This window comes from Rana temporaria, chromosome 1 (assembly GCF_905171775.1).
Source record: "Rana temporaria chromosome 1, aRanTem1.1, whole genome shotgun sequence".
Taxonomy (NCBI): domain Eukaryota; kingdom Metazoa; phylum Chordata; class Amphibia; order Anura; family Ranidae; genus Rana; species Rana temporaria.
The window spans coordinates 175222605-175294693 of NC_053489.1; the positions used below are offsets into that span (position 1 = coordinate 175222605).

At 44.5% G+C, this 72089-nt stretch overlaps 2 protein-coding genes across 2 annotated transcripts; one reads left to right on the plus strand and one right to left on the minus strand.

The window, feature by feature from the left end:
* Positions 1 to 31023: 31023 nt before the first annotated feature.
* LOC120933289 (protein ALP1-like) lies at positions 31024 to 33505 on the minus strand. Its single transcript, XM_040346420.1, has 2 exons — positions 33470 to 33505; positions 31024 to 31967 (listed from the first exon to the last, which is right to left on the minus strand). The coding sequence occupies exon 2, from the start codon at positions 31724 to 31726 to the stop codon at positions 31088 to 31090; it is 639 nt and encodes a 212-aa protein (XP_040202354.1). The 5' UTR covers positions 31727 to 31967; positions 33470 to 33505; the 3' UTR covers positions 31024 to 31087.
* Positions 32002 to 33292, plus strand: LOC120933280 (extensin-like). The gene is made up of 2 exons (XM_040346409.1): positions 32002 to 32174; positions 32251 to 33292. Exons 1-2 carry the CDS (start codon positions 32017 to 32019, stop codon positions 33275 to 33277), a joined length of 1185 nt encoding a protein of 394 aa, XP_040202343.1. The 5' UTR covers positions 32002 to 32016; the 3' UTR covers positions 33278 to 33292.
* Positions 33506 to 72089: the final 38584 nt, after the last annotated feature.

Here is a 72089-nt window from a genome sequence, read left to right on the forward strand (position 1 = left end):
CCTGAATCGTGCTCGTTTTGCAAGACAACACTCGAAAACCGAGTTGGATTTTTAAAAATACAGTGCGTATTGCGAACCGCTTAAGGACCCGATCGCCGCTGGAGTCCCGCGATCGGTCCCCGGAGCTGAAGAACGGGGAGAGTTGTGTGTAAACACAGCTTCCCCGTTCTTCACTGTGGCGCCGTCATCGATTGTGTGTTCCCTTTTATAGGGAAACACAATCAATGTCGTCACACCTACAGCCACACCCCCCTACAGTTAGAAACACAAATGAGGTCACACTTAACCCCTTCAGCGCCCCCTTGTGGTTAACTCCCAAACTGAAATTGTCATTTTCACAGTAAACAATGCATTTTTAATGCAGTTTTTGCTGTGAAAATGACAATGGTCCCAAAAATGTGTCAAAATTGTCCGAAGTGTCCGCCATAATGTCGCAGTCACGAAAAAAATCGCTGATTGCGGCCATTTGTAGTAAAAAAAAAAAATGTATAAAAATGCAATAAAACTATCCCCTATTTTGTAAACGCTATACATTTTGTGCAAACCAATCGATAAACGCTTATTGCGATTTTTTTTTTTTTTTTTTACCAAAAATAGGTAGAAGAATACGTATCGGCCTAAACTGGGGAGAACTATTTTTTTTATATATATATTTTTGGGGGATATTTATTATAGCAAAAGGTAAAAAATATAGATTTTTTTTCAAAATTGTCGCTCTATTTTTGTTTATAGCGCACAAAATAAAAACCGCAGAGGTGATCAAATACCACCAAAAGAAATCTCTATTTGTGGGAAAAAAAGGACGCCAATTTTGTTTTGGGAGCCACATCGCACGACCGTGCAATTGTCAGTTAAAGCGACGCAGTGCCAAATTGCAAAAACTGACCAGGTCCTTTAGCTGCCTAAAGGTCCGGGTCTTAAGTAAACCGCGTTGCTTGCAATCCAAGGTTCCACTGTACATACCTTTTTTTTTAAGCCACTCCGATCCGGTGAAATTTTTTTGAAAAACAAACGATTTTCTAATCAATGATGGTAGAATCGTGCGAGAAATGTAATCGAAAAAGAAATGCGCATTTGCAAGAAAAGAAAATTCCCAGAAAAAAAAGAAGATTCCCAGACACAAAAATAATTTCCTGTAGGAACATGAGGTGAAATTGAAGGTTTGGTTGTTTGAATTTCGAAATCAATGGTAGCACCATCGGATCACAAAACAGAAATTCGACCATGTATGGCCTGCCTAAGGCTGGACTTCTTTAAAATCTATGCTGCTGAAGTGGCTCACAGCTCATGCGGAAAGGAGTGGAGCCATTGTCCCGGCACTACATATAATCAATATTACCTGGGGATCCTGCCAGATATTACTATGCAAATGGTAATTTCTGTCTGTTGATAACCCCTACCCATATGCTTGCAGTGCAGCCTAATGCTGACACGCTTCTGTGAGCACTCCAGCAGGGTTAGTCGTATGTGCTAGTACACATAGCGTGAGCACCTATTGATGTTGTCAGAATTTGAAACCCTGCCCAGTATTGTTTTCACCCAGCCACTGTAACTTGATTGACAGCAGCTGTGCTGGGAGTTGTCATTAGCAGAGCATTGTACACACACCTTCTACAAATTGGATGACAGTAGTTGTGTTGAGAGATGACGTCAACAGAAAAGACGAACCACAGAATAATTTCAACAACACAACCAGTTCTTCAACCACCGCAGCGCAACAGTGGTCCTAAGAATGCCCCATTTTTCTAATTGGACAGATGAGCTGTTTTTTCACCTCTTGGTCTCTGTGTTATTACAGTGTGCTGTAGTAATATAGTGGCCACTGATGTGTTTGCAGCCAGATTGGTCATTAGTGCTGCCCTTCCGCACCTGGTCAGAAGATATACAAGAGGATTATGACTGCTCAGACCAGGTGCCCATCACATCATGTCTGTAGAGTTGCACTTTTCTGCTCACCACCACACACGTATGGTGGGAACATGGCACATGGAAAACAATTGTGGTGGTGGTGGTGGTGTAGTGCAATAGTGTGCAGAACAATGCAGATCAATGGATTTGATGTGATCAAGCCAAATTGCTTCTTTACAGACCGACATCTAATGTCTGTGGCTTTTACTGACTATAGGGAAGTCTGCCTTTGTGTGTCTCAGCTAGTTACATCCAAATCTGAGTAGTAATTGTTACCCAAATGGAACAAGTACTGCCTAAAACAACAACATTCTAGCCATTGGCATACATATTTATTAGGATATGTTTTTGTAAATAGCTTTCATTCTCTATAACATATTCCTGTACACAATGAGTATTTGCAATAATGAGTGCATATGCTAATTCCCAGAGTTTTCCTTGTTCCTCATAATCGTCGTGTAGAAGGATACCATATGTTCTTCTGTGCACAGTATATGCTGCAAAGTACAGATAACAGTCTCAGTGCACAAATGTAAACAAATCCCATGTCAAAGGGGAGTCTGTGGCAATTTTGTCACTACACTTTGAGTAAATATAAGCTTAGCAATTCATATTAAAGCCCAACTTGGGAAAAAGTAAAAGTCCTCCCTTGCTGTGGGGGTGCTCCTGCACTGTAAAGTCGGTCATAGATGGTTGGAATCTCAACCGGTTCAGCAGGGTCCAGCTGAGATTAGATCCATGTATGGGCAGGCTAATTGTACCCAAGTCGATGCAACTAGCATGCGATTATTGCCAGTGGCTATAGCACTTATCACTGTATTCTCCCGGGCAGGGACAACTCCCCCACGTCCCCTGCCAGGAGAGCACAATGGCTCAGCAGGAGGGATTCCCTCATCAACACTGACTGTGTTGATGGAGGAATCGAGTGATTTTCTTTCTTGTAACCGAGGTTGCAGGAAAGAAAATCGCATCATCTATTGCCTGTCTAAGGCCTAGTACACACGAGAGGATTTCCACGGATTTTGATCCGATGGAGTGTACTCGCCATCGGATCGAAATCCGCGCCGAAATCCCATCGCGATGACGCGGCGACGTGCGCGACGCTGTCATATATGGATATCCACGCATGCGTCGAATCATTACGACGCATGCGAGGGATGGGTTCGGACGGATCGATCCGGTGAGTCTGTACAGACCACCGGATCGATCCGCTGGTTCCGATTCCAGCGGATAGATTTGTAGACATGTCTACAAATTTTTATCTGCTGGAATTCGGAAATATCCGCGGATAAATATCCGCTGGAATGTACACACCATAGAATTTATCCGCTGAAACCGATCCGCTGAGATTTTTCAGCGGATGGATTCTATCGTGTGTACGGGGCCTAAGGATTAACTGCTTGTTTTATCTCTAAGGGACCAAGTAAAGCAATTTTACCACTCCGGTAGGTTCCTCCACACCGCTAGACCAATCCCCACAGCCTCTTCTCCCCTGCACTCCAGTGGTTTAGGATCCTCTGACATCAAAACTGATGCAGGGCCCAAAGCCCTACATTGGACACGAAGTTGCTAAGGGACAGTCCACTGCTGGAGAATAGGGGAGAGTATTCTTCCAGGGGAGCAGATAAGTGAAAGTGCTTTGACCAACCCATAGACGTAATCAAGCAGTTAACTCTTACAGTGTGGTCACAGCCCTACTGCAAGGGAGGACTTTTACTTTTCCCAGACATGGGCTGAATTTTTTTTTTTAAATGCTCGAAATGCTCAAAAGTTAAAGGGGTTGTAAAGACAAAATATTTTCCTCTTAAATTAAAGTCTGACAGTAGCTGATAAAGTAAAAAGAAATTTTTTGCATTATAACTAGTTTGATACCTGTTGAAATCAAGCTGTTTTATTCACCTCCAGCACCCCTGAATCATTTATTCTCACTGACTTCCTGGTTTGCGGTGCACATTCATTCTTGCTACATCACGGCCAAATGGGAACTACAGTTCCCATTAGGCTTGGCCTCCATGCCTGTGAGGGATAAGAGAGCATCTTCACGCAGGGCTGTAGTCATAGGGAGGGGGTGAGCACATTCTGCTTTCCACCATGCAAAATGGCTCAGATGCTGGTGGAAAGCAAGAAGAGGAGAGACAGGAAATGGCATTTTCAAACCTGGATTACTGTTATTTGGAGGTCAAAAGGAAAAACGAGGTAAGTGATATTAAAATGCTCTAGCTTACAGCAATCAATTGATCTAATAAAAAACGGACCTTTAGTGTTCCTTTAAGAAATTAACAGGTGGCAAATATCTCAGGAATGGCATAAATAGCACACACAAAGGGACCTAGGACATTCTCAAGACCTTTGTGAGACAGGATCTTACTTATTCATTATGTTTGGGAGACAATATAATATCTCTGTTAGGACTAATGCCGCGTACACACGGTCCTTTTTTGTGATGAAGAAAAACGAAATTTTTAAAAACGTCATTTAAAATGACCGTGTGTGGGGAAAACGTTGTTTTATGTCTTCTGAAAAACGACAAAAAAAAAATCGAACATGCTTCAATTTTTTATATTGTTTTTTGTGTCATAAAAAATGATCGTGTGTGTAGGCTAAAACGACGTTTAAAACAACGTTTTTAAACCCGCGCATGCTCAGAAGCAAGTTATGACGCGAGCTTGAATGGAACAGAGTGCCGCCGTACGTGCTGAACGTAACCACGCTTTGCTAGAGCATTTTGAAAAAACGATGGTGTGTAGGCAACGTCGTTTTTTAAAATGAAGTTTAAAAAACGTCGTTTTTTTTCATGAGAAAAAACGACCGTGTGTACGCGGCATAAGTCCTGTGTCAAAGTTTTGCATTCCCATACAAGTTTATTGGAATGCAAAACTGGCTTAAACAGAAAGTCCACCTTTTGCAAAAATGTAGTAAATGTAGAAACTTTGATCTTCTGATCAATGTGAATTAATTACTTTTTTTGCATTGAAGCTTTACAGAGCATTGCACTCATGTCACAAATGCAATACACCAGCTCTCTCAATATTTACCTCCAGCCTCAGGTTCGTACCAAGGTATGGACCTAGGCGAGAAGAAGTGTGGCTGTACCATAGATGAAGCCAGGCACAGCCGTACTAAGTTGGGAAAATAACAAGCTACAAAAAGACAATCCATGCAAAATCTCTGGAGGCATTTAAGCTGGGGCCTTTAATTTTGACATATTTAAAAAAAAAATCTATTTGTATTTTGGAGGTGGGTCTGTCAGTAAAGCAGACCTTTTCCATGGAAGATCCATATTAAAGCTTAACTGCAGCCCAATAAAATGTTTTCTTTTCTAAAACTTCGGTTTCAAATGCTGTCAATGTTCACATTTGGTGATTATTATTTTTTTTCACTTTCTGATCTGTCTGCCATCCACTACCTGGACAGAAAGTGAGGGGCATTAAAAACCTGACAGTGGTTCTAACATTCTATGCACATCTAAAGAACTTTGATTTTATTTTTTTGGTCCCCTTTGAGGAGATTTTCCCCTCACTTCTGGCCTCTATCATATAGACAGGAAATGAGGAGAAATCTCCTGAACAAACCCAGACCACAATAAAAAGGGGTTTAAACTCTTCCACATTCAAAACTTAAAAAAAGGTTGTTGTTGCATTTAAAGCTGGTCAAAAACACTAAAGAGCCATAAATAAAATATCAGGTCTCTTCAGGAATCTTTTCCAGGGAGGGAACAGACACATCAAGAGTCCAATGTACTGTATGTGTAAACATGCGAAGAAAAGGCAAGGGAGCTACTGTATTGACACCTCAAATGTTGTTTTTTCTGGGGGAAAACTATACTGACTGGCAAGGTCTTCCAACCTTTCTGATTACAATTTCCCTAGATGAACCTTGCCTGCAAGTGTTTCAATTACATTAGACTGCCATGGTGGGCTAATGTCTAAACATATAGCATCAAAAAGGTTGCAAGAAAGCCTGGACAGATTAGCATTGAAAATAATATATATTTTTTTTTTTAAATCCAAAGTTAAATCTTAATATAGTTTATTGTTATATGAAAATTAACAAGAGGTGATGTCTGTTTCTTACAGCAACAGAGCTATTATACAATAATCCAAGCCTATTACAATAAGTCTCTTGTTAGACCCCTGATCTTTTGGGGCACATGTACCTATTAATATTTTCATTACTAAGCACCCATTTAAGTTATTAATCCCTTTCATTATTTTTTTAACCCCAGCTCCGTTTCAGGCTAGTTTAGCAAAAATAAAAACAAAAAGACTAGTGCTCAGAAAAAAAAATGTTGGACGATATTTTATTGTTGTTTTAGAGTTGGCAGCATGACATCAATAATCATTGTAGCTGTCTATTTTGATCACCTTTGTAAGGGTTGCATTCTTCCTCATAACTACCAATGTAAGGGACATTTGACCCCAGATAAATCTAATTTAGTAAGGATTCTCGGGGACCAATTATCTTAGGGATTCCTCTGGGATAGATAGGTGGAGAAAGGCTGGTCTAGATGCTAAAAGTTAAAAGATGGTTACTTTTCATTAGTTAGTTATATTTACAAATGCTTTCTGTCACCAAAGACAGTTCATTGGCATTGAAAATGATATATGCCTTTGAGTGTTATGTAGAAAGTTATTTGCATTACTTATTTTTGGCTTACGGAGTCAAATGTAATAGAGGAGCATTGGTCCTGAAATGTTCTCTAGATACATATTGTGACAGTAGGAGCTACTGTCACGGTAAAATGGACAGTTGGCTGGACACAGGGTATGCACATTTGCTGGGTGCAACTCTACAGAGCGTAGAAGTGGACTGGAGAAGACTGCTTTTGCAGCTTTCTCCAGGTTTTGTTTTTTTGACATGGGGCTCTGTAGTTTGGAGATTCCACAGTGTCTGTGGTGGGATGGAATCTCCAACCCTGTATCCAGATTTTGTCGATGATCAGCAGGGTGTGTGCTCAGGTGAGCACAGCCTTTATAATGAGCGTGTGGGAAGTCCTCATGGCTCCCAGTTGGAGACAGCTCCACAGTAAGAGACATGAGGTCTCCAGAAATCAGAGAGGCTGTAGGAGATAGCCAGAACGTTGGCTACTGCAAGAGACAGAGCTGTAGACGCCGAAGGGAAGCCGTCTACGTTGAGGAGTCCGCTGGTTTGGGTGACTAGGACAAAGCGCAGAAGTACTGCTACAGAGAGCCAAGTGGGCTAGTATTTTCGGTTTTGTGTTTGATGGAAAAGAACCCCTGCGTGGGAAAACTTTTGTTTGGACTATTATTTTTGCCTTTTTAATAAAAATGGGCTACCATGCCCTTAAAAATATATTTCCGGACTGGCGTGAATCACTTAAAAACGCATATACCACGAAAGTTAACAACCCTCAACCTTACAATATAGAGTTTTTCATAAAACATAGAAATCTATATTTTTACCTGTACTTATGTGTACTAGCATGAATGAACTAATTAATAATTTTCAGGTCTCAGGGAACCCCTACTAAAAATCAATCAATTGGGGGTCAGTGGGAAGAATGTCCGCTTAGAGTGGTGTTCAGAATGCCACCTTAGGGATAGTTAAAAAGATCACAGATGGCCTGTAATTGATTTTGCCTAGTGACATTGCCCCTAGAACTATTCAGGCTCCCTCAAATAGGAGGTCAATTAGCCACATCTCAAGAAACCCCTAGCAACTTCTGGAGGAAGCCTAGGTTTCCACAGAAGCCTGTTTGAGATTGGCTGAACTATCACATACTTACGCTATTGGAATATAAGTATGTACTGAATCTATGCTCAAATGTTGGCAGAAATCCTAGCAGTCTTTTAATTAACTAGAAAATAATAATCCAGTATTAACATAAAATGACTGGAACTATAAGGTAGGTGCAAAGAATAGACACCTCAGGAGAAGCTTTTCTGGGCCAGAAAGTAAGATTTGAAAAAGCCTGATTGGTATTGTGTTCACTGACTCTGGGACTGTCAACAGGTAGAAATCCCTTATTTCTGGTAAATCCTAAGCAGTTTGTGAATGTAGAAAATTGTCCCAAAAGACATTGTGAGATTGATGGCTTGTGCATGTGTTTTCTATTATTTACTTTATTTAGCTATAATTTCTTTCACAAAAGTGTTTATTGGATTTTCAAGTTATTACATAAAACATATAAATGTTCAGGTTATATGTGTGGAAATACATATGGTCATTAATTAAAAATATAAGGAATACAAAGTGTGAAAAGAACAGGCTAAATTCAATTCAAAAGTCACTCAACAGGACAATCTGGAAAGAGAATTGTAAATCTGAATGGGAACCCCTTGTTTAGCTATCATTTAAGAATGTAAGTTTGCATGTCTATGTGTGTTTATGAGTGGAGGATCTAAGATCTGTTTTGTAATATCAGAAAGTCATCAGATGTATATTGGTTGTCATGTAAATTTTCACAATATATGTCCTTGAATTTGTTGTCTGTGAACAGGTTATAGGCAATCTACAATTGTTGAGAGGAAGTACAGTTTTGTATCAGTTTAGAATAGATTCAGTACATGCAGGCTTTCATCCAACAACACCTCTATTAGGTAATGACAATCACTAAGCAATCAGTTTACAGAATGCTGTGGTAGGTGCTAATTCTATTGCCTCAGGGTGCTTTTGGTATCTATTGAGAGGCAAGATACTTTATTGTTGGTTCCAGTCAGATACTGTTAAACCAATCAACTGTGCTTAGGCTTTTGCCCAGAGGCCTTGGTAACCAGAGCTTCTAAAGTCTAGATGAAATTTAAATATGTAAGGACACACTGTTAAGGTAGTTAAACGGCAGGAACAAGAACAGGAATTATTACAATTAGTGCCTGCCGGAAAAATTCTCTACACGTGAACAATTGTGGATATGGCTTAAAGCAGGCGTCTTAAACTGGCGTCCCTCCAGCTGTTGCAAAACTACAAGTCCAATGAGGCATTGCAAGAATGACAGTTACCAGCATGACTCCCACAGGCAGAGGCATGATGAGACTTCATATAGTTTTTCAATTACCTTTCAATTTACATTTTTAATCTTATTAAATTTACAGCTTTTATAAATGGGCTGCAAGAGTTTAGCAGCACTGGAAAGCAAAAAAGGATGAATAAGGTATCTTCTAAAAGTGAAAAAAAAACATTGCAACTGTTTGACACAGTACCTTAGCACGAAAAATGCAATTAAGAGTTTAGACCTATATTATTAATTCCCTGATTAAAAATAAATAATATAGAATCTCCCTATAATTTCCCTGCCCAAATCGTGAATGCCCCAACAGTTGGCACCGTTTGTTGCCCAAACTACCTTACAACTTTATAAAAAAATATTGGACTACAAGATACTGTATATGGGCCTGCATCTGGGTACTTTTAAAAACAAAAACAAACTTCAGCTTCAGAGCAAATGAGTTCACATTTTTTTCAGGTAATTCCCTGTCCGTTATCTGTGCTGATATAGACCACCACTATTAATGCATTATGTGCCTACCAGGTGACATAATATATATCCTGAGGTTTAAAAATGTCCTAATGATTGACCATCTGATAGCTATGGGTGCTTGTTAATTAGTAACCACCTTCATTTCAGCTTGGGCTTTGAAACAGGCCTACACATTAGCGTAGTCTAGCTGTCCATGGCCAACAGTAAACAGCAAGTGTTGGGTTTCTTAAATGCATGTCACACACTTTATTAACAGAATAGGAAAGTGTTCAGCCTGTGCAATGCAGACAATCTGCAGTAAGACTGTGATCGGGGTAGATATCAGTAATGTCTCACTTTGCTTTGAAATCAGACTGCATTCTACATGCAACCACCCCCTTACCCAAAACCAAAAACGGGTTAAACAACAAAAATAAATTTAAAAACTGTAAGAGCTTGGGAGGAGCCACTGTACTAACTATGCAACGTCTTCCCCGCTGAGCTATTGTGTCCTCTGATAGGGGGATGGCCCCCCTCCAGAACACACTGCTCAGCGCTTTCATGCATTGGCTGAGAGCAATGATCAGATGGTAATCAGCAGACCTTTCGGCTGAAGCCAGCCGAATGGCCGGCTTCTGTCGGACCAGCTGCCGCACACACAGGCTGAACGTCGCTCGGTTTCTATTTAAACCGACCGATGCCGCCCAATATTCGGCCTGTGTGTACGGCCCTTAAAGGTTAGCTGATGAGCAGAAAAGGGCAGGCAGATCAAAAGTTAAGGATCATTGATATAGATTAAGGGCCAGATTCTCAAAGAGATACGACGGTGTATCTCCTGATACACCGTCGTATCTCTGATTAACGTTGGTCGTATCTATGCGACTGATTCATAGAATCAGTTACGCATAGATGTGCCTAAGATCCGACAGGTGTAACTGTGTTACACCGTCGGATCTTAGGCTGCAATTCCAGACCGGCCGTGGTGGAGTTTTGCTTTATTTACGCGACAATTATGCAAATGAGGAGATACACCGATTCCGAAACGAACGACTGCCCGGCGCTTTTTTTTTTACAGCGTTTGCGTTCGGATTTTTTCGGCGTATAGTTACGTAATTACGTAATGTTAAGTATGGCCGTCGTTCCCGCGACGAAATTTGAATTTTTTATGTCGTTTTCGTAAGTCGTTCGCGCACACGGATGGACGTAATTTACGTAAACGTCGAAACCAATGAAGTCCTTGCGACGTCATTTGGAGCAATGCACGCTGGGAAAATTTCCGGACGGCGCATGCGCTATTTGATCGGCGCGGGAACGCGCCTGATTTGAATAGTACACTCCCCCTAGCCGCGGAATTTGAATTCCGCCGGGGGATTTACGATACGCCGCCGCAAGTTTTGAGGTAAGTGTTTTGTGAATTACCCACTTGCCTCAAAAACTTGCGGCGTCGGATCTTAAATCACATAGATTACGCGGATCTAAAGATCCGCTAACCTATGTAAATCTGGCCCAATGTTCCTATCTGAGTAATAATACTTCATGTTTTTTGTAATAAGAGGGCAACATTTTGATAAACTAACACATCAATATCTGGTTCAATGGATGTAGTAGCAATTCTCAATTAATTCTTAAGGTGCTCATCAGATATTCTGTTTCTAATTTTGCCCTTCATGTGCTTCAGCCTCCATAATAGTTGCTCATAAATATAGGTGCTGCCAAAATCTGGTAACATTAATAAGGCGTGATTGTGAAGAGTGGGATACTTTTCTTTCGGAAAATAAAACTTAGCCTAATGTGTTCGCTAAGCGTAAACACATTTTTATAGTAAAAAAAAATATTTTTAAATAAGTTTACGATTTTGTGTTGGGCTGCATATTGTCTTGGGCCATATGTGGCCCTTGGCTCACAGGTTGGACACCCCTGGTTTAAAGGTTTGTTCACTTTTGCCCCCAAAAAATTGTCTATGCAGATAAGGGGCATCTGTAGATTAAAAAAAAAAAAAAACTGCAGCTTTGACAAAAGTTGAATAATGCTGTTGCTATAGGTGTAGGTCAATTATGTACCTCATGAAACCTGATTGGAAATTTCCCAGGACATTGCTAGGAGAGGCCCAGGTATTACCTTTCACCACCAGGGGTGAACTTCCTCTGATTCATACTCCCTCGCATGCTCTCTCTCCCCTGAAGGAGTAGCTGTGAGCTCAGAGTTTGTGAGCTCACTCCTGTGATGGTGGAGGTGAACAGTAACAGCTAGGCTTTTCTTAGCAACATCCTGGTTTCAAGTTAGGTTTCATGAGGTACATAAATGGCCTATACCTATATCAAGGGCATTGTTCAACTTGGGTCAGAGCTGCACAGTTTTTTTTTTAACTACAGACCTCCCTTACCTGCATAGGCAGGTTTTTGGTAAAAGTGAACTAACCCTCTAAAGAACATTTGTTCTATTTTCTAATTATTAGTGGGGTCAAAAGCAGTGGCAGCCCATCCATAGGGGGTGCCCGGGCGCTGACCCCCACCCCCCTACCCTCCTGTAGTCACAAAAAAAAAAAAAAAAACGGGCCCTTTAAAACTGTATTTTCTCTAAAATGTTGTTTTACTTATACTGCAGTGATGGCGGTCCGTCTATCGAGGGCACTGCAGCGCTGCCCCCTCTGGCTCTCGCAAATAACATACATTCATGCATTGCATGAATGTATGTTATTGTTGCCAGCTGCCGCTGGTCTATTCAGATGGCCGGAACTTGGGCGCCGGTTACCTGAATAACGGCAGCTGGTTGGCCGTGCGGAAGTGCCTATCAAAGCCATCGGCTCTGATAGGCTTTCCGAGTACAGCCCTAGTCTCCCGGATGTCTATCGTCCGAACGCACTGGGGGTGCGTTCCTTGCATAAGACTGACGTCCGTCTCAGCCAATTAGGTTCGCCTATTCTGGTTATCGGTAACCTGATTGGCTGAAGCGTCATCGAGGGCGGGAGAAGACATCGAGGGACGTGCAAGCAGAAAGGTAAGTGGATTTTACAGGGCACAGCGGCGACAATGGGCACAGAGGCGACAAAGGGCGCATGCTCCGTTTGGAAATTTCCCGCCATGCTTTGCGCGAAATTACGGCGCCCCGGCGTGTTTTTTGAACGGCGACGTGCGTAACGTACTTTCGTATTCCCGGACGTCTTACGCAAAAAAAATTTGACGCGGGAACGACGGCCATACTTTAACATGGATGGTGTAATTTTACACCATCTAAATAGCACACTTAACTTTACGACGGGGAAAAACCGACGTAAGAGAATGCGACGAACGCGCGTGGATCGCCGTAAACAGCTAATTTGCATACCCGACGCTGGAAAACGACGCAAACTACACCCAGCGGCCGCCGGAGAATTACACTTGCGATCCGAAGGCGTACGATGCCGTACGCCTGTCGGATCTATCCCAAAAGTTGTCGTATCTTGGTTTGAGGATTCCAAATCAAGATACGACACGGCAAATTTGAAAATACGCCGGCGTATCAGTAGATATGCCGGCGTATTTCTGCTGTGAATCTGGCCCAATATTTTTAAGTATTTTTAAATGACATTCATCAAATCGTTAAACATGTTTGAGAGTTTTCATACAAATGTTTGTACAAAAGTTCATTAGAAAATCTACTAGTGTATGGCCAGCTTTAGGTTTTGGTTCTAATGAACATGGTCTTTCTGTTGTGTTTGGGAGACTGCTATAACCAGGGCCCAATACAGTAAATTCCTATATGAGCACCCGATGCAGTGTGCATATAAGAGCCATTGTGTTGTTGTTGTTTTTTGTTTAAGTTATGCTATTGCAGAATATGTGTTTTTGTTGTTTTTGTTATCATCATCATCATTCAGTGTTACAGATATAGCTTACTATAGGCATAATGAGTTTTGCATTATCTATGTTTTGTTTTTTTTAACCAAATGGAGTGGCGTTGTCCTGTCATGGAATGAGCAGACAATGTTGGACATTGTCCAGAGTAAACAAATAGCCTAATATGTTTTGCAGACTATGTTTGATCACTATTGTTCTTCTGGAGATAAACTGCCTCAAGGTGTCTTTTTTTCTGCCATAGTCACAAGTGTGAACACCTTGGCAACCTGAGCAGTTCATATATGTCTGCATCTGACCAAAAAGATTTTTCATCATGCCTGTATAACAAACCATCACCTCACGTTAATGACCAGCTCAAAGCATATTTAACACACCCAAAAAACACATTACATGCACACTTTATCTCGCAAATGTCATCTTGTAACTATGTCACCTATGGCATATTTATGTCACAGACTCACGGGTATGATAAAATTTGTAGTCATATATCAAAAATATATACCATTTTAACATATACATCGGCCAAACTGAGTTATATGTTCAAATGGGAACAGGATATCCAAGAAGGCCTTGAACTTGAAGATTGGCACTTGATAGCACTGGCAGCTTTGAGGTCACTCATCAATACTTCTATTATAGAAGGAAACTATAAAGTATTGCTGAGATGGTATATGGTTCTGGCTAGACTGGCTACTTACAGTGAGAAAGTATTCAGCCCCCTTAAACTTTGCGACCGTTTGCCACATTTCAGGCTTCAAACATAAAGATATAAAACTGTAATTTTTTTTGAAGAATCAACAACAAGTGGGACACAATCATGAAGTGGAACGAAATTTAATGGATATTTCAAACTTTTTTAACAAATAAAAAACTGAAAAATTGGGCGTGCAAAATTATTCAGCCTCCTCAAGTTAATACTTTGTAGCGCCACCTTTTGCTGCGATTACAGCTGTAAGTCGCTTGGGGTATGTCTCTATCAGTTTTGCACATTGAGAGACTGAAATTTGTGCCCATTCCTCCTTGCAAAACTGCTCAAGCTCAGTGAGGTTGGATGGAGAGTGTTTGTGAACAGCAGTTTTCAGTTCTTTCCACAGATTCTCGATTGGATTCAGGTCTGGACTTTGACTTGGCCATTCTAACACCTGGATATGTTTAAAGGTTGGTGTCACCTAGTGCGGTACAAAATGGTGTGCAGTAAGCAGGCTAGTGCATTGGTGCGGCTCTCCCCCCTTAACCTGCCACAATGGATGGAGCCAGGAAGTGCGGGATCGGGGGATGGATGGAGCCAGGTTGGGATTGAGTGGATGGATGGAGACAAATGGGATTAGGGGATGGATAGAGCCATAATGGGATCGGGGGGGTGGATGGAGCCAGAATGGGATCGGGGAGGGTGGATGGAGTCGGGATGGTATTGGGGTGGTGGATGGAGCTGGGATGGTATCTGGGTGGTGGTTGGAGCTGGGATGGGATCGTAGGGGGTGGATGGAGCCAGGATAGGATTGGGGGGAATGGATGGAGCTGGGATGGGATCTTTGATTGGGGGGGATTAGAGGATATGTGCTAGCATATGCTGTGGGAAGGTAGAGGAATAGTGCTGGGGGGTCAAACCTCAAATCTGCCCCCCTCCTTCTAGCACTGGTTCTAAACCAAAATCAAAGCCCTCCATCACACATTCTCTAACCCTCATCCTAAAATCACTCCTAGCAGCATAGATGTTATGTTACCTGTCAATGCACCTCCGCCCCCCCCAATCACCACGTCCCCCTGCCCTGCAATATTTTTGTCATTGCAAACATTACCTTAGCCCCCAGCAGATGCTATAGAGCGGTGTCCCTCTTCCTCCCTGTCTGTGTATTTGAAACGTCAGAGCCGAGAAGGAGGTGGCTATAGTCCGATCTGCAGTGAGTGCAGCCAGCGGGGAGAGATGTGATTTTAGCGCGTGGGACTGTCGGATCCCGGGCACCCTGTCTCTCTCTGCCTCACTCCCTCCTCCCCCACTCTCCCTGCACATTGCGTGCAGTCAACCTACCACTAATGCCCCCAATACTACCCTCTGGAATATGTTCCGCCCTGACTATCTCTACCACTGGACCCTCCCCCCCAGTTGCCTAGTTTAAAAACCCCTCTAACTTTTTGGCCATCTTCACTCCCATGGGTTGTTGACGTTATTGTTGCCAAAGGCAACCACTGGACGATACACTTGCTATCAGTCTCTAGTTAATGTGTCGCAGTCCACACCAAGCAACATGTATGGGCAAAACCTGCTAGCATCAGCATGCCTGCAAACTCCAGCTTGTCCCACAAGGGGTTAACACAGCGCGCGCAGAATAGAGCCTGCTTATCAGTTCCTCAGGCGCCGAGCAGACGAGGAGTTGGCGGGTGGAGCCACGACCTGGAGGAAACGTACAGGTTCCAGCTAGCTGCAGACACCACGCGGCAGCTGAAGATGGCAGAGGGTAATCGGCTGATGCCCACATTGCAGTGGTTACCTGATGTGCAGAAGGAGCGGGCGCTGGTGGATACTGGCATCTGGCTGGAGCTTTGCGGAGGGCTCATCTTGGGGGTGATTGGTGGAGCGGCTGTGTTTGCTCTGCCTGCAGTGCTGGATTCTGACGGCAGGAGTGACTGCTTGGGCCTGGTGCAACCATTGTGGGGAGCCACTTACCAGACTGGGATCTGTCCAACAGGAGCCGTGGTACTATTGGAGAGGGCCAAAGATGACCGGCCAGAGGAGGAGAGGTGTTGCGACCTGGCAACCCCTCCGTGAAGTTAAAGGACGAATGTGGCGAAGAGGAGCTGCCGCGACCTGTGGCCTAGCAAATGCACGTGCCAGTGTGCAGGAAGCAGATGACATCCCTGAAGAGCTGGCCAGCTCTAAGTCTCTTGCTGTGCCTCTCTGAAAGGAGCCCATGCTAGAGGTAGGTCTGACTCCAGGTGAGCTGGATGAGGTAAGCAAGGGCCGGGTCATAGATTGGGGTTCCCCCAGATTACTGGAAAAGCTTGGGTCTTTGGAGGGACTGTTTGAATGGTCATCCCTTGAGGAGAGTTCCGAAGAGGAGGAGTGGGAGACAGGAGGTTCCCATCCCACAGAGACCCAGTCAGAGGCAGGAGAAGATACTCAGCCCACAGTATGGACCCCTGTACCTTGCAGCACACTTTTTGTAAGCTGACCCTCCACTACCCAGACCAGAGCGCCCACCTACAGGCAGCGGGTGGTGAGATCCCGGCATGCATGTGTCTTGCCAGGGAAGGGGAAGCCTAAAGAATTACCAAGGTTTTCTCGCTTCCAGAGGGAGATACAGAGAAGGGTTGCTCTGGAGTGGGGTCTGGACTACTCATAGGTCCCCTCCCAGATAATGCACATCGTGGGGAACTCCCACGGAGAGTGGGAGGATGACCTTGTCTGGGGTTTTCTGCACGTTCCAAAGCCTTTGCGTGTAGCAGAGAGTGATGCCTGGGCCCGGTTTATGGACATTCGGGAGGAATGGAAGCTGGGACGTGCCATTTACAGGGATCGAGTCCTGGTTGTAATGGCGGGTCGGCCTACCAGGAGCCATTTGGTCTCTGTCCGAGAGGAAGGGGATAGCAGGAAGAGATTGCCGGATCCCTGTGAGGAGGACTGTTGTGTTGTACAGCCACCATAGAAGCAGCCACAATGACTACAGGGAAGTGGCAGAGTTGTGTGTGGTTTTCCTTTCTGACATTTTTCATGCAGGAACAGCCTATGCCTGTCACCCAGTATGCCTGATAGAGGGACTGTCTAATCATGGACACTTTGGGTGTACTGTTCCTGCCCACCTCTTTGGAGCCTGTTGTCTGATGAGGGGCCCCTCCTATCAGGAGCCAAAGAAGGACTGTTCACAAGTTTGTAGATATATGTTTGGTTGTTCTGTTTTTCGGTTAGTAGTTCCTTTCTGACAGAACAAAACAAGCAGGAAATATATGTGGTGGTGTTGATTTGATTTTTTCTGCTGGGAGGATCATAATCCCCTTCCAGTAGTGATGTACAGTGTACAGGTAGCATGTAAGTGTAGGATGTTATTAATAATGTCTTCCTTTAGGATCGCCAGGGATGGGACGGCTGTCCATCTCCATTGTTTCCAGAGGACAAGAATTCCATGAGCAGAGTATTTTTCCTTAGGGAGAAATTCTCTGGCCCAAAAGTGTTTCATGTGTCTAGCTGCAGGGACCTGTAGTTAGGGTTGTATAGTGATGATGTACCGTGTAGATATATGACAGAAATTGTACAATTTTTTTTGTACGTAACTTATTTGTACCATAGCCCTGTCCAAGTTGTTTCCCTTCCCCCATCCAACTTATTACATGGGATGTCCTTGATCCTGGGCCCAGGAGACATTTTTCTACTTTTTTTTCAGCTGGGGACCAGCTGTATTCTGGTGGGGGGTGAGTGTAGCACCCTTTACCGTAGGTAGGTAGGTGTAAGGCCCTGTACACACGATAGAACATGTCCGATGAAAACGGTCTGCTGGGAGATTTTGGTCTGATGGCTGTACACACCATCAAACCGAAATCCCCGCGGACAGACAGTGCGGTGACGTTGACGCCGCCACTTCACCAAACCAGGAAGTAAAATACTTCCACGCATGCGCCAAATTCATTCGACGCATGTGGGAGATTTCTGTCCGCTGGTTAGGTGTACTAACCAGCGGACATGTCGGACGGACGGGTTTCCAGCAGACAAGTTTTAAAGCATGCTTTAAAACTTTTGTCTGCTGGAAACCTGTCTGCTAGGCTGTACACACGGTCGGATCTGTCCGCTGAAACTGGTCTGCGGACCAGTTTCAGCTAGGGTTGCCACCTCATCCCTTTAAACCCGAACACACATGAATTACACAGGTTCTGAGTCTAATTTAATGCAGGAAAGGCACCAAGTGAGTTTAATTTCCACCTTAATCAGCCACAGAACCTGTGTAATTAATATGTGTTTGGGTTTAAGGGGATGAGGTGGCAACCCTAGTTTCAGCAGACATGTTCGGTCGTGTGTTCAAGGCCTGAGAGTAGTGTTTGTATTTTTACTGCCAGTGCAGATAAATTTAGGCAGGCCATAGCTGTGAGCTCAGCCTGTTTGTTTTTGATTTGGGGGCAGGGGAGTGGTTTAGTGTAGCAGCAGGTGACTGGCATGTGCCTCAGCTGAAGACAAGCATACTAAGGACATGGATTACTGGAACCATGTCCTGTGGTCTGATGAGACCAAGATAAACTTATTTGGTTCAGATGGTGTCAAGCATGTGTGGCGACAACCAGGTGAAGAGTACAAAGACAAGTGTGTCTTGCCTACAGTCAAGCATGGTGGTGGGAGTGTCATGGTCTGGGGCTGCATGAAAACTCCCAGCACTAGGGAGCTACAGGTCATTGAGGGAACCATGAATGCCAATATGTACTGTGACATACTGGAGCAGAGCATGATCCCCTTGCCTCGGAGACTGGACGGCAGGGCAGTATTCCAACATAATAACCCCAAACACACATCCAAGATGACCACTGCCTTGCTAAAGAAGCTAAGGATAAAGGTGATGGGCTGGCCAATCATGTCTCCAGGCCTAAACCCTATTGAGCATCCTCAAACGGAAGGTGGAGGAGCGCAAGGTCTCTAACATCCACCGACTTCGCAATGTCATCATGAAGGAGTGGAAGAGGACTCCAGTGGCAACCTGTGAGCTCTGATTAACTCCATGCCCAAGAGCAGGGGTCTCCAAACTTTTCAAACAAAGGGCCAGTTTATTGTACTTCAGACTTTAGGAGGGCTAGATTGTGGCCAGCGGGGGCAGAAAATGTCTCGGGCCCAGCACCAGTGAGAATAAATATGGCCTCAGGGTTGGTGGTCAGTAGGAGGGGCAGTAGAGCCCCTATCAGTAGGAGGAGTAGTATCCCATAATTGATATCAGTAGAAGAATTTGTGTCCCCTTGTTGGTGTCAGTGGGAGGAATAGTGCCTCATATCAGTCCTCATATCAGTTGAAGGAATAGTGCCCCAAGGGCCGAATAAAGGGTAGAAAAGGGCCACATTTGGCCCTCAGGCTGCAGTTTGGAGACCCCTGCACAAGAGGGTTAGGGCAGTGCTGGAAAATAATGGCGGTTTAGACATTAATGGCTGTGTTGAGTTATTTTGAGGGGACAGCAAATTTACACTGTTATACAAGCTGTACACTGACTACTTCACATTGTAGCAAAGTGTCATTTTTTCAGTGTTGTCACATGAAAAGATATAATAAAATATTTTCAAAAATGTGAGGGTTGTACTCACTTTTATCTCTGTTCAGCCCTACAAAACCTACACATCTTATCGGGTACACCGGGAGCCCAAAATCCTAGGGAATTTAAACTGCAAGAGCCGCTTCTTGCTGTGGTATGTTACTGTAAGCTCACCCTGTGTAGGGGTGTATGAGGCAGAGCTCCAAACTTGTATCTTTTGGTGGTTATATACATATGGAATGCCCAGAGTTCTTGATTTCCTGAGTACTTTAGATCAGCCTTTTTAAACCAGGGTGCATTTTGGGTTATTCAAGGGTGCCTTGGCAAAATGCCTAAAAACATTGGGCACCTGTTTGCCCCTCCCTCATCTGTCAGCACTGGGGTCATGTTGAGAGAGAAAGGGAATGAACCTGAGGGAGAAGAGAAACACTAGATACTAGTCAGTACCAGTTTGCAAGGGTGGAGGAACAAATCACCTCTAATGCTGCGTGACCCGCATCTGTGGATGCTGCTATGATATTTGAAACTATTAGTTTTTTTCATTTTAGAATGGGGTGCCTTGAGGTTGTGTTGGCTGAAAAAAGGTTGAGAAACAGATGATGAAAGAGTACATGTGCACATTCATTGGTTCCTATTTGTTATGGCCTAGCTTGTTCGTCTTTGGATAGCTACAGGTATACTTTAAAGCACAGGTGTCAAACACAAGGCCCGCGGGTCGGATACGGCCCTCCAGGCCATTTTATGTGGCCCTCGCAATTCTCCTGCAGCTGCAGGAGAGCTCCAGCCCTCCTCTGGTCCTCCTCAAGACCCTTACTTTCTGCTATTTAACCTCCTCACTACCGGCCGCCGTCAATTGACGGCGGCACGATAGCTCTCTTGTTCTGAGAGGACATCATATGACGTCCTTGTTTTTCAGAGCCACTAGGGGGCGCGCGCCACCGGCGGAGCGCACGCGCACCCACCACGTTACTGGGAACCCATTGCGGCCGCCGAGCACCCATGATTGCCCAGTAACTGAGCAGGACCGTGGATCTCTGTGTGTAAACACAGAGATCCACGTCCTGTCAGGGAGAGGAGACCGATGCTGTGTCCCTTGTACATAGGGACACAGATCCGTCACCTCCCCCAGTCACAGTTAGTCCCCCAGTCACAGTTAGAAACACTATGCAGGGCACACATTTAACCCCTTCCTCGCCCCCTAGTGTTAACCCCTTCCCTGCCAGTCACATTTATTCAGTAATCAGTGCATATTTATAGCACTGTCCAATGTGTCCGCCATAATGTCGCAGTCTCAAAAAAAATCGCAGATCGATGCCATTACTAGTAAAAAAATAAAAATAAATTCATAATTATGTCCCCTATTTTGTTTTGCGCAAACCAGTCACTATACGCTTATTGCGATTTTTTTTACAAAAAATATGTAGAAGAATACGTATCGGCATAAACTGAGAAAAAAAAAAAAGTATTTTTTTTTTAAAAAGAAAATTGGGATATTTATTATAGCAAAAAGTAAAAAATATTGGGGCAGATCCACAAAAGAATTACGCCGGCATCTGGGATCGATCCGACAGGCGTACGTCTTAGTACGCCGTCGGATCTTAGATGCAATTTTTTGGCGGCCGCTAGGTGGCGTTTCCGTCAAATTCCGCGTTGAGTATGTAAATTAGCTAGTTACGGCGATCCACGAACGTACGTCCGGCCGGCGCATTTTTTTACGTCGTTTGCGTTCGGCTTTTTACGGCATATAGTTAAAGCTGCTGTTATGAGGCATACTCAATGTTAAGTATGGCCGGCGTTCCATTTTTAATTTTTTTACGTTGTTTGCGGAAGTCGTTCGCGAATAGGGATTTGCGTAGAATGACGTCACCGTCGTGAGCATTGGCTTGTTCGGGTTAATTTCGAGCATACGCACTGGAATACCCTCACAGACAGCGCATGCGCAGTTAAAAAAAAAACGTTGTTTATGTCGGGTCACGACGTATTAACATAAAACACGCCCCCATTACATCCATTTGAATTCCGCGCCCTTACGCCGCCAAAGATACACTACGCCGCCGTAACTTACGGTGTGAATTCTTTGTGGATTTGAAATCAAAAAAATAAGTTGCGGCGGCGTAGTGTATCTTAGATACGCTGCGCCCGGCGGAAGATTTCGCACAGGTACGTGGATCTGCCCCATTGTGTTTTTTTCAAAATTGTCGTTTTTTTTGTTTATAGCACAAAAAAATAAAAACCGCAGAGGTGATCAAATACCACCAAAAGAAAGCTCTATTTGTGTGGAAAAAAGGACGTCAATTTTGTTTGGGAGCCATGTCGCACGACCGCGCAATTGTCAGTTAAAGCAACGTAGTGCCGTAAGCTGACATTTCGCCTGGGTAGGAAGGGGGTATATGTGCCCAATAAGCAAGTGGTAAAGCAATGCATCCAGCTTCTTCCAAGCAGCAGCATAAGGAAAGGGGGTGCACTGTGATGTGAGGGAGAGTGGGGAACTCAACTTCTGATGGTGGGGTGGCTTTTAACATCTAATGTAAGGGGAGGGAATGCGCTGGACATCTAATCTAACAGATACAACCGGCCCTTCTGAGGGCAATCATAATGCTGATGCAGCCCACAATTAAATTGAGTTTGACACCCCTGCTTTAAAGTAAGGCATAAATGCATTTTACAATAAAAAGAATAATATAATTTAAAAACACAGAAACAGAAAACATATCCACAAAATATCTGTTTGGTCTTGTGTAAATGTTTTGTAGTCGTTTTGTGCTTAGTGATGTAAAGCTGCCAGTGAAAAAAAGGCCCAGGCTAGTCAGATTTTTACTTTTTTGTTTTCTTTACAGCACTTTATTTTTGTCTGCTGCTGCAATGTAATTAGAGGAAGCCACCATTTACAACACCCCATTGTTTACTCATTTAAATCAGAAGAGAGATCATTTGGCTGACACCAAATGGAAGACTGCTAATAAGTTAACAGCTTTACTTCACAAAATGGCAGCATGTTATATACGAGTCAGAAACTAGGCCAAACAAATAGGCTGTAATATCCAGCTATGTCATTTGATATGTTAGTTTAAAGCTTATTTAAAGTTGTTGCTTTGGTATTTTGTACTCTTCCTTGCCCCCCATTATCTGTTTCAGGTACCCTCCTTGCTGTATCCGAGCAGGATTCAGCTATCAGCTATCACCAGGAAGATCAGCTAGTTGCCTGTCAATCTTTGATTGGCCCTGGACTTTTGGAGGGAAACGCTGTCATCCAACCAGGATTCTGACCAGGATTCTGCTTACCCCCAACGCGGCTTATCTATGCAAATATCTATGCTCCTGAGGAAGCGCTAGTCCAAGCGTGTAACATGTAGAGCAAGCCCTCCAATAACCTCCGGATCACTACCTGGGTTACACAATTCAAGATTGTATCTTTAGACTTTTCTTTTCAAACAAAGCTTGTGTATACTGAGACTATATAACTGTTGTTATAACCCTTGTAGTACCAGCTATTGACTTGATTTCTAATTTTTGATTTTATGTTTATAACTGATTTTATGATATTTCATACCAATAAATTTTCTATTTTTTTCAATACAAATTGTACTGTGTGCCCTTAAAGCCCAATTTAATAGCTCTCATTCTAATTCCTGTAATATCGGGGCGGTGGCACATCCTTAATAGGTGCATTCGCAGTATCACCCTGTGATCTATGCACGTTAAAATAGGCCCTCTCTTTTCCTAAATACATGCACACTGGGTTTGAAAAACACTGCTGCTAAGGAAGTTTTGCATTTTTTCTCCTGCCTGCAGAAAAAGCTCAATGTTAATGTGCCCATGCATATTAGAGGCATATTTTAAGTTATAAAAGCAAATGCCCATTAACTGTCCTAAACTCTTTGCAGTACGAGCCACTATGAACATTTTTAATGCCCCCTTTTCTGTTAGAGGTTCTGGGATTTTTTTCTGCTCCTAGTGTGCTTGGACCCTAAAACCTAGTACACACAATGAGATTATCAGGACGAATGATCATCCTTTTGTTTTTCTCCATATCAAAAATTAATGTAATTGTATTGTATTTTCTGACGAATACTGTGCTGATTTCTAATTTTTGATTTTATGTTTATAACTGATTTTATGATATTTCATACCAATAAATTTTCTAGTTTTTTCAATACAAATTGTACTGTGTGCCCTTAAAGCCCAATTTAATAGCTCTCATTCTAATTCCAGTGTGCATGTACCCTTAATATCCTTTCCCTGGGGTATCTGTCAGCAGATAGATTTTCAACAAGCCGTCCCGCCCTCCCTTCCCTTTGTCATGGTTATTCTTTGTTGGGGGTATCGTCGCCCACTATTGTGGGTGGACATTGTGATTAAAAACATTGAATTAAATTAAAGACAACACGTTTTGATGACGCAATTTAGGTGTTTGGTATTTATTTCCAAAAAAGTTTGGCTTGTCTGTGGTTATAAAGTTTAAAGAAACGTTATTAATTTTACTTATGTGTTTTCAACCCCAATAAAGGGCCACAGCCTAATATGAGTATTTTCCTAAATGATTGTCTTTTCGGGTTTTGTTTAATTACTTAAGGAGGTACCTATGGGATCTGCAATTGTCTACCTCAGAACTATAGAATACAGTAAAGTGTGGAAAATATGAGGCACAAACATAAGGTTATCTTGCTGTGGATATCGAGGGTTGGGCAGTAAAGGTTAAAGCTACCTATGTGCAAACAGATTCTAACTACGAAAAAAACGTTTGTACAATAAATCTTTTCTCAGACATGTAGAATTGAATTGACTGAACATGTATGTTTGTTTCTGTGCTGTAGGATGAGGACAACCAACAGGCCACCCTGATGCCAGCCTATTTTAGAAGAGAAAAATAGAAACTGGCCAGCAGAATCCCACCCAGTCAACTGATTCCCTAATTTCCTGATTAGAACATAATTGTTTAATATATACACAATATTAATTTTCAGGTGTATGAAAACATAAAACAATGTGCAAAATGCAGTAACCTATAACAGCCAATCAGGACCTTTCTTTGCTTGGGCTAATGAAAAATTAACAAAAAATACAGGGGAATGGGGAAAGGGGGGCACAAGTTAACCACTAATATATAGGTGATCAATACAGATGCCTATAATTGATCATGTACCCTGTTGGGTTTTGTTGCTGTAACCAATAATCATAACTATAAAAAAGGGGGAAGGGGAATAGCCTAAGAGAAGGCTTATTGAAAATGGGTTACCGAAAGCAACAAATAATGATCTAAACAGAAAATGATACAAAATAATTTATTCTAGTATCAAATGAGTATAAAAGTGCAGTTAATTACAAACTATATGAAAAAATGGAATCATTTAAAAGAAATAGATTGCCATGAACATATTATATATGACAGACAGGACTCACAGGTTACAAGACATAGACACAGCACTAGCCCAGACGTAATTGATTCAGCCACAGGTCACATGCACACCATCCAATAGGTAGGTTAATTTAATTGTCAAAGAAATAGCAAGGGCAGTTAATAATTCAGGTAAAAATGCCTGGTAGCCCCTCCTTAATCAGGCCAATGGGTGCTTTAACAAGTGGCTGGACCCAGTGTGGCTGGACCCAGTGTGTGAGGGAAGGGAGAAGAGATAGGGACAAGTGGAAATATGGCTAAAGGACGTGATGGGTTGCTTTCTCTTCATGAATAGAGAGTGAAGGCCATACGCTTGCACTAATTAGGCCGAGTTGTTGGTTGGTAGTCCTATAGCCAGGTAAGCAGAAGAGTAGGCTGGTATTATTCAAACAGTCAGACAGTTCAACAAGGTATTTTAGTAATGTTAATTTAAAGGGGTTGTAAAGGAAAAAAATGTTTTTCAAAATAAGCATCCTTTACCTGCAGACATTCCTCTTTTTACTTCCTTATTGTTTGTTTTTGCTCAGAAGTTGCTCTATTTCTTCTCTGTTCTGTTCACTTCCTGCTTGTCTGATTGTAACTCACCACCGTGAAGGGAGGCTTTACTGCGGTGGTCAGTGCTCGCCCCCTCCTGGGAACTACACCTGTGTGGCAGACGCTCTCTACGTGTTAGAGACTTCAAGGAGGTGTGAATTACTGGGCGTGCCGCAATGCATACTGGTAAATGTAGTTCTTACATTTACACTTTACGCAAACCAGGAAGTGAATGTTACTGGAGCAGCAGCTAAATGGAGGGGTGACAGCAACTGTCACAGTTGGCGATCAATCCTGATTGTATATCCCACGCTTCGTGTTTGCCAGTAAGTGGTATACACTATAATGTGAATCCAGTCCTCATGGCAAGAATGCCGTTTGGCCAAATGTTACAGTGGGGAGTTCATAACCAACCAACACAAGCTAATGCTCCAGTAACAAACCAGCAAATGTATGAGCGACAACAGGCAACAAGTCAGTAATGTATTAACATCTCATCATCTGTTCTAGCTACCGACACGGGTACTATTGTGGCAACTTGCATTTTTCCACCAATCCCAGTGCAATGTTCATCACGTTTGCCCAATTATACTTGGCTAAAAGTACACTTTCCCTTAGCCACTAGTAACAGGACTGCTTACGTATGGTCAAGGCAATTTAAGTCGACAAACAAGATCCACTTAGTGGATACTAACGGACCTAATACTAAAACGTTTGTCAGGACTGCTTAAATTAACATTACTAATCTACCTTGTTGAACTGTCTGACTGATTGAATAATGCCAGCCTACTCTTCTGCTTAACTGGCTATAGGACTACCAACCAACAACTCGGCCTAATTAGTGCAAGCGTATGGCCTTCACTCTCTATTCATGAAGAGAAAGCAACCCATCACGTCCTTTAGCCATATTTCCACTTGTCCCTATCTCTTCTCCCTTCCCTCACACACTGGGTCCAGCCACTTTTTAAAGCACTAGAGTTGAGCGGACACCTGGATGTTCGGGTTCGACCGAACTTCAAAAAAAGTCCGGGTTCGGGACCCAAACTTGACCCGAACCTGACCTTGAACCCGAACCCCATTGAAGTCAATGGGGACCCGAACTTTTCAGTACTAAAATGTCTCTAAAACACTAATGCCGCGTACATATGGTCGTTTTTCGTCATGAAAAAAAATGAAATTTTTCAGCATGTCCAAAAAACAAAGTTTTTCCAACTTCATCATTAAAAACGATGTTGCCCACACACCATCGTTTAAAAAAAATGATGAGCAAAGCGCGGTGACGTACAACACGTACGACGGCACTCTAAAGGGGAAGTTCCATTCAAGCTCCCATCTCATAACTTGCTTCTGAGCATGCGCGGGTTTAAAACGTTGTTTAAAACGTTGTTTTAGCCCACACACGATAATTTTTTACAACCCAAAAAATGAAATTTTTTAAAACGACGTTAAAAAATGCAGCGTGCTCAGAAGATGAAAAACGATACAAAGCCCACACACGATCATTTTAAATGACGTTTTTAAAAACGTCGTTTTTTTTCATGCCGAAAAATGATTGTGTGTACGCGGCATAAGGGAAAGGGCTAGAGGGCTGCAAATGGCAGCAAAATGTCGGTAAGAGCATGGCAAGTACTCTGAAAATAAATGTGGATAGGGAAATAACTTAAAATAACATAAAAAAAATAATAAAAATCTTGACCTAGGAGGACGAGGTCCATATGGAGTAGGAGGTTGAGGTGGCGGTGGATGTGGCGGTGTAGGTGGAAGCGGCGGTGGAGGAGAATGAGGTAGCCAACACAGCAGGTTTTGGTTTTTAATTGATTTATTTTTTAAATTAGGGTACACCCCAAAAGAGTGAGAAAGATCTAGGGTTGCCACCTCATCCCTTTAAACCCGAACACATAGTAATTACACTGGTTCTGGGGCTAATTTAATGTCGATAAGGCATCAAGTGAGTTTAATTAGCAGCACCTTAATCAGCCAGAGAACCTGTGTAATTAATATGTTTTCGCTTTTAAAGGGATGAGGTGGCAACCCTAGAAAGATCAGAAAAACAAGAATGGCTGGGTAAGGCCGGCCCGGTATACGTGTCTATTCTGCACAAGGTACGGACAAGTCCTGTGGGATCCATGCCTGGTTCATTTTAATGAACGTGAGCTTGTCCACATTGGCTCTGGACAGGCGGCTGCGATTGTCTGTGATAACGCCCCCTGCCGTGCTAAATACACGTTCAGATAATACACTGGCTGCAGGGCAGGCCAGCACATCCAAGGCGTAAAGGGCAAGCTCAGGCCATGTGCCCAATTTGGAGACCCAGAAGTTTAAGGGGGCAGATCCGTCATTCAGTACGTGTAGGCGTGTGCACAGATACTGCTCAACCATGTTGGTGAAATTCTGCCTCCTGCTAAAACGTTCCATATCAGCTGGTGGTTGTTGTGGCGTGCTGACAAAGCTTTTCCACATTTCGGCCATGCTAACCCTGCCTTCTGAGGTGCTGGCGGTGCCCCGGCTGCGTTGGCTACCTCTTCCTCCTCCTCTGCCTTTGCCTTGTGCTTCCACTGTGCCCCCGCTGTCAGGTGGTAATTCCACTAGCAGCGCGTCTACCAGCGTGCGCTTGTACTCGCGCATCTTGCGATCATGCTCCAGTGAGGGAATTAAGGATGATACATTGTCCTTGTAACGGCGATCCAGCAGCATGTCCACCCAGTAATCAGCACCTGTTAAAATGTGCGAAACACGGCGGTCGTTGCGAGACACTGCAGCATGTAATCGCTCATGTGTGCCAGGCTGCCCAGAGGCAACAAAAAGCTGTCCTCTGTGGGAGGTGTATCATCTGTGTCCTCTGTATCCCCCCAGCCACGCACCAGTGATGGCCATGAGCTGGTCTGGGTGCCACCCTGCTGTGAACATGGTTCCTCCTCCATCTCCTCCTCCTCCACCTTGTCATCCTCCAGAACTGTGCCCTTGCTGGACAATTGTGTACCTGACCTTTGTTGGTGCAGGAACCCACCCTCGGAGCCACTTGAGAATGACTGCCCTGAAAGCCTTGGAAATTATCCCGATTCTTCCTCCTCCTCCTGTGCCACATCCTCTTCCATCATCGCCCAAAGCGTTTAAAGTGTGTATCTCACACGTACAGATATGCAGGCAAGACTGCAAACACTGGAGGACAAACTGTAAAATATATTGTTTTGCCCTAAATGGGTGTTTTTTGAATAGAACAATAGAAGAACACTAGCTACAGTGTTTTTCTCACACCTACAGATATGAAGGAAACACTGCAAACACTGGAGGAAACACTGCAAAATATATATTTTTGCCCTAAATGGGTGATTTTTTTAATAGAACAATAGAAGAACACTGGCTAAAGTGTTTATCTCACACGTACAGATATGGAGGAAACACTGCAAACACTGGAGGAAACACTGCAAAACTTTTATTTTTTCCCTAAATGGATGTTTTTTGAATAGCACAATAGAAGAAACGTATATAAAGGGTGTATCTCACAGTAACATATGCAGTGCTGGTGTAATATGCAGAGTATCTCACAGGAACATATTCAGTGCTGCTGCAATATGCAGAGTATCTCACAGGAACATATGCAGTGCTGGTGTAATATGCAGAGTATCTCACAGGAACATATGTAATGCTGCTTCAATTTGATTTGTGAAGCAGGACTGACTCCTATATATTTCTCTCCCTATAAGAACAATCTGGAACCTTTCCCTAAAGTATCTAATGCAGAGTATCTCACTGGAACATATGCAGTGCTGGTGCAATATGCAGAGTATCTCACAGGAACATATGCAGTGCTGGTGTAATATGCAGAGTATCTCACAGGAACATATGCAGTGCTGGTGCAATATGCAGAGTATCTCACAGGAACATATGCAGTGCTGGTGTAATATGCAGATTATCTCACAGGAACATATGCAGTGCTGCTACAATATGCAGAGTATCTCACAGGAACATATGCAGTGCTGGTGCAATATGCAGAGTATCTCACAGGAACATATGCAATGCTGCTGCAATTTGATTTGTGAAGCAGAACTGACTCCTATATATTTCTCTCCCTATAAGAAAAATCTGGAACCTTTCCCTAAAGTATCTAATGCAGAGTACCTCACAGGAACATATGCAGCGCTGGTGTATAATGTTTTCTGAAGCAGGACTGACTCCTATATATTTCTCTCCCTATAAAGATCAATCAGGAACCTTTCCCTAAAGTATCTAATGCAGAGTATCTCACAGGAACAAATGCAGCGCTGGTGTAATATGATTTCTGTAGCAGGACTGTCTGACTCCTATCTAAGGCCCCATTCACACCTAGGCGTTTTTACGCCTGAAACGCACTGCTCACGAACGCGAGAGGGCAGAATTAACATTGTTTCCTATGGTGCCTGTTCACACCTGAACGCCTGAACGCCTGTCGCGCGAAGCTCAAACTAGTCCCGGACCTTTTTTTGTCGCGCAAATCGCGCGACATAGGCGTTTTCGAGCGTTTTTTTTTTACCATAGAAAGTAATGGGAAACGCGCGAATTGAGCGTATCGCGCGACAGCAAGCGTTTTTATGCGCGTTTTTACGCGCGTTTTGACGCCCATACAGCTCCAAAACAAAACAGGAAATGACATATTTTTTTACAGGAACTTGTGAAATCACCATTTTACTTTACTTGCAATAAAGAAAAGTCACATTTTTATCAATGGAGGCCGAATTTGATAGAACCCTTTCCATGCTGGAGCCTGAAAATTTCATCAGGATGGTGAAGGAGCACCCCTGTCTTTATGACAGCAGGGCACCGGGCTACAAAATGAGGACCACCCGTTGGGACGCTTGGTGTTCAATTGGGAGCCAAATCTATGAGAACTGGGCACGGATAAATAAGTCCCATGATAGCAAAGGTAAACTCTATCAAAAAACATAACAGAAATACAAAATGCCACTAATGAAATAATGGAATGATTGTTTGTCGTTACAGTGGGCATTTATTACCGTACCAATATGCTGTTAGGTTTAAAAATGTGTCTTTACAAATATGACTATTGTGCGGTCATGCGACATGGCTTATAAACATAAATTGCGTTCTCTTCTTCCCACAAATAGAGCTTATTAATGGTGATATTTGATCCCCTCTGTGATTTTTAATAATCCAACAATGTAGTGACATTTTTCAAAAAAAATATTATTTTACACATCTTTAATCTAAAAAAAAAAAAAAAAAAAATTCAATCGACCTAGCGACTACAGCGGCAGGTGGGGACGGGGGCTACACAGGACCTTACACTAAACTGCCTGCAGTGATCAGTAAATATATGTTCACTGCATTCATTGATACTGTGACAAGGGGATGGGGGAGTGGATTGGAGATCCAAAAGGGGATTGTGCCTACGTGTACTGGTTTCAGTGTCATCACTTCCCTCTTCCTGTGTTTACACAGGAGGAGAAAGTGACACGCAGGGGGACACATATAGAGCCACTTAACCCCCGGATGTACCCTGGGGGTCCTGATCGGACCCCCAACCCACGTCTAGGCGGTCACTTACAGGCCCTTTATTAGACCACAGAATAAATACATAAACTAAGTTTACAATTGATAGAATGTCACTAATATAAAATGGCACACAATATGATAGGGCTATTGAACCCAATGATAAAACTGTATCAAAATAAAATTAGAATGAGACTTCTTAAAACATGAATCATTTTTTATTTTTTTCCCGCAAAACAGCATAGTAAAGATTATATTTCACAAAATAAGCGTGTCAAAAGCTGAAAAGTTCAATAAATTAAATGGAATTGAGCTGCCAAGGGACCTGCCCTTCAGGAGAGACAAAGTATGCCGCATACTGTTCACGGACATGTGTCCCCTGTGTGTTCCCACGTACACCAGTCCAATGAGCTCTTTCCAGAGTCTCATGGACTGGCTCCTCGTAATCTAGACCATCGCGCTGCCTGACAAAATTGTGAAAGGCACACGCCGCTTCTACAGCACTAATGGCATTTTGCATGTTGAGGACAATCGGTGTGTGGAGAACCCTCCACTTGTTCGCCAAAATTCCAAAAGCACACTCAACTACGCGGCGTGCTCTGCTAAGCCGGTAGTTGAATATGCGTTTCTCTTCGTTCAGATTATGTCCTGAATAAGGCCGAAGTAGGTGTGTGTTCAGAGCAAAAGCCTCATCACCCACAAAGACACTTGGTAGGGGAGGGCCGTTTGTGCCCGGGAGTGGACTATTTTGTGGAAGGTCCAGACCATCCGTTCGAAGTAATTGCCCAAAAGAGGAGTTCCCAAAAATCGCTGAGTCTGCACTACTTCCATAGGAACCAATGTCAATATAGGTAAAGCAATAATTGGCATCAGCCACAGCCATTAAGACGAATGAAAAGTATTTCTTATAATTGAAATACTGGCTCCCACTAGCCATGGGCTTAACAATCCTGATGTGTTTCCCATCGATCGCTCCTAGACAATTCGGAAAGTTACAGCGTTCCCAGAATACTTCGGAAATTTTTTCCCAGTCCTCTGCTGCCGGTTTTTTAAACACAATGGGTTTCAGGACTTCCCAAATGGCACTGCAGGTGTCCCGAATTATATAACTGGCAGTAGATCTTCCAATACGAAACGAGTAATGCAGACTTGCAATCGATTGTCCAGTTGATAGATACCTACAAAGAAAATAATATATATTATTTTATTTTATTTTTTACAGTGAAAATGCTAAAACTCAAATGGAAGAGCATACGGGACGCCTACGCTCGCCAGCTGAGGGCACAGCGGGAGCAGCGGCGAAGTGGGAGTGGAGCATGTTCGGTAAAAGAATACGTTCACGCAAAGGAATTGGAGTTTCTGAGACCGGTGCTGGATTTGGGGAGGTAAACCATTATCTGTACTTTGCTCGGTAAACCAAATGTTTAAAATTATTTTTGAATACATGATTTCTTTTTTCAGTACTGAAAGCTGCTGGGACGAGGCTGCCACAGCTGTAGTAGACAGAGAGAGCGTGGCAGAGAGAGGGGACAGAGAGAGCGTGGCATCGGGGGATCAAGCGATGGCTACTCTGGAGCCGGAACCGCAGCACTCCGAGGCATCAAATTCTAATGCGACGAGACCACTTGCAGAGCAGTCCCCAGTTAACATCGCGCATATTGGACCTCCGCGTGCTCTGCGTAGGAGGGCTCCTGCTCCGGATCCAGCCCTGGATCGTATGTTGGACATTATGACAAACATGTCTGACCGGATGAGCAATAGATCATATGGCCAAAATGTAGCAAAATGTCTGGGGGAACTAATCGATAAAGTTCCCCCAAATCTGCAAGCGGTGGTGCTGTCCTGTATGGCTAGATACATCTCGACATTTATACCCCCGACAGAAGCTGACGATTTATCAGAACCACCACCACCCTATGGCCCATATGCCAATAAACGGACCGAGCATGTCCCAACACCACCCACGACCCATTTCTCCCCACCACCCGTTACCCTTTGGACAGGACCACAGCTTTCCGACCAACCTCCTCGACCAACACCACCACCGACTTCTGCTCACCATCCTTTGACCACCACTCTATCTCATTTACCTCCTGTGCCAACACCTTCCACTCACACTTCTCTGAATCCTTTTCCTTATACACAACCTTCTTCTTACCACCCTCATTCTCCTTTTCCTCATCTCTCAACACCACCTGTCACATACAGTACTCTGCCTCCTACAACACTTTCTTCTTACCACCCACCACCTTCTACTTACCCTGCGTTAACGACTACACCTACATCACATTACCCACATCGACCGAGACAATCGACTTTCAGGAATGCCCCAACACGAACACCACCACCACCACAAGCAACACCACCTTCCAATTGGTCAGGGGAAGACAGCACCACCTCCACTTGGCCCCCTTTTGCCCACGCACTGTCGGTCGCCATGTCACCGCACGGGGAAGAGGACTCCTCCCCAAATTTACATCAATTGTAATTAAGGAATATGTATAAAACATATAGGCACTTTGTGTATATTTTCCTAATAAAAAAAAAACGACCCAATGTTTTGGTTGATTAAAATATTAAAATAATTTTGTTCCTACAGAATTTTTGTTTGGTTTTTATTACACATATATATATATATATAATAGAGTGTATTACATTCAAAGCGCTAAATAAAAATTACCTCAGTGTTATGATAAGTCGCTCCACAGGGGGGATACAGTTGCGGAAGTAGGTGTCCATCCTCTGCAATCTGTTGATCAACAATTCCAGCAACTCATCAAAGCTGTAAAGGAAAATGAAATTTAAAATTGGCAATGGAATGGTACTAGGGTTGCCACCTTTCCGGGATTCGCCAGAACAGTTCGGGTTTGGAATCATGTGTCCGGGTTTCAGACTGCCTGACACTCTGACAGATTTTTCTGACCAGAATATGGATTTCCGGCAGGGTTAATGGCTGCAGGGGATGAAAACTTACAACCCAGCAGCCACAGATATACCAGGATGAGATGTGCTATCTGCCAAGGGGTGAGTGAGCTCACCCTCCATCGCTGTCTGACAGAAGCACCCCCCCCCCTTTCTCTATCCTGCCTCTTGGTGAGTACACTAGGATAAATCAGAGTTCTCACATTGGAGTCCTCTCCGTACATCAGAGATCTCGGTTTCCCCCTTAGATCATGGTTCACAGAGCATCCCTTATGTCTGAGTATCTTGAGGTCTCGCTTCAATCAGATTATGTTGGTTAACCCATACAGTGAAAGGGAAATCTGGGAGTTGATATGCAAAAGGGTGACTGTGATGTAAAGGGGGACTCTGTGCACTGTAATGTAAAGGGGGACTCTGTGCACTGTAATGTAAAGGGGGACTCTGTGCACTGTAATGTAAAGGGGGACTCTGTGCACTGTAATGTAAAGGGGGAACTTTGTGGACTCTAATGTAAAGGGGGAACTCTGTGGACTCTAATGTAAAGGGGGAACTCTGTGGACTCTAATGTAAAGGGGGAACTCTGTGCACTGCAATGGAAAGGGGACTATTTTTAGTATATTCATATGATTAGAAATGTAAAATACTAACAAAATATATGTATAGTTCATAGTATTAAAAAAAATAGTTGTGCACCGCAGAAGTGTACATGTTTGACTTGAAGAAAAGGTGGCAACCCAAATGGTACAATGTAAAAAATAAATGATTCCAGATCATTTTTTACTAACCTTTTTATGGACATTCTGGTGTAGTCCAGAAATTTGTCTTCATGGTCACGGAGGTCTTGGTACATCACCCAAAATTGCCCTCTTTCTTCCCGATCAGCAATGACGGGGTGTATCCAAAATCTGCGTTGCCTCTTCCTTTTTCTCTGCCTCTCGTTTATAAGATATTGGCTAGCAGTGGCTGCTGCCATGAACAAAGCCATCTCGTCATCACTCATTTTCACAATGGAGTCAGAAGCACAAGGATGACCCGGAAGAGGAATTATCACCCAGGAAGAGGAAAAAAAAACCTTTCACATAGCAACAAATGATGACAGAGGTGATCTATTTTACTATTGGTCAAAAAAAAAAAAAAAAAAACGCTGGACGTCGCTCTGCGCAAACGCGCGCAAACGCGCACCAAAACGCGCACCAAAACGCGCGAAAAAAATGCGCGTAAAAACGCCTGTAACGCCTACGCCTAGGTGTGAATGCAGCCTAAATCTCTCCCTCAGATCAGATCAGCAGCAGCCTTTCCCTACCCTATCTAAAGCAGAGTGACAAGCTGTGCTATGTGCCTCTAGCTTATATAGAGGCTGGGTCACATGCTGCACTGGCCAATCACAGCCATGCCATTAGTAGGCATGGCTGTGATGGCTTCTTAGTCACAGTAGTAAAACAAATGGTCGTTGGCTGCCCTGCAGCCCGCCATTACATTGCCAAACACCGGACCCAAACCCGAACTTTCAGCAAATTGTTCGGGTTCGGGTCCGGGTACAAAAAACCCAAAAGTCCGTACTGAAACCGAACTTTACAGTTCGGGTTCGCTCAACCCTATAAAGCACCCATTGGCCTGATTAAGGAGGGGCTACCATACATTTTTACCTGAATTATTAACTGCCCTTGCTATTTCCTTGACAACTAAATTAACCTACCTATTGGATGGTGTGCATGTGACCTGTGGCTGAACCAATTACGTCCGGACTAGTGCTGTGTCTTTGTTTTGCAACCTGTGAGTCCTGTCTGTCATATATGTTCATGGCAATCTATTTCTTTTAAATGATTAAATTTTTTCATATAGTTCGTAATTAACTGCACTTTTATACTCATTTGATACTAGAATAAATTATTTTGTATAATTTTCTGTTTAGATCATTATTTGTTGCTTTCGGTAACCCCTTTTCAATTAGCCTTCTCTTAGGCTATTCCCCTTACCCCTTTTTTATAGTAATGAAAAATTAAACCTATTTGGCAGTTGGGGATATTGTATTTGCACTAAATAAATAAACCTATACGTGTATTGTAAATGAACATTTATATTGGTGTTTGATCATTTCTTAATGTCCATATGCATGGGAAACAAAAAAATTATTAGGATTATCAGTCATATTCTATATTGTAAGCTCTAACAAGCAGGGCCCTCTGATCCCTCCTGTATTGAATTGTATTGTAACTGTACTGTTTTCCCTGATGTTGTAAAGCACATGCGCAAACTGTTGGCACTATATAAATCCTGTATAATAATAATACTGTAATAATAGTATTTTTAAACCAGGCCCGGACTGGGACAAAAATAGGCCCGGGCATTTTAGACTGAGCAGCCCCGGGGGGGGGGGGGGGGCGCGGCGGTTAATGATGGGATGTGGGGCTCCAGCACCTTGTACCTCTGGAGCATTTTACATTACACAGAACCCTGCACCTCTAGGCCCCTTTACATTACATAGCACCGCACCTCTGGACCCTTTTACATTACACAGCACCTTGCACCTCTGGACCCTTTTACATTACACAGCACCTGTTATGTACGAGAGAACGTACCTGGTAGTCAGAGCCTAGTTTGCAGGAGGAGGCCTCTCTTACAGCCCTGGCTCGAGAGCTGCTGGAGTGGGGACAGCGAGCTCGGGAGCGCAGTGAGGTAGGAGTGCCTGGGTGATGGCAGCAGTCAGGCACAGGATGGTGCTCCTTCAGGAAGGGCTGGCGCAGGAGGCTGTGGTTGCAGACGTAGAGAGTCAGCGACTCTGGAGCTGGCACAGGTACTGGAACAGCGGCAGCAGGAGCTGGTGAGGCAAGCTCGGTTAGGTACAAGCAATCAGCTAGTAGCGGGGTCAGACAAGCCGGGTCAAGCGGGTGATCAGTCAGAATATCGTGCAGGCTAAAGCGCGGTCGGATTCAAGCGAAGGGTCTGGCATCGGTAGGCAGGAGAACAGAGTCAGAGCAAGCCAAGGGTCGGACTGGAGAGATTTGGGTGGTCAGGCGGAGCCGGGTCGGTACTGGTAACAGGTTCAACAGGTCACAGAATACTGGTACAACGCTGCAGATCAGACAGCAAAGTGCCACTGCAGCTGCTGGCTTTTTAAAGGCAAAAATGGCGCCAATCGTGCGTTAACGTGCAAACACGCACTCCCATCGTGCGTGCACCCGTCGCGCACGATCATTTGGTGCTCGCGGGCGCATAGGTACAGACAGCTGCTGCTGTTGATTTTGTGTAGTAATATGCGCGCACGCCGGGACCTATTGGCAGGTCCCTGACAGCACCGCACCTCTGGATCCCTTTACATTAAATAGCACAGCACCTCTGGACCCCTTTACATTACACAGCCCCCCACAGTTTGTTACACAGACACCCCCCTAACAGTTCTGGATCCACTCCATGTTACACAGACCTCCCTACAATACAGACCCCCTCCCTACAGTACAGACCCCCTACATTACAGACCCTCTCTACAATACAGACCCCCCTACATTACAGACCCCCTCTACAATAGAGACTCCCCTACATTACGGCCCTCCTCTACAATACAGCCCATACAGACCCCCCTACATTACAGAGACGTGACCTGCGGACCACGGGCCGTCGCGGCTTGCTCGGCATGCCCGATGGCCAGTCCGGGCCTGATTCAAACTACAACATATATACACAGTGGGCCAGATTCAGGAACGTTTTATGCCGCGTAAGTTAAAAGATGCACCGTCGTATCTTTGCGCGGTATTCTTAAAACAAGTTACGCCTGAATTTTGGCTTAATACGACCGACGTAAGTCTCCTACTCTGTCGTATCTTAGGTGCATATTTACGCTGGCCGCTAGGGGCGATTCCGTTGATTTACGCGTTGAATATGCAAATTAGCAAGATACGCTGGTTCACAAACGTACTTGCGCCCGGCGCATTACTAAACGCTGTTTACGTAAGGCGTACGACCGGCGTAACTTTACCCCTCATAAAGCAGGGGTAAGTCATGTTAACGTATGGACGTCTGAAACGTCAGAACAGCGTCGTATTTTACGTAGTTTGCGTAAGTCGTATGTGAATGGGGATGGGCGTAGGCTTCGTTCACGTCGTCAAAGCATTGAGCCGACGTATCTTAAGACGTGATTCTGAGCATGCGCGCGCAAGCGCCGTTCGTTCGGCCCCTAATTTGCATGGGGTCAAGGCTCATTGTAATACAACACGCCCACTGCCTTGATAATTTGAATTAGGCAGGCTTACGCCGGCCCATTTACGCTACGCCGCCGTAACTTAGGGCGCAAGTTCTTTCTGAATACGGTACTCGCCTCTCTAAGTTACGGCGGCGTATCATATATGAGATGCGCTACGCCCGCCTAAAAATACGCCAGTCTTTCTGAATCTGGCCCAGTAAGTTTACAATGATCCTCAAGATTCTTACTTTTTTCTCTGTAAACCTTCTCCAGTCCTAAACTCCCCATTTATGTATTTTATGGGCCTTTAAATTTTGCACTTTTACTAACATTTGGTATTAAGAAATTGGTTTATCAGTTATGCTGGGCGCACAGCATCATAACAGTACATGCCCTTCTGCAACTCTCAATGCTTTAATGGTGCAGAGACTACACTATTTATAGGGGGCAGGGGCCCTAGAACCCTCTCCTCCAGTGTCCTTTATCCCATAAGGGTGAAGATATTAGCTTGAATTCCAGAGGTGTTGACATAACATTTGAGTACCCTGAACTTTAGCACCCTCCCTATTCATTGTCTTGTTACTGACTACTGTATGGAACTGTGAATAACGTTTCTCGCGCTGCGTGTCATCAAAATTTCCTGTCCTCTACTTTGGCTAGCAATCCACAGGTAATGCAACCTGGAGAGGAACTACTTTAAAGCAAATATGTGACTAAATAATTTTTTTACTGGCAATCCCAAATATCATATAAAACGAATTTGCATACTAAAATACCGTATGTTAAACAATATTTGAGATTTACACACTGTATGCTGTGCTGTACATTACATACTGACTGCTGCAAATACAGCGTGGTCATGATTGTATAATGTATAGCACAAGGTATGGGGTGCAGTGGTTAGGTATATGTCATACATACATATGTTAAAGCGGTTCTCCACCCTAAAGTGGAGTCCCGCTGATCGGAACCCTCCCCCCCTCCGGTGTCACATTTGACACCTTTCAGGGGGGAGGGGGGTGCAGATACCTGTCTAAAGACAGGTATTTGCACCCACTTCCGGCCACACGCTACGGGCGAAAGACGGGCATTCCGTCACATCCCGTCTGTCGCCCGTTGTGTGCTGGGAACACTCGGCTCCCAGCACACAGCGTGTGAGCCAATCGGCGGGCGCAGCGCGACTCGCGCATGCGCCGTAGGGAACCGGGCAGTGAAGCCGCAGCGCTTCACTTCCTGGTTCCCTGAGCGTGGATGGAGGGGGGAGCAGCAGAGAGACGAGCGATCGCTCGTGCTCTGCTGCGATCAGCGCTGGACTCCAGGACAGGTAAGTGTCCTAATATTAAAAGTCAGCAGCTGCAGTATTTGTAGCTGCTGGCTTTTAATATTTTTTCCCCGTGGCACATCCGCTTTAACAACATAGCGTACAGAACACAGGGCTCAGGAATATGTAAGGTACACCCTATAGTACGAAATGTAGTGCTTGCGAATATGTAGCAAACAATCCAGTGTTCAGAGTGCAGCAGCAATAAATATGGGATATGTAGCATACTGCAAGGCATACAGAGAATGGTAGTCAGCAGTATGTATTCTACACAGTACATTACATAATCCTGAACACTGTACTCAGTATGCTGTGCTGTACATTGTATACTCCTGACCACCGCACTTTGTATGCTGTGCTGTAAATTACTATATGCCTAACCACTAAACTCGGTGGGCCGGATTCAGATACCTGAGCGTACCTGTCCGGCCGACATAACGTATCTTAGATACGTTACGCCGCTCTAACTTTGGGCGCAAGTTCCGTATTCATAAAGAACTTGCGCCCTAAGTTACGGCGGCGTAACGTATGTGGAGCGGCGTAAGCCTGCCTAATTCAAATGGGGATGTGGGGGGCGTGTTTTATTTAAATTTTGCTTGACCTCGCGTATTTTACGGGTTTTTTGAACGGCGCATGCGCTGTTCGTGAAAACATCCCAGTGCGCATGCTCAAAAATCCGCCGCAAAACGTCATTGCTTTCGACGTGAACGTAAATTACGTCCAGCCGTATTGGCGAACGACTTACACAAACGACGTAAAATTTCAAAACTCTGCGCGGGAACGACGGCCATACTTAACATTAGCTACGCCTCATATAGCAGGGGTAACTATACGACGGAAAAAGCCGAACGCAAACAACGTTAAAAAAAAAGCGCCGGGCGGTTGTTCGTTTCTGAATCTGCGTAAATACTAATTTGCATATTCCTCGCGTAAAAATACGGAAGCGCCACCTAGCGGCCAGCCTGAAATTGCAGCCTAAGATACGACGGTGTAAGACACTTACAACTGTCGGATCTTAGGGATATCTATGCGTAACTGATTCTCTGAATCAGGCGCATAGAGATATGGCCGAGCGCACTCAGAGATACGACGGCGTATCAGGAGATACGCCGTCGTATCTCTTTCTGAATCTGGCCCGGTAAGCTGAAAGTTGCCCACTCCTAACTACTGCACTCTCAGCATACAGAGTGCATAGGGAAAAGGTACTTAACACACAGCTCAGAGTGCTGGCATTTGGGCAAAACCGCACTAAGCAAAAAGCTCCACTCCCCAGGTAAAAATCCCCAAAAAGGCATCATCCAGCTCTGCACCTGTCATCTACTGCTCATCTCTTTAACTCTGGCATCACTCAGCTTTGCACCACTAAGCTCTGTAATGCTCTATACCCCTCAGCTCTGCACTCTTCTTGCACCACTTAGGCCTCGTACAGACGAGGGGACAGTCCGCTGAAAACGATCCGCCGGACCGTTTTCAGCGGACATGTCCCCTCTGAGATTTCTGTCTGATGGTTGTACACACAATACGCGGGGACCTGGAAGTTCAAAGCTTCCACGCATGCGTCAAATCACTTTGACGCATGCGAGGGATGGCGGCCGATCAGACATGTACGGTGAGTCTGTACAGACGACCGAACATGTCCGACGGACAGGCTTCCAGCGGACATGTTTCTTAGCATGCTAAGAAACATTTGTCTGCTGCAAAACGGTCGGCTGGACAAATGTCCGCTGGAAACCTGTCCAGTCGGCCGTACACACGACCGAACATGTCTGCTGAAACTGGTCCGCGGACCAGTTTCAGCAGACATGTTCGGTCGTGTGTACAAGGCCTTAGCTGTGCCCCTATAAACTCTGCGTCCCTCTTGCACTATTCACCTATGCACAAAGCCTTGCCTAGCTCACCTCTGCACCCCTCTTAAATGGCTCTCACTTCAGCACATCTGCTTTGTTCATGTTAGAGTGGAGTTACTATGCACTGCTTGCTGGCTTGTGTCCATGCCACTGTCTGTGGAGTTGGGGCCAGAAATAACATAAATTAGTGACGGGGGTAGCCTCGGTACCTGGGGTACCGGTCAAGAGATTTGAGGCACATGCTCAGCCGTACATGACAAATCAATGTTTTCTGAGTCACTGACCCTGAATAAGTTTGCAAATCAAAAGTTGTGACTTTGCGTGCTATCCCATTTATGTTGTTGAAAATGTTGTTTTAACGCTTGAAAATGTGATTTAACATCTATAGCATGTACATTTATTAAATTAAAAATGTGTTGCATTTTTTAAAGCGTTTCAATGAAATGCAAATTTAGTTGTAAAATGCACCCCCCTCCCCCTTTTTTTTACCCACACCAAGCTAAAACGAGAATGGTTTTCAGAAGAATACTTACCAAATGTATTTTACAAGCATCAAACATCTGCAAATACACATTTCATGTACAATAACACTTGGAAGAGCTGGTGTTTTCTTCAGCATAATTTCTACCTGCTTGAGGTCAGTAACAACTGGTACAAATGATCATAAGCTGTAGTATATTAACCACCAGTGTAAGAGGGCCATTCTCCATTGGCCACCAACTGTGACATGGGGACGCGCTCAGGTGGTAGCTCTATGACAGGGAGGCATTGTACAACACTGGATTGCTGGTACCAATGTTTATTTTCATGTATGGGATTAACTGAAAAGACCTGCACTTCAGCAGTGAAAACAAAGAAACAAAGTCCTGCTTACTTCAGCAAATACATCAGTTCATTTAGTAAGCTTTTGCTCAGCCTGAGCAAACTCACAGTTTGGTAGGTGAAACCTCCACACGCTCTTGCACAGAAAAACAGTTCACCCTCCACAGGCAGACTTTTTAAAAGTTACTGTATATACACTTGCCATCAATGTAACAGAGCCATCTACATAGAGCACCAATGTAAATGGGATATTCACAATGACCAGCAATGTAAAAGGGGCATTTATACTCGCATAACAGGTCAATTTACACTGACCTTCAATGTAAAGGCGCATTTGCACTGACCACTGAGATTTTACATTGACTCCCAATGTGATAATGAAATTTAAAAAGCCACCACTGTAATGATTACATTTACACTTATGTACAGAGGGCTTTTATTTGGGGGGGGGGGGGGGGCGGGTAAATGTAAAGGGGAATTTCAGATTGTTAATGGCAGCTGGTGGTAGCAAAATATGGGGCAGCTTCACACTTGTGGGGCTGATGGTGTGTTAACATAAGTGGGGTTGCACATTATTGGGGGGGGGGGGGGCTAAATATGCAAGGACAACCATTAGGGGGTTAAGGAAATGGGTGATGGATAATTACATAGCGAGCTTCTATTGAGGCATAATATAGCAAGACTTTTTTCGCTTGTTTTGGATAGGGTGGAGCTGGTTTAGGCCAGGTTCACACCTATGCGAATTGAGTGCGGCTTAAACCGCGTCCAATTCGCAGAACATTTTAAAATACATTGTTTTCAATGAGGCTGGTTCACATATGTGCGATGCACTGCGCATTGCCTCCAAACCGTGTGCGGTTTTTATGTCTTGCGGTGCGGCTCAGGTGCGAATTCAAGCCCATTATCTTCTATGGGTACGCAGCTGAATTCACAGATGTGTTCAGTTCTCTTCAGGAATTCTCTCATTCAGCTCAATACACTTCTCCCCCACTCTCCTCTCACCCGGAACTTCTCCCAGGTCTCCAAATTCGCATCTAAAACGTTGCTATTCGCACCGCACTAGTGTGATTCCGGCCTTAGAGCAGGTTATCAGATTTTATTACTGTCTGTGCCCCTGTTATGGGACAGAAAGTGAAGGAAAATCTCCAAAATAGGACATACTGTAGATAGCAGAAATACAGGGGTGTTATAACCCTCCCTTACTCCAGCCTTTTTCAACCGGTGTGCTGCGGCACACTGGGGTGCCACCAGAAGACCTCAGGTGTGCCATGGATCATGGTAGAGAAGGGCTGTCAGATGAGCCTGATCTCCAGCCAAACTGTACATCGGCACTGTAAGGGTGCTCCGTCAACAAAAAGTAAAGGGAAGGGGAGTATGCTGTGCTCTCTGCTTCTCCATACAGTGCAGTACCTGGCTGTGTGAGGAAAAGTACTTGAAGCACTACCCCCGAAGGAGCCGCTGGTTGATTTGGGATCTACTCTCTTTTTGGCTCAGCTCACCCCTATTAACTAGCTCGAACCCTCCCTTGACACATCAGAAGCCTGGTGCATGAGATATTGTGACCTCTGTTGAACTGGGGGTCACAATAGCAGTAATAATACAACAATAGAATTACCTGCTATTAAGGGTGGTTCCTCCAGGCAAAAAAAATACACTCTACACAGTGAATATATTTAAATGAAAAAAAAAAAAAAAAAGAAGTTTACTTTGTGAAAACTTGAGGGAACAAGCATAGGTTTTAATTGTGGACACAATTGATAAACAATGACTCACTATGATTCGCAAGGGCCCTTGCAGGAATCAGCAATTAATGACAGTAAGGAAAAACTTAGCTAGGGATGGTACCACTCATTTAAACTAAGGCAGACAGTCTATGCTCGCGAGCGCCCTCTGGCGGGCAGTCCTACAGAACAGTTAATGATCACGTCGCGGCCGGTTGGTGCACATAAGAAATTGTAATCCAAGGTGGCAATTAATGAGGGAACTTAAACAACAGGATGTCTGGAACAGCGAACGTTGGTGAGCTGACACTTGTCCGTGTCAGTCACTTCTATGAACACTCAAACAGTTAACTGGGCCTCTAAGTTTCGGTATGAGGCCGAGACGTGTCTCTGGCCTGTGAGGTGGCTCTAGGTGTCTGTGTAAACGGAGAGTCAGAAATTGAGTGCTCTCTCACCCGACAGGCCGATCCGCCTGAATTCTCCTCCGGAGGTGCTTTGGTGAATCACCGCTCCACAGCACAAAGATCCCGGACGAGGGTGCTCCACTGGTTCAACCGACAGCTGGATTTCCTCTACGATCCCCGGGTACAAGGGTTGGATGTTGGAGTCCTTGCTTCCTTCCAGATGGCTGGTCTCTCGGTAGACTTAGGCCTAGGCTTCTGGCCTAACCGTAAGGCTGTACACTGTCAGCAGCTCCGCAGAGGAGAGAAGTGCAGGTCCCGAGAGAGCAAAATCCGCCGCGCCCTTTCTTTAAGTAACCTTCCCCATAAGTCTGTGCGGCGGTGTGTCACGTGTTCAAATACCACAGGGCATTGTGGGAAATGTAGTCTGTTTCTCCTTAGAGTCAATGGAGTCCATATCTCCTGCTACTTGCAATCCCACAATGCACAACTCCTTAAAGGTAACTTGCATATTTACAATGGTGTGGATAAAGTTCCAGCAGGGATAACCTGTCGTAAGGTTCTGAGAGGGTGACCCCGCTACATACTGTACTAGAATTTAAAGGGCTTTATACATGTGTATGTGTGTACATGTGTGTATGTGTGTATGTACATGTGTCTGTGCGTGTCTGTGTGTGCACATATGTCTGTGTGTGTGTGTGCACATGTGTGTCTGTATGTGTGTGTACATGTTTCTACATGTGTGCATGTGTCTGTATGTGTGTACATGTGTTTGTATGTGTGTGTGTGTGCGCATGTGTCTGTATGTCCACATGTATACATTTGCGCATTTGTCTGTATGTGTGTGTGTTTGTACATGCATAGGGCACCCCTGAACTATGCAGCAAACCCCTGAATGCTGCACTATGTACGTAGCACATCCCTAATACTGCATAGGGCACCCCTGAACTATGCACTAAACGCACTCTTGGTATTTATTGCCCCTTTAAGATCCTCCCACTGTGCAATTTAGCCACACCCACCATTTGATGCAGTTTGGCGGGGAGTTGAGTTGCTGCACCTATTCTCGGAGGAAAAAAAGCCCTGGATACATTTATTTAGTCTGATGCCTCCTACACACGACCGGTTTTACCGTCGAAAAAAAAAACAATGGTTTTCTCAATGGAATTCCTCTCAAGCCTGCCTTGCATACACACGGAACTTGTGACTGCCAAGAACGCAGTGACATAAAAGACTACGATGAGCCGACAAAATGAAGTTCTATGCTTCCGAGCATGCGTCAAATTGTTTCTGAGCATGCATGTTTTTTTCCCGTCGGAAAAGCATACAGACGAACGGTTTTCCCACTAGGATTTTTTCCTAAGGGAAAAAAGAGATCCTGCTCTTTTTTTCACGGCAGTTTTCCTGTGGGAAAAAGTCAGATGGAGCATACACACGGTCGGGATTCCAGATGAAAAGCTCTCATCGCAGTTTTTCCGACGGCTAAACAGGTCGTGTGTACGGGGCATTACAGATACAACCGGCCCTTTGAGCACCACCATAATGCTGATGCAACCCTTAGGCTGGATTCACACTTATGCATTTTTAGTGCTTTTTGCATTTTGCAGATTTGCTCTACAGAACGTGTTCCATAGGAAACCATGGTAAATGGACTGTAGTGCAAATCTGCAAAATGCAAAAAGCACTAAAAATGCATAGGTGTGAATCCAGCCTTAATGAATCTGAGCTTGACACCCCTGATCTAGAGTTAATCGTTTGCAAAAGAAAGCCTTGTTTTCTCATGAATTGTTAATTTATCCCTTATAAGTTGAGTAAGCTATTTTGTACTACATACCATTATTATAATTATTTTAGGCCATGTGGCAGTTTCATTGACCCTCATGTCTGAAATGAATGGTCATTATATCAAACAACAGTCCTTATAGCATAATGTTATTAATTGCCTGGTGCCTGCCACCACCGCCCCCGATGGGGCAAGTGCAAACAGCAGGGGGGGGGGATTTATGGGTGGTTGTCCCCCCCAAAAAAAAACTCCAGCCGCCACTGCTTTCGATATCCGTGTATACAGTATAATATGAACAAGAGCACTGGAGGCTTCTTGCACCCATTTTGTCAGTTTACACCTTCAGTGAGTATGCTCCCATCTCTGGTCCTTCCCTCAGTCAATGTTCTCTTTTGTGAATGATTGTCTCCAGTTTTATGTGAGTAGTACCTGAAAACATACAAGGTTACCCTATCATGGCTCATGTAACACCTCTTTACTCTGCTCCTCAGTGTTGCACCCACATACATATAAACTCCTTGGCAGTGTTGCCCTCTCATGTTTTTTTTTTTATGATTCTCTCTCTCTCTCTCTCTTTTATTGTCTTTCTGTTCCTTAAAGCAGTATTAAACCAAAAAACAAAAATGTTATATATTGCAGCTTACCAATCATTATATAAGTATAAACTACTTATAAGTAGTTACATCAAAAGTTTTCTTTTTCTTTTGGGATAAGGCTCCTTTCACACTAGGCGGATCCGTTGCAGCGGAGTCTGCCAGCTCCCGCCAGCTCAGCGGGAGATCTCTCCGTGGATCTCCGCTGAGCCGGCGGATGACAGGTCGCTCTCTGCTCACTGAGTGGGGAGGGGCTTGTCCAGCGCTGCTGTCCCCTCCAGAGAGATCGGACAAAAACGGACAGCATGTCCGTTTTCATCAGATCTCACCCGATCCGATCCGCCATGGACGGATGGCGACGTATCGGCATTTGTCTGATTTTAGCGGATCGGATCGGGTCGGATGTCAGCAGACATGTCTCCGCTGACATCTGATGCTCCATAGAGATGTATGGAGCGGCCGTTCAGGTCCGCTGACAAAACTGACAGGCGGACCTTAATGATCCGACCGTGTGAAAGGGGTCTAAAGGTTTTATATAAATAAATAAATGCAGTGGTAAATGGTTTGTCTTGACACTCTTAGCTAATAAATTTGCAGGGCAGTTTATACTGTAAAGTGAGGCCTCGTACACACGTCCGAGAATCTCGTCGTAAAAGAAACATTGTTTTCCTCAACAAGGTTCTTGTCAAGCTTTCCTTGCATGCACACTGTCAAGACAAAATCTCGTTGTTCTCAAACGCGGTGACGTACAACACGTACGACAGCACTATAAAGGGGAAGTTCGATTCCACTGGCGCCACCCTTGGGGCTGCTTTTGATAATCTTGTGTCACCGCGTGTTAGTAAAAGTTTGGTGAGAGACGATTCACGCTTTTTAGTCTTCGTCCTTTCAGATTGTTTTCTGCAGTTCCGTTTGTGCTTGTGGGTTCGTATCTTGTCTTTCAGTGCGTGTAGTCAGGTCCTATTTGTTTTACAGTGCGTTCCTGTCCGCTCGTTTCTGATTTTCAGGTCGTTCTTCATAGGATTTGCTGTTCTTCAGTGCGTTCTGTTTAGTTTGTTCATTCTGATTAGACGTTCGTTTTCTAGCCATGTTGCAGGCACCTGCTCGTCGTAGAGTTCGTATTTTGCAGTCGGTGTGTGTTGGTCTTATTGTTTTAGACCAAGACAAGGCCATGAACAGGGTGAGGAGGCGTTCATGGTCCAAGAATTGGTTGCTCCGTAGGAACAAATTCTCTCATATGCCTCTGCTGCGGGAGATCCAGGAAAATAATCCTGATGATTACAGGAATTTCCTTAAGATGTCTGACCCCGTTTTCCAGCAGCTCTTGGCTATGGTGTCGCCCTATATCACCAGACAGGACACCGTTATGCGGGAAGCCATCAGCGCTGAGCAGAGGCTAGTTGCCACATAACGCTATCTGGCAACTGGGAGAAGCTTGCAGGACCTGAAGTTCACGACAGGCATCTGCCCCCAGGCTCTGGGCCTCATAATCCCAGATACCTGTTCTGCCATTATACAAGTCCTGCAGGAGGACTTTATGAGGGTATTTTTTTTCCTTTAATATCACATTCAATGTATTTAATGTATGCTAATGTATTGTATTTTTTTCCTCCTTCCCTAATTACCATGATTGTAATATGCTGTGAATGTCCCCTTTGCCCCCATGCATGCTGTAATCTTTTAATGCTCCTTCTTTGGCCTACATGCAAATTTCCCTTCACTAACCTCTCTAACATGCTATCCTGGGCCCAAACATACCTAGCCTAGTCACTTCCCAATGTATTTTGTAAGATCCATTGTAGTGCTTTATCCCCCCCCCCCCAAATGTGTTTTAAAGTATAGCTTAATTTTTTTTTATGAGTCCCAAACTCATCTAGCCCCCCCTAAATGTCTTTTAAATTATAGCTTCACCTTTTTCTTTATTTTATTTTTTTGAGGTCCCAAACTCATCTGCCCCCCCCCCTAAATTTTTTACAATGGTCCATCAGAGGGGGCGAGGAATGTGGTAATTGGGCCTTATATTTTTGTATTTAAATGCTCCTTAAAATAAATGTTAGAATGATGTTGGCCAATAATGTTTTTGTATAATCTGCTTGCAATGTTATGTGCAAAAGTACAATTTTTTTTTATCTTGTTTGATTCCACAGCTTTCTTCCAAGCCACATGAATGGTAGACTGTGGCATCGGAGTTTGCTACGCGGTGGGACTTCCCCAACTGTGGTGGAGCCATTGACAGGAAGCACGTGCCACCACCCCGTTTGGGGGGTGGATCACTGTGAGGAGGGGGGGATCACTGTGAGGAGGGGGGGGATCACTGTGAGGAGGGGGGGGTCACTGTACTGAGGAGGGGGTCACTGTACTGAGAGGAGGGGGGGTGTCTGCACTGAGGGGGTACTATAGTTGGTGGGGGGACATGTGGATATTACAGTGGGGGAGGTTTTTTTTTTTTTTGCCGATCCGAAAAATGATCCGATCCGTGAGTTTTTTGATCCGTTGCACCCCTAGTCAGAACTCTGAATATCAGCAGCAAAAGAAGATTATTATTGTTCATTATTGTACCATTCTAAAGATGATTTAAATGCGCAGCATTTAAACGATGCAATAACAGCGTGACGAATGTGCTATCTCTATTACGAACGCTACTTTACCGAAGGTGCGCTCCTGTCTCATATTTTATTCTGAGCATGCGCCGGTTTCTAAGCATACACACGAACGTGTTTCTCGTCGTAAACCAGCCCGACGAGAAACACGATGAGGAAATTGAGACTCCCGACGAGAAAAAAGAGAGCAGGTTCTCTTTTTTTCTCGTCGAGATCCACAACATTTTTCTTGACGAAAAACATACACACGACCGTTTTTCTCTGCAAAAATGCTCTGCCAGCATTTTTCTTGATGGATTTTGCTGAGGAAAACGGTCGTGTGTATGAGGCCTAAGTCAATAAAACCAATACAACCATCACATCTAAAGCCTCATACACACGGTCGGACTTCAAACAAACTTTTCCGTGGATTTTTGTTTGAAAGGCGCTGGCCGTGAACTTGGTATGCATATACACGGCAGGACTTTTTCAACAAACTTTCCCCAAATCACATGATTTTTCAACTCTCTACCGCCAGCCTTTGGTCAACTTCTGCCATTGTTGGTTGATTTTAACATTGGATCTAAGCATGTGTATTTGTACTTTGGACTAAAGTCCGATGGACTTCTGTACACACACGATAGGACTTTGCACCATAGGACTTTTGTTGCCGAAAAGTTTGTCCGTTTGCAGAGCAAACTTTTGTCCGATGAAAACCAGAAAAGTTTGTCCGATGGAGCATACACACGGTCGGATTTTTTTGAAAACCTGCTAATTTTGAAGTTTGTTGTCAAAAAGTCTGATCGTGTGTATGGGCCTTAAGGATTAGAAAGCTGTAATATAATACATTTTTGTTTTGGGGTTTAATACTTTGCAGACTCAAGGGTTATTTTATGACCTTGCAAATGAAGGCTGTGGACAGGACCAGGCTGAAGGGGGCACACAAAGGAAAGGGCATGCATCCTATGTTGAAAAGGTAGTTTAATGGGGTAAGGGGGTGCCACACTTTGTCCTTCTTGTCTTGGGTGATAAAGGACCTTGTCCTGACACCAGCTGTCGACCATGCACAAAGTACTTTAATTTTTTTGAGCAGTGTATATATTACAGTAAAATCTAAGGAACACTTTGAAAACGTATCAGATCTCAACGGGCAAAAATCTCATGATGGATATCTATACTGATATGGACTGGGTAATGTGTTAGGGATGAAATTATGGCACATCATTTGATGGAAATGAAAATCATCTATCTACAGAGTGCTGAATTCAAAGACACCCCAAAAATCAAAGTGAAAAAATGATGCAGCAAACAAATCAATTTTGCTGAAATTTCATTGCAACAACTCAAAATGGTCCTCGGTAGTTTGTATGCCCCCCACGTGCTTATATGCATGCCTGACAACATCAGGGTATGTTCCTAATGAGACAACGGATGGTGTCCTGGGGTATTTCCTCCCAGATCTGGACCAGAGCATCACTGAGCTCCTGAACAGACTGAGGTGCAACCTGGCGGCACCGGATGGACCGAAACATAGGGGGTTATTTACGAAAGGCAAATCCATTTTGCACTACAAGTGCACTGCAAGTGCACTTGGAAGTGCAGTCACTGTAGATCTGAGGGGAAGATATGAAATGAGGGGAAGCTCTGCTGATTTTATCATCCAATCATGTGCAAGCTAAAATTATGTTTTTTTTATTTTCCTTGCATGTCCCCCTCAGATCTACAGGGACTGCACTTACGAGTGTAAATAACCCCCATAATTTCCCAGAGGTGTTCTTTGGATTTAGGTCAGGTGAGCGTCAGGGCCATTTAATGGTATCAATTTCTTTATCCTCCAGGAACTGTCTGCATGCTCTCGCCACATGGTGCCGGGCATTGTCGTGCTCCAGGAGGAACCCAGGACCCACTGCACCAGCCTAGGGTCTGACAATGGGTCCAAGGATTTCATCCCGATAACCAATGGCAGTCAGGGTGTCATTGTGTAGCCTGTAGAGGTATGTGCGTCCCTCCATGGATATGCCTCTCCAGACCATCACTGACCCACCACCAAACCAGTCATGTTGAACGATGTTACAGGCAGCATAAAGTTCTCTGCGGTTTCTCCAGACCCTTTCACGTCTGTCGCATATGCTCAGGGTGAACCTGCTCTCATCTGTGAAAAGCATGGGGCACCAGTGGCGGACCTGCCAATTCTGGTGTTCAATGGAAAATGCCAATCAAGCTCCACAGTGTCCGGCAGTGAGCACAGAGCACACTAAAGGATGTCGGGCCCTCAGGCCACCCCCATGAAGTCTGTTTATGATTGTTTTGTCAGAGACAATCACACCAGTGGCACGCTGGAGGTCATTTTGTAGGGCTCTGGCAGTGCTCATCCTGTTCCACCTTGCACAAAGGAGCAGATACCAATCCTGCTGATGGGTTAGGGACCTTCTACAGCTCTGTCCAGCTCTCCTAGAGTAACTGCCTGTCTCCTGGAATCTCCTCCATGCTCTTGAGACTGTGCTGGGAGACACGGCAAACCTTTTGACAATGACACGTATTGATGTGCCATCCTGGAGGAGTTGGACTGCCTGTGCAACCTTTATAGGGTCCAAGTATTGCCTCGTGCTACCAGTAGTGACACTTACCCTAGCCAAATGCAAAACTAGTGAAAAACAGTCAGAAAAGATGAGTAGGGAAAAAAATGTCAGACACCTCCACCTGAAAAAACATTCCTGTTTTGGAGGTCGTCTCATTGTTGCCCATCTAGTGCCCCTGTTGTTAATTACCATCTGTCTAAAAACAATAAATACATGTACAGAACATAATTTTTTTGTACAAAATGAAAAAGCATTCATAGGTTGGGAGAATTTATTACAATTATTATAGGTGTCATCGGCGCAAAAAAATATATTAAAGTTATACGTGATCTGCTGCAATACTGTGTAAACCCTCAATAGAGGGATTAAATGTGCATATAAAAAAAAAGTGTTTCTGCGCTGATCTAATTGTCCAAAGAATACAATCTCTGGAGGTATTATATAAACTGTGAACTAATTTAGTGCATAAACAACCTTATATAAAATATTATGTCAGGTACAACATACCTAATATACTATGTAGATTTCCTGAGCAAATTAGATAATGAGATTAGAAACAAGAAGGTTAAAAAATAGACCACCCATGCCGGTTTTTCAAACCAGCAGGGGGGGGGGGGGGTGGAATCACAACCCACAAGAAGGAGAGGGTGCAGAGGGGGAAGCAAAAAGAAAAAGTGTGGGTTAGGTGAAGGGATCTTCAACCTAACCAACATCATGTTCTCTCAGGAGGAACTATTGGTATTAGATAAAGGCATTAGGTTTGCGCCAAGTAGGGCTTTCAACAGTTTTGAAACCTTTATAGATTTGCAAAAATGTATAAGGAAATTGAATTTAAGGAAATATTTTGAGGGAAAGGGAGAGAGCACTAAAACGGCAGGAACCCCGGAATATACACATAGCCAACTAAAAACAAATCCACCTTTAACCCTAAAATTAGTTCTAACCACCATATAGAAGTATTTAAGAAAATGGTAGAGAAGGAAATAAAGAACATTAAACCAAAGAAGAACACTAAACAAGATAGAATATAGCAAGGGATAAGAAAATTAGAAAAACGCAAAGACATAGTGGTGAGGCCAGCAGATAAGGGGGGGAGGGGGATAGTCATTGTAACCAAGCAAGACTATGCAGATGAATTAAACAGGTTAGTTAATGACATCACTACCTACCAACCATTAAAAAAGAACCTCAATAAAGAACTAAAAACAAAACTGAGAGATTTTCTAAACAAAGGGATCGCGGACCATATTTTGAATAAAAAAGAGGGGAGATAAATACTACCCAGGATACCAGTGATTTACCAGGTACCAAAGGTGCACAAAAATAAATTCAAACCTCCAGGACGACCGCTAATAAGCAGTATTAATTCCGTCCATTCAAGGTTAGGGGAGTACTTCGATGTATTCCTGCAGCCACTGGCAGCAAAAGGCAAATCATTTATTAAAGATAGTAAAGATGTTATAAACACGTTAAAGCAGGTTCCAATAGATGATTCCACATTGTTAATAACTATAGATGTGGAATCTCTATATACCAACATAAAGCAAACAGATGCACTGGCAGCGGTAGCATGGGCCCTAAAAAAACATTCGGAACTCAAATTAAAACAAATAAGGTTGCGGTACTCGCGAGGACAGGTCTAGGCCCCCACATGCTACGCTGGATATCTGCCCTATATATTTCACCCACGGCCCGTGTAAAAGTAAACGGCGGCCTCTCTGAGGTGTTCCCCATACGGAATGGCACGAGACAGGGGTGCCCGCTCTCGCCCCTCCTGTTTGCTCTGGTCTTGGAACCATTGCTTCAGAAGGTTAGGGAGTGCCCGGACATCAGGGGGGTACAGGCGGGCTCCCTTGAACACAAATTATCTGCTTACGCAGACGACATACTTTTTCATGTTGTCGACCCCTTTTTCTCGTTGCCAAGCCTTATGAGGGAACTAACTGCATACGGGGAGGTCTCCAACTTTAAAGTAAACCTTACAAAGTCCGAAATTCTACCAATCACGGTCCCGCAGACCTTGATATCCTCCCTGAGAGATTCCTTCCCCTTTAAGTGGTCCACCTCCTCTATAAAATATCTAGGGATACAGCTCACCAACCATCATGACTCTTTATTTAAACTGAATTATATACCCCTTCTCAGTTCCATCACACAGGACCTCCAGACGTGGGACAGGGCCCTTTTCACGTGGGTAGGTAGGACGAATATTCTAAAAATGGTAGTACTGCCACGCGTCCTATTCCTTTTGCAAATGGTACCGATCCGATTACCGAAGCGCTTTTTCATTGATCTTCGTAGCCTTTTTACCAAATTTGTATGGGGGGGCAAAAAACCCAGATTGGCAATGTCCATACTCCAGCGGGCCAAGATCAGAGGGGGCCTGGGCATACCGAACATCCCACAATATTACCAAGCGGTCGCCTTGCAACGGATTTTGAATTGGAAATTCCACACATCCCTTAAACTATGGGTCCCCCTGGAAAAGACTATGGCTGGGAGGGATCTGTCCTATGCGCCATGGGTACCGGCTGAAGAGCGGGGGCTCTCGGAGTGGGTGTCCCCATTGACGGCACACTCCTTGAGTATGTGGGATAGGCTGAATACTAGCTTAGGCTTGGCGCCCAGGTCATCTCTGGGTACATGGGTAGGTGACGGGCTATGTAGTATAGCAAAATTTGTGGAGGGGGGCGTTTTGTTGTCTCTAGACGCGTTGCGAGAGAGATTCGGTAGCTACCCCTTTGATTTCTGGAGACATCGCCAACTGGAGACCTTTATAACCAAAAGCCATAAGGCAGCTCCGATTAGGTCCACTTTGACTGAATTTGAGGACATGTGGTTCGCTGCGGACCCCCTGCCTCATGCGATCTCAGCTTTATATGGGCTGCTGGGGGAGGCATCGCCCTCCCCCACCCCCCACTTTGTGAGGGAGTGGGAGAGAGACTTACACATAGACTTTACCGGGGAACAACTTCACCATCTGTACCGACTGACCCACTCAAGCTCTGTAGACTCTAAGACCCAAGAAAACAATTATAAGCTACTAACAAGATGGTACAGAGTCCCCACTACGCTAGCAAAAATTTTCCCTACCGCTTCTGAGGTGTGCTGGAGGGGATGTGGGCAGAAAGGCACGTTCCTACACATTTGGTGGGAGTGCCCGGTGCTCCGGCCGTTCTGGGATGTTGTTCGTAAGCATATCTCTGAGGGCTTGGGGCTGGATATTCCGGCCCGGCCTCAACACTTTCTGCTTCACGTTCCTACCATCTCACTGTCCCGATATAAGAAAAGTGCTCTCCCCCATCTCCTCAATGCAGCCAAACGTCTCATCCCAGTTCATTGGAAGAGCTCACAAATCCCTAGCGAACAGGACTGGTTGGGGAAGGTGGGGGAGATCATGGAGGCCGAGAGCTGGCTCGCAGAGTGTAGGGACACCAGGGAGCGCTTCAATAATATATGGGGTGAGTGGAGGGCGCACATCCAAGATACTGCCCCGTTATCGTCCAGCTTAGAGGAGGCCCTGCTCACTTTAGCAGACCCCTCCTTTGGGAGACTCGTCCAGGCGCAACGCCAACGGTCTAACCAGGAGGCCTCCTGAATACTACTATACCCCGCATGGGACGTTGGTGGGGGCTGATCCCTCCGCTTCTTTCCTTCTATACCTTGCTCTCTTGTTTCCTCTTCTTACCCTGACTCCCTTGTCTTCTCTCTCTCTGTGTGTCTGTCTAATGTGTGTCAGTTTGTGTGTCTCCTGTTAATTTTTTAATAATTTCTTTTTTTTTCTTGTTTTGCCTTTGTGTTGTGGCATACGGCTAAAATTAGGCAGACATGTGGTATCTCGGTACCCGGCCTTGCCTCGAGCTTTCAGGAAGGTCCCTGGAAGGTTCCTCTTTTTCGCTTGTTACTGGGCCGCCTAAGGCGCCCTTGGCGGACTCCAGGGAATGTATTGATGCCACTATGGGAACATCGTCAGTTTCTGTTCAGAGACGGGGGTTTGGGGCCATCCCGCTCCCCACCTGTTGGGGGGGATGCCCGCTCAAGTGGATCGAATGTCCGGAGTAGGTGGGATGTCACCCCTCCCTTAGACCAAGTAGAACTGTATCCCGGCTGTAATGCATAACTGTGCTCGGACTAGGTTAATGAGATGTTACCCAAATGCCACTGTATTATGTATTTGTTGTACATTTTATTTTTTGTATCTCGTTTATAAAATAAAACACTTATTATACAAAAAAACAAAACAAAAAAACAAAAACAAATAAGGTTTATACTTGAAGGCTTGAGGATGGCCATGAAGAATAATTTCTTCTGGCACAACCATAAGTACTATAGCCTAATAAAGGGGGTAGGTATGGGGAACAAGTATGCCCCAAGTGTGGCCAACATATTCCTGAATAAGTGGGAGAGTGAAGAGGTTTTCGGAAGATGCTGGCCACACATACAAGCATATAAACGATTCATCGATGATATCCTAATTATATGGAAGGGAAACCGCGAGCAATTGAACGGTTTCATAGAACATATCAATACCAACCACTATGGAATCAAATTCACAGTCAATATACAACCTGATGTAACACATGTTTCTAGATCTGGAAATATTCAAAGTTGGAAGAGAACTGCACACAAGAACACATTTTAAAGAAACTGACCGTAATGGTTATATACTGTTTGGGAGCTGCCACCATCCACAGTGGAAACGGGCTATACCCAAAGGGCAGTTTATTAGAATCAAACGGAACTGTAATTCTATAAATGATTATCATTCACAAACTAACACCTTGATCGACAGATTTGTCGACAAAGGTTACGATAGAACCAGGTTGGAACAAACTAGACTAGAAGTAGGATCTTTGAATCAGGATGACATGCTAAAAGAAAAAGTAAATAAACCACCCAAAAAGAATGTCACCTTCATAACGGGCTTTAATGCAGAATACCAAGTGGTTAAAAATATTATGAGAAAGCATTGACCCATTATCTTAAGAGATCCACAACTTAATAAAATCTTACCAGCCAGACCTAAATGTATATACAGGAGAGCCAAAAGAATTAGACACCCCTTGGTTAAGAATGTACCGGACCCACCCAAAAAGATGACATCCTTCCTCAATCAGAAGGGCTTTTACAGGTGTGGAAGGTGTAAACCCTGCCGCACCACGAAAGGGCTGAGGAAGGTCGATCATTTTCAATCACACACCAATAATGAGAAATTTAAAGTGGACAAGCTAATCACGTGTAGTAGCACACACCTCACATATGTATTGGAGTGTGAGTGTGGGCTGCAATAGGTGGGCAGAACCACAAGAAAACTTTCAGTACGAATGGGGGAACACATTGGAAATATTAAAAAAGGGTTCATATACCATAGTGTGTCATTACACTTTAAGCAAAAACATAATAAAGACCCCAGTAAATTGAAATTCTATGCCATAGATAAAATAGAACAAAATTGGAGAAATTTAAACCTGAGAAGGGAAGTATCAAGGAATGAAACGGAGTGGATCTTTAAATTAGACACACTCAAGCCCATGGGAATGAACGTGGAACTAGATGTAAATTGTTTTTTTGGAAGACTACTAACAATTTACATATATTGTTTTTTTATTATTTTTTAGTTTTGATTTTATGCATTTTCCCCAAATATCTTTCACTATTATCAGATAATCCACCCTAAGCATTTACTGTAATGTTAATACTAGTGGGTATGTGTATTGAGTAAAGCAGAACTATAGCATATGGACAGAAGGGCACCAGTAATGGTACACTTTAGGAATTGCTCATATATAAAGATACTGTGTTATGGGATTGTAACATTGAATACTGTTCTGCCCTTATAACATTGGTTTTAAAAATGTTAACTTCCTTCTTTGTAAAGTATCCCTGGCAGCGTCGATTATAGAAACCGACGGCTACTGAGGGATAACACCAATAGTTAATATGGCCGAGGATGTATTTCCGGCGCCAGACGTATGAATGGCAGGAAACACATATATAAAAAGGAAGGGCGCCAGGAACTAAGATGGCCGAACGGGAACATCCGGCGCCGCAGCAAAGATGGCGGCGCACGGACTTCCGGTGGAGAGCGGCGAATGGAGGTGGTGATGTGTGGGGTGACACACATTCACCTAAAGAAGAGGGGGGTAGTGAGATGCGCCCATAGAATCGGCCACAGAGCCATACACGGCCAGGAGCCGCTATAGTGCATAGTGCATACTCGGCGCCAATAGTAAAAATGGTGACCGAGCGTATTATCACTAGGGATCCAGGAACCAAAATGGAGATATTGGAGTTTCCGGAGCCATCAGCCAAGATGGTGGCCGGAACACTTCCGGTATCAGGTGACCACACAATCATTTTCCAGCCAGCATGTCGGGGTATAAATACAGTCAAGTAAGTAGTGTCCACAGCTTTCCTGATGATGCAATTATTGCAAAACACGTAGAGGCTGTCTGGACACACAAGGAGGGGGAAGCACACCAACGCGACAGGACCGTTTGTAGCAATACATGAGGACAGGAGCGGGGTATGATGCACACCTTCCGAGACACAACATGAATGCTGGTCAGCGGCTATAACGTTTGACACTGCCAGAGATACTCAGTGCCGGTCAGATGCACCTTTTCTTGTAAGTGCACTGTTTTTATTATTTTAATAAAATAAAAGTTTTTTACATACTACACTATGATGAGCCCCTTGTTTTTGAGGAAATAAGGACATCTTGTAAGAGGGAGAAGGAGGAAATACCCAGTGACGGACAAAGAAAGACACCAGTTTAGGGCCTTTTATTATCCGGGGTCTGGTGAGTGTTGAGTTTAACCATTGGTGATGGTGGCACATCTTTGTCGGGTGGAAGAGACAGTTGCACCTTTTATATGTAACCAGCATTGAACCCCTTTACTCCATTGGAATTTATTGTGCAATAGCAATATTGTCTGCCGTTTCAGTGTTGGACTTTTCAGTGCAGCTGGCGCATTTTATATTTGGGACACTCTGTTTTTGTTTTGTTTTTTGGTTTCATTTTTTGGTTTTGCCTTTGTTTGTTTAGAGCATCATTAGTGGCCATCTTTTTCTTCACAGGAATATTATGGTGTATTGATGTTTATGCCGACAACTAATCTTTGGTCACATTATGTGTTTACCGCATTATCCATGCAATATATACATATATATTTTTCCACTTATATACATATTTTTGTTGTATAAGATTGATTGATTCCCATATGTTTATCTACATAGTATATTAGGTATGTTGTACCTGACATAATATTTTATATAAGGTTGTTTATGCACTAAATTAGTTCACAGTTTATATAATACCTCCAGAGATTGTATTCTTTGGACAATTAGATCAGCGCAGTAACACTTTTTCTTTATGGGAGAATTTATTGCATTGTCTTTGTTGTATGTATTTTTCATGTTCCAGCTTATCTGCATTGTGCTTCACACCAAGCATATAGTTTCCAGCTGAACATTTGTGTGTAGCGCTACCCCCGCAGGAGCCGCTGGATAGAATAGGGACGGCCTGTTACCTCTATAGCTCCAAAGTCTAGGGTAGTTGATGAGAGCAGCAATGACGGAATGTCCAAACAGCAGGTGTCTTTTCTTGTGCTTTATTTATACCAACACGGTAGATAGGAGAGATGTATGAAGAGGAGAAAAGCAGCAGATTCAGGCTTAAACAAACACAGAAGCAGTCCTGCTTCTAACATCACTTTGTTTTCGTCGCCACTCCAGCCTGAATGGGTATAGTGTACCTGGACACAGGGATGTATCTTGGCCTAGGCTGCCTAGGCCTAGGGCGGCACTTTGCGGGGGGCAGCACAGGCACCAAAGCTGCCCCCCGCACGAAAAAAAATACCCCCGATCCGTCTTTTTATTTAATCGGCTCCCGCGGCCGCCTTCCGGCTCCCTCATAAATTTATCCCCCGGCGCGTCGGCCTACTGGCACTTGCGCTAGCAACATACATGGGGCGTACCTGGCCAGCGTACTGTGCAAGCTCTGGCCAGTGATCCATCCTCAAGACCCAGTAAGCCAGAGGATTTTCGGTGGGGAAGGTGTCCAAGTCTTATCTTGCCTCTAGGTATTCCCGCACCATGTAAATCAGACGCTGGCGATGGTTGCTGGAACCGGTCATACCTTGGGGCTGCGGACTAAAAAATTGTCTTAACGCATCGGTCAGACGGCCACCTTCTCCACCGCTCCTTCTGTGACTCACTGAAGCCTCAGCAACACGTTGTCCAGGACCTGGATTTGGTAATCCCCCAGGTTCTGGGAACGTGTTGCACAGACCTTTCTGCAAGGCCTCCTGAAGATGTTTCATCTTCTGCTCCCTCTGCGACGGCAAGATAAGCTCCGCAACCTTACTTTTGTAACGTGGATCAAGGAGAGTTGCCAGCCAGTAATGATCCCTCTCCTTGATACCACGAATCCGAGGATTCTTACGCAGGCTTTGCAGGATCAGGGAGGCCATGCAGCGTAGGTTTGCTGAGGCATTCGGGGCACAGTCCTCTGGGTCACTGAGGACGACAGGATCCGCAGCCACCTCATCCCAGCCACGTAAAAGTCCATGGGTTCCTTGGGACTGTAAGTGATCCCTTGAAGACTGCTGCTGTTGATGCTGAGTGCTAGGCTCCACCTCTATGCTGCTGATACAATCATCCTCCTCCTCCTCATCCTCTTCCTGTGTGCTAGGCGGGCATGCAGGACCACTGTCTGGATAAAGGGGGCCTTGAGAGGTAAGGAAGTACTCCTCTTCCTCCCTCTGTTCTGCCTCAAGGGCCCTGTCCATTATTCCACGTAGCGTCTGCTCCAACATGTGAATAAGAGGGACAGTCTCACAGATGCATGCACTGTCACTACTCACCATCCTCGTGGCCTCTTCAAATGGTGACAGGACAGTGCATGCATCCCTGATCAAGGCCCACTGGCGTGGGTGAAAAAAAAACAAGCTCCCCTGATCCAGTTCTGCTGCCATATTGGCACAGGTACTCATTGATGGCCCTCTGCTGCGTGTGCAGCCGCTGCAGCATGGCCAATGTAGAGTTCCATCTGGTGGGCATGTCACAAATTAGGCGGTTCTTGGGCAGGTTGTATTCCCTTTGGAGGTCTGTCAGCCGAGCACTGGTGTAACGGCTACCCAAGTAGTGAGAGGGTATCAGCCGTTGGAGAGGTCCTTTTCCCTGGCAAGTTGCGATATGCAGGTACAGCCAGTATATCCCATCTACGAGATCCAGAGAGAGTCCCCTTTCAAGAACGAGACGAGGCTGCGTTTGAAGGGTCAAACAAGACTGAACTTTTAATGGTACATACACCTAGCTTATATGTGGTTACAAGCTGTACAGGAACAATGACAATCTCCGCCCCCCCTCACACAGTGGGGGGCTTCAATACAGATACTTTGAAATAATGACATCTTCTTGAATTAATCATTTAGTCAGTATCTAGCCACTTCGGCACCGAGATCCACTTAACATGACTTGGTCAGACACATTCCTTTCTCAATAGAATTCAATTAACCTTTAGAACAATACACATTCACAGATAATCCCATTAACATACACCTGACAGGAGGCTGTTAACTGGTAATACCCAACAGAGAGTCAATTAGAATTTAGCAGTGAAAGAGTCACTCTACAATTAACCCTTTGAGCTCAGAATATAATGTGGTAAATCCAATTGTAACAAGTCATGCAGTTCTTTGTATGCCTCACTGCATATCCAGGCAGAATACATAGGTCCGTTACACTGCTCCCCTTTTGTGAAACACTCCAGCAGACCCAGATTGATCCTTTTCGGGTCAACTTGGGGATGTCCGGTCTGCTGTTAGGGTAAAAGTTCAGTTTGCCTGGACAGTCCATCGGCATTCCCATTGGCTTACCAGGTCGGTAGCTGAGGGTGAAGGTGAATAATGGAATTCAGTTCTGGAACAGTCACTTGCTTTGCTCTCTCAATGGCTCCCAAAACCTGTTGCTGATGCTCTTGGGACAGATAAGGCACCACCTGGATGCAAGTCCCATTTAATCTTTTGACAATTTCCGCCTGTTTGTGCATTTCAATGTTCAAGCCACGGGACATCTCATAATACATGACATAGTGTCGTTGCATCTCTGATTTCTCACTGACCAACTTGTCACATTCCCATTTTAGACTGTGATATTGTGCTGGATCTACAGTACATGTCGGGGGAAGTTAGTCTTACCCGGTTCTCAGCAGCAAGCGAGTTGACTCCAGCAACGCAGGTGGTCACGGGACAAGCAGCAGCAGGTGTAGGTAAATAAGCCGAAGTCAGAGGGCCAATGTCGTTGCCCAGCACAACCATGTCCATGATACCAACTGTGGTCTTTCCTGACCCGGCTCCCCAGTCTAAGTGCACCCGGGCGGTGGGTACGCGAAATACAGCACCCCCTGCGACCCGGACGGCAACTGTGCGTGTGGACACGTTCTCTGGCTTTACCAGATGTTTTTGAATCAAAGTGATAGTAGTCCCGGTATCTCTTAAGCCTTGTGCTACTTGTCCATTCACCCGTACCTCCTGACGGTGATGCTGACGGTTATCTGGAGAGGCAGCTTGTATTGGGTCTGCCTCATACAAAATTCCCAGACATTCCTCCGGGCCCCCCTCGGTCTCAGGCAGTGGGCCGCAGAGGGACGTGATGGAGTGACCTCTGTGTTGGGTGTTGTGCGTCTCCAGTTGTTATTTGTAGCTCTCAAAGGGCAATAACAAGCAATATGTCCCATGTTGCTGCAGTGATGGCACGTCACCCTAGACGAATCCCGGGGATAGTGGTTAGGCCCCTGAGGACTTGGTGGTCCTGGTGGGACTGGAGCCTGAAACTCTGGGCGTGGGGTGACGGTTGGAGTACGCGGTTCTACCTTCTGAGCCAGCCGTGTAGTACCCTGGCTTACTTTCCTTGTCTCCGCGTACTCATCTGCTAGCCAAGCCGCCTCGTTTAAGTTAGCGGGACGGCGATCTCGTATCCAGTCTTGTATGTCTGCGGCCAGGTCTTGGAAGAAATGTTCCATTAGGAACAGCTGCAACACTTCCTCCCCGGTGTTGGCCTTGCACCCATGGACCCAAAGGGATGCCACCCTTTGTAACCGGTTGGCCCATTCCATGTTGGAGTCCACAGCCTTCTTCTTGGACTCCCGGAAGCGACGGCGGTAGGCTTCTGGAGTTACGGCGTATCGAGTTAGCAGCACCTTTTTAACTTGCTGATATTGTAAAATATCCTCTGGAGCAAGAGCCCGAAAGGCTTCATTGGCTTTGCCCGACAATTTCCCAGACAAAATAGTGACTCATTGGTCTGATGGTACCTGGTTATAGTGAGCACTGCCTCTCAAAATCAGCCAAATATCCATCGATTTCCTCCTCACTTTCTACAAAAGCTTTAAATGCAGTGAACGGTATTTTCTTTCCTGTAGCCACAGGTGGGGGGGTAGGAACTGCATGTGTAATGGGCTGTCTCGCTCTTACCAGTTCCAGTTCTTGTCCCCTCTTCGTTTGTATCTCCTCCCTTGCTTCCCGGAACAGCTGGTTTATTAGTTCCACGGACGTTTCTGGATACAAGGATAATCTCCGCTGTACAATCCCAGTAATTACATCTCCCTCGCTGACCGGTGCAAGGGGCTCCGTTCCTTCCATAGATCCATCCATTTCGTCCAGCTCCAGCAGGTCAGCTATCAGCTCCCTCCGTGGTCTGTTACTGGTACTCCTACCACGACTCTCCAATAAATCTTTTAGTGTGGATCTTTTCAGCCTGGCGTACTGCGACTCCATTCAGAACTTGCTCTTTGGATAAAAGGACCATCCCGCTGCTGCCAACCAATGTAACGGCTACCCAAGTAGTGAGAGGGTATCAGCCATTGGAGAGGTCCTTTTCCCTGGCAAGTTGCGATATGCAGGTACAGCCGGTATATCCCATCCACGAGATCCAGAGAGAGAGAGTCCCCTTTCAAGAACGAGACGAGGCTGCGTTTGAAGGGTCAAACAAGACTGAACTTTTAATGGTACATACACCTAGCTTATATGTGGTTACAAGCTGTACAGGAACAATGACAATCTCCGCCCCCCCTCACACAGTGGAGGGGCTTCAATACAGATACTTTGAAATAATGACATCTTCTTGAATTAATCATTTAGTCAGTATCTAGCCACTTCGGCACCGAGATCCACTTAACATGACTTGGTCAGACACATTCCTTTCTCAATAGAATTCAATTAACCTTTAGAACAATACACATTCACAGATAATCCCATTAACATACACCTGACAGGAGGCTGTTAACTGGTAATACCCAACAGAGAGTCAATTAGAATTTAGCAGTGAAAGAGTCACTCTACAATTAACCCTTTGAGCTCAGAATATAATGTGGTAAATCCAATTGTAACAAGTCATGCAGTTCTTTGTATGCCTCACTGCATGTCCAGGCAGAATACATTGGTCCGTTACAACTGGCATTATATGACCTTCGGAAATGCACACAGACTTTCCTGGCCTACCTCAGGACATCCTGTAAGCCCGGGTACCTGCCCAAGAACCGCTGCACCACCAAATTCAGAACATGAGCAAAACAGGGCACATGGGTCAGTTGTCCCTGTCGCAGGGCAGATAGGAGGTTGGTGCCATTGTCGCTAACGACCATTCCTGGCTTAAGCTGGCGTGGCCTCAACCACCTCTTAGCCTGCCCCTGTAGAGCTGACAGAACCTCTGCCCAAGTGTGGCTCCTGTCTCCCAAGCACACCAGCTCTAGAACCGCATAGGCATCTCTTGGCCTGCATTCCTGCATAGCCCCTCGTACGCCTACGGAGCACGACTGGTTCCGAGGAAACATCAACACAGGAAGAGGCCACAGAGGAAGAAGAGGAGGGGTGGAGGAGAGAGGTGTGTCACAACCAGTAGTAGTGTTTTGGAGGCGTGGTGGCGGAACAACCTCCAACACTACTGTACCTTGCCCTGCGTCCTTCCCAGCTGCCAGCAGAGTCACCCAATGCGCCGTGAAAGAGAGGTAACGTCCCTGTCCATGCCTGCTGGACCATGAGTCAGCGGTAATATGCACCTTACCACTGACCGCCCTGCCCAGCGAGGCATGAAGATTGCCTTCCACATGGCGGTAGAGAGCCGGAATCGCCTTCCGTGAGAAATAGTGGCGTTTGGGGACTTGCCAATGAGGTACCGCACATTCCACAAACTCACGGAAGGGGGCAGAATCTACCAACTGAAAAGGCAGAAGTGGAAGTGCTAGCAATTTCGCTAAGCTAACATTCAACCGCTGGGCATGTGGATGGCTGGGAGAGAACTTCTTTCGGCGCTGCAGCAGCTGGGGCAGGAAAATTTGTCTGGTACCATCAGTAGATTGCCCGCATGTACTACTAGGTTGTGACACACCTATTTCTACACCTTCAGTCCTATCAGTGCAGGCTTCAGAGAGGACTGAGGGTCTAGTGGGGTTGGAGGTCCCAGCTGATGACGAGCAAGGGGAGGTCCGCTTTGTTCTTTGGTGTGGGTCTTTCTGGTATGCTTGCCAACGAACTGCATGGCAGGTCGACATATGTCAGGTCAAGAATATGGTGCCCAAGCGGGTGATGTTTTGGCCACGCAAGATACGCTTGAGACATATGTTGCAAATAGCAACGGTGCGATATGATGCACATGTCTCAAAAAAGGCCCACACCAAAGAACTTTTGCAGTAACGTTCAGACACAGCAGCGCCCTGCACAGGCGTAGCTCTGCAATGTAATGCAGTTGGTGTGCTGCCCTTAAGCTGGCCTCTGGAGGGCATCCTGCCTTTTTGGAGATGTGCCTGTGCCTTTTCCTCCTCCTCTTCCTCCTCCCCTCTCCTATCAGTCACCCACGTAGAGTCAGTGACCTCATCATCCCCTCCCTCCTCATCACTGTCGAAAACCTGGCAGTATGCTGCAGCTGGGGGAACATGACTGCCAGATTGCTGTCCCTCTCGGGCACCCCCTCTCTCTGGGCTCACATTACTGCCTTCCTCTATCTGTGTTCCATCATCGGAGCCTTCAAAACGCTGCGCATCTTCATGCAGCATGTACCCAACACTGTGTTGAAACAGTTCGGGAGACTCCTCAGGAGGACATGGTTGGACTAGGGAGTGAGTGATGCCATTGTGCAGAGGGAAGAGGACGCCTTGGCAGCTGCTTTGGCAGACAAAGTAAGCTCAGCCTGGGTGAGAGAGGATGAGGAGGATGAGGATGGCTTGGTCATCCACTCTACTAATTTCTCTGCATGTTGAGGCTCAACACGGCCAGCTCCCGAAAAGAAGGACGTGCTGAAGAGGATGCACCGTGTCCACCACCAGCGTTGCCTCTAGATGCAGAGCCTGCTTGCCCTTGTGACTCTCTGCCTCTTTTTGTTGTCCTTCCAGACATTGTAATGGTCTGCACAGGACAAAACCAGTACACACACCTCGTACCTTTAGGTACCTTTAGGTACAAACTGGAGAGGACAAGTGCAGTAACACCAACTACGTTTAAAAAATGGGGCCTAAAACTAAGATTGGGACTTTCAATTGAGGCAATAACTAGCATGCCTCCATCCCCGATAGGTTGAATGAGAGAAACTAAGGGTGGGACTTTAAGGAAGAACATCACTGGCATATGAACCAAAAACATATGGTAAAAAATATTTATTATACAAACAAAGGAGGTATGACAAATACACATTCAGATGATAAAATGGTACAATTAGTAACCACCTAGAAATTATATAATAGTACAAATTAGTCCAACAAAACATACATGGTAATGCATATTAGTAATGGGTCTAGGTACATAATTCTAGAGGAAACAAGAGGGTACATGATGGTCTATGATAGGTACTCATAGTGGGGCATCTGGTACATGAGAACCGGCTTTGTAGGGGTAGCATAGAAAAAATAAATAAAAATGAGTTGGTTCATAAAATTGCAATGTTAGAGGGTAAATATTATACATGTACACTGTGACATATCATCGTATAATGGCTCTACGCGTTTCGTGTTCACTTTAACACTCATCAGGAGCAGATACACAGTGTACGGGTATCTATAATAGAGAAAGAAATGCCATAGTAAAGTAATGGACATAATAGGGAACATAGAAAAGAGGGGAACAAAAATAGTCCCAAACACTCTCACCTAGTTATAGTAAAATGGGTAGAATCATAAGATGGTACTGTAAGAGAGGGGCAGCTATAAATGGCATCATCCCCGGGAGCTGAATTGGTGGCACTTTGGCACGGCAGGAGTAACAACAGTAAACAGTATTGGCCATGAGCATCGGATAGTGGATGTCAACAGTGATAGAATTGATAAAGTCTGTGGTGAAACCCAGAGGTATCTGTGGGGTAAATAATAAAATAATTGAAAAATAATAGGTGAGAAGTGTAGTGTAGGGTTAAAGAGTTAGACATATGAATGAAGACATGCACCAGGATGTCCAAAGTGGACATGAATCAAAAAGTAGTAAGGGTGCAGATATAATGATGGAAGCACTGCACCAAAAATAGTGGGTAGGAAGTGAAGTGTAAAGTTAGAAAAGTAAACATGTGAATAAAGACATGCACCAGCATGTTCAAAGTAAGCATAAGTCAAAAAGATAATGAGGGTGCAGGTGTGATAGTGAAAGCACTGCACCGTAGGTACCTACCCAGCGAGGGTGGATCAAGAGGTGGCACCATAAAATGTGTAGGGTCCCATGAGGATGATACAATCTGAAGTGATGGCTCAATATGGGCAAGTATATATAGCGGCCGTATACCAAGAGTGGCCAATAAACGCCACGCAGCGTAAATAGGGGGGAAGGCCCGCATCGCCGTCCAGGCAGTAGCGTGCCTGGCGTTGGCGCGCAAACCCTCCTCGTACTAGCCGCAGATGGATAGTCCACGCCCGCATCGCGGCGTCACAAGTGACGTCACCTGTCGAGCGTGGAAGCGTGGCGTCGACACGCAGTGAGAGCCCGACCAACCCTCCCTAAAGGGGAGGGGAGGGGGGGTACCAGAGCGAGTCGCAGCTCCCGGGGATAATGAGAAAGCCAGCCCCAACTGGCAGAGCTGATCTAGGAGGGGAAAAGTTGTAAATAGGATAAAGAAACGTATGGCAAAAGACAGTCACAGTGATATAGGTCATGTTTAAAATAATATGGTAATGTACTTCCATCCCCGATACATTGAAAAATGGGGCCTAAAACTAAGATTGGGACTTTCAATTGAGGCAATAACTAGCATGCCTCCATCCCCGATAGGTTGAATGAGAGAAACTAAGGGTGGGACTTTAAGGAAGAACATCACTGGCATATGAACCAAAAACATATGGTAAAAAATATTTATTATACAAACAAAGGAGGTATGACAAATACACATTCAGATGATAAAATGGTACAATTAGTAACCACCTAGAAATTATATAATAGTACAAATTAGTCCAACAAAACATACATGGTAATGCATATTAGTAATGGGTCTAGGTACATAATTCTAGAGGAAACAAGAGGGTACATGATGGTCTATGATAGGTACTCATAGTGGGGCATCTGGTACATGAGAACCGGCTTTGTAGGGGTAGCATAGAAAAAATAAATAATCTGCACCCTTACTACTTTTTGATTCATGTCCACTTTGGACATCCTGGTGCATGTCTTCATTCATATGTCTAACTCTTTAACCCTACACTACACTTCTCACCTATTATTTTTCAATTATTTATTATTTACCCCACAGATACCTCTGGGTTTCACCACAGACTTTATCAATTCTATCACTGTTGACATCCACTATCCGATGCTCATGGCCAATACTGTTTACTGTTGTTACTCCTGCCGTGCCAAAGTGCCACCAATTCAGCTCCCGGGGATGATGCCATTTATAGCTGCCCCTCTCTTACAGTACCATCTTATGATTCTACCCATTTTACTATAACTAGGTGAGAGTGTTTGGGACTATTTTTGTTCCCCTCTTTTCTATGTTCCCTATTATGTCCATTACTTTACTATGGCATTTCTTTCTCTATTATAGATACCCGTACACTGTGTATCTGCTCCTGATGAGTGTTAAAGTGAACACGAAACGCGTAGAGCCATTATACGATGATATGTCACAGTGTACATGTATAATATTTACCCTCTAACATTGCAATTTTATGAACCAACTCATTTTTATTTATTTTTTCTATGCTACCCCTACAAAGCCGGTTCTCATGTACCAGATGCCCCACTATGAGTACCTATCATAGACCATCATGTACCCTCTTGTTTCCTCTAGAATTATGTACCTAGACCCATTACTAATATGCATTACCATGTATGTTTTGTTGGACTAATTTGTACTATTATATAATTTCTAGGTGGTTACTAATTGTACCATTTTATCATCTGAATGTGTATTTGTCATACCTCCTTTGTTTGTATAATAAATATTTTTTACCATATGTTTTTGGTTCATATGCCAGTGATGTTCTTCCTTAAAGTCCCACCCTTAGTTTCTCTCATTCAACCTATCGGGGATGGAGGCATGCTAGTTATTGCCTCAATTGAAAGTCCCAATCTTAGTTTTAGGCCCCATTTTTCAATGTATCGGGGATGGAAGTACATTACCATATTATTTTAAACATGACCTATATCACTGTGACTGTCTTTTGCCATACGTTTCTTTATCCTATTTACAACTTTTCCCCTCCTAGATCAGCTCTGCCAGTTGGGGCTGGCTTTCTCATTATCCCCGGGAGCTGCGACTCGCTCTGGTACCCCCCCTCCCCTCCCCTTTAGGGAGGGTTGGTCGGGCTCTCACTGCGTGTCGACGCCACGCTTCCACGCTCGACAGGTGACGTCACTTGTGACGCCGCGATGCGGGCGTGGACTATCCATCTGCGGCTAGTACGAGGAGGGTTTGCGCGCCAACGCCAGGCACGCTACTGCCTGGACGGCGATGCGGGCCTTCCCCCCTATTTACGCTGCGTGGCGTTTATTGGCCACTCTTGGTATACGGCCGCTATATATACTTGCCCATATTGAGCCATCACTTCAGATTGTATCATCCTCATGGGACCCTACACATTTTATGGTGCCACCTCTTGATCCACCCTCGCTGGGTAGGTACCTACGGTGCAGTGCTTTCACTATCACACCTGCACCCTCATTATCTTTTTGACTTATGCTTACTTTGAACATGCTGGTGCATGTCTTTATTCACATGTTTACTTTTCTAACTTTACACTTCACTTCCTACCCACTATTTTTGGTGCAGTGCTTCCATCATTATATCTGCACCCTTACTACTTTTTGATTCATGTCCACTTTGGACATCCTGGTGCATGTCTTCATTCATATGTCTAACTCTTTAACCCTACACTACACTTCTCACCTATTATTTTTCAATTATTTATTATTTACCCCACAGATACCTCTGGGTTTCACCACAGACTTTATCAATTCTATCACTGTTGACATCCACTATCCGATGCTCATGGCCAATACTGTTTACTGTTGTTACTCCTGCCGTGCCAAAGTGCCACCAATTCAGCTCCCGGGGATGATGCCATTTATAGCTGCCCCTCTCTTACAGTACCATCTTATGATTCTACCCATTTTACTATAACTAGGTGAGAGTGTTTGGGACTATTTTTGTTCCCCTCTTTTCTATGTTCCCTATTATGTCCATTACTTTACTATGGCATTTCTTTCTCTATTATAGATACCCGTACACTGTGTATCTGCTCCTGATGAGTGTTAAAGTGAACACGAAACGCGTAGAGCCATTATACGATGATATGTCACAGTGTACATGTATAATATTTACCCTCTAACATTGCAATTTTATGAACCAACTCATTTTTATTTATTTTTTCTATGCTACCCCTACAAAGCCGGTTCTCATGTACCAGATGCCCCACTATGAGTACCTATCATAGACCATCATGTACCCTCTTGTTTCCTCTAGAATTATGTACCTAGACCCATTACTAATATGCATTACCATGTATGTTTTGTTGGACTAATTTGTACTATTATATAATTTCTAGGTGGTTACTAATTGTACCATTTTATCATCTGAATGTGTATTTGTCATACCTCCTTTGTTTGTATAATAAATATTTTTTACCATATGTTTTTGGTTCATATGCCAGTGATGTTCTTCCTTAAAGTCCCACCCTTAGTTTCTCTCATTCAACCTATCGGGGATGGAGGCATGCTAGTTATTGCCTCAATTGAAAGTCCCAATCTTAGTTTTAGGCCCCATTTTTCAATGTATCGGGGATGGAAGTACATTACCATATTATTTTAAACATGACCTATATCACTGTGACTGTCTTTTGCCATACGTTTCTTTATCCTATTTACAACTTTTCCCCTCCTAGATCAGCTCTGCCAGTTGGGGCTGGCTTTCTCATTATCCCCGGGAGCTGCGACTCGCTCTGGTACCCCCCCTCCCCTCCCCTTTAGGGAGGGTTGGTCGGGCTCTCACTGCGTGTCGACGCCACGCTTCCACGCTCGACAGGTGACGTCACTTGTGACGCCGCGATGCGGGCGTGGACTATCCATCTGCGGCTAGTACGAGGAGGGTTTGCGCGCCAACGCCAGGCACGCTACTGCCTGGACGGCGATGCGGGCCTTCCCCCCTATTTACGCTGCGTGGCGTTTATTGGCCACTCTTGGTATACGGCCGCTATATATACTTGCCCATATTGAGCCATCACTTCAGATTGTATCATCCTCATGGGACCCTACACATTTTATGGTGCCACCTCTTGATCCACCCTCGCTGGGTAGGTACCTACGGTGCAGTGCTTTCACTATCACACCTGCACCCTCATTATCTTTTTGACTTATGCTTACTTTGAACATGCTGGTGCATGTCTTTATTCACATGTTTACTTTTCTAACTTTACACTTCACTTCCTACCCACTATTTTTGGTGCAGTGCTTCCATCATTATATCTGCACCCTTACTACTTTTTGATTCATGTCCACTTTGGACATCCTGGTGCATGTCTTCATTCATATGTCTAACTCTTTAACCCTACACTACACTTCTCACCTATTATTTTTCAACTATTTATTATTTACCCCACAGATACCTCTGGGTTTCACCACAGACTTTATCAATTCTATCACTGTTGACATCCACTATCCGATGCTCATGGCCAATACTGTTTACTGTTGTTACTCCTGCCGTGCCAAAGTGCCACCAATTCAGCTCCCGGGGATGATGCCATTTATAGCTGCCCCTCTCTTACAGTACCATCTTATGATTCTACCCATTTTACTATAACTAGGTGAGAGTGTTTGGGACTATTTTTGTTCCCCTCTTTTCTATGTTCCCTATTATGTCCATTACTTTACTATGGCATTTCTTTCTCTATTATAGATACCCGTACACTGTGTATCTGCTCCTGATGAGTGTTAAAGTGAACACGAAACGCGTAGAGCCATTATACGATGATATGTCACAGTGTACATGTATAATATTTACCCTCTAACATTGCAATTTTATGAACCAACTCATTTTTATTTATTTTTTCTATGCTACCCCTACAAAGCCGGTTCTCATGTACCAGATGC

Bases quoted from the DNA above. Each gene is read 5' to 3' on its own strand.
- LOC120933289 (XM_040346420.1), bottom strand. From the start codon at position 31,726: ATGGCTAGTGGGAGCCAGTATTTCAATTATAAGAAATACTTTTCATTC.
- LOC120933280 (XM_040346409.1), top strand. From the start codon at position 32,017: ATGCTAAAACTCAAATGGAAGAGCATACGGGACGCCTACGCTCGCCAG. The intron at 32,175-32,250 runs GTAAACCATTAT...TTCTTTTTTCAG, and splicing joins CCGGTGCTGGATTTGGGGAG to TACTGAAAGCTGCTGGGACG.